This window comes from Lycium ferocissimum, unplaced genomic scaffold, assembly GCF_029784015.1.
Source record: "Lycium ferocissimum isolate CSIRO_LF1 unplaced genomic scaffold, AGI_CSIRO_Lferr_CH_V1 ctg17041, whole genome shotgun sequence".
NCBI lineage: Eukaryota > Viridiplantae > Streptophyta > Magnoliopsida > Solanales > Solanaceae > Lycium > Lycium ferocissimum.
In genome coordinates this window covers 1-50,620 of record NW_026716972.1, presented here as the reverse complement: position 1 = coordinate 50,620, position 50,620 = coordinate 1, and the positions used below count along the sequence as shown (strand labels likewise).

Below are 50,620 nucleotides of genomic sequence, written 5' to 3'. Positions count from 1 at the left end.
GGATGAGTTTGTATATTATATATTTTGGGCCGATGTGCCATCTGTTAGCCTTGTCGGCTTTCGATATGTATGTGTTTGAGTTTGAGATGTGTTTGAGACAGCGTTTGATACTTGTATGCGCGTAAGTCAGCCGTGTGTGATTTAGGTTTGATGAATGCGTTTGGGTGCCCAACTCGGGCACTAGTCACGGCCTACGGAGTTGGGTCGTGACATAATATGACTTCCTTTATCTTTTCATAACTCTCTTATATTCCATGAACTATAAGTCTATGATTATCAAGATCTTCTCATGAGACAAAGTTAAGAGATGTGTTATGAATATGGCAATGATGATGGCGAATCTAAGTCTAGAGACTCCAAAGCTTACGGCATGATAGTCTTATGAAGCTAATGATCCTTATACGGTTCCTTGAGGTCATTCATTGTTGTTAGGCTCATCTTATTATGCTACTTCCTTCAAGGTCAGGCAAGATTATCATGACTACTCCATAATATAATGGAATCGCGGATTCTCAACCTTACGTCACCCCGATAAAGCTGTAGCTTTTACTTGAGTTCTTATGCATGTCTTATGATAAGTGTATAATAATGAGATTACACCGTGCCTATATAGCCGGACATGACACCGCTAAGGCGGGCGGCTTATGATTACACCGTGTCTAGATGGCCGGACATGACACCGCTAAGGCGGGCGGCTTATGATTACACCATGCCTATGTGGCCGGACATGACACCCCTAGTGGGCGGCGTAACATGATTGCCCCAGACGCGGGAGGCCCGGATGCGGGCTAATAAGGTTATTGATTCTGACAGCTCACGTATGTATGTGTGATATGTTATAAAGGTAAAAAGTAAGCATGCATGATTCCGCCTCAAGAGGTAAGTAGTTACAGTATCTTATTCCTCTTATACTTTATACATTTCCTTATTATGTTATCATGTATGCCTGACATACTCAGTACATTGTTCGTACTGACGCCCTTTTCTTTTTGGATGCTGTGTTCATGCCCACAGGTAGACAGGGGGACGGTCCAGATCCATAGGAGCCATATCAGCTTGCACAGGAACACTTCCCTACTCCGGAGGTGCAGTTTTGATATATTATTTTATGTACATATTTGGGCATGACAGAGTCCTTTCCTGTCCTTACGTCTCAGTACTCTAGTAGAGGCTCGTAGATACGTATGCGTGGGTAGTAATTGTCTCATAGATACATCATTGTATATCATTTTTGCAGTCGTGAGGCCTTATGTATATATGTATGTGTTGCCTTGGAGATTGTGCCTGTTCAGGTTGGGTATGATAATTAGCTTAATAAGTGGTGCTCGGTAGTCAGCTCCGGGTACCCGTCATGGCCCCTAGTCGGGTCATGACAAAAACAACCCAATATACTCTTCGTATATGACACTTTATATGCTTCCTTCTTCCTCTAGAGCGGGCAGGGTATGAGAGGTCCGATATGGAACCTCATTATAGGACTCGCCCTCCTAAACTTCTATAGGCGGTACCCGGCCAGTCCTTCTACCCGCCACTACTTGCCTTTTTGGGCGATGATTTCCTCATCACAGGCATTGCTAAAATAATAGCATATTGTCAGAAAAGGGGAAATCCTTATAATATGGCTCCAACGCACGATCTAAGATGAGTAAGAAAGGTTAATCATTCCTAACTGCCCTGCAAAGATCCTGTTTATAAGTGTGGCATGCTTCACCCTCATAAACACGAATCTACTAGATACGGCTCATAGACAAACCCTAGGACGAACTGCTCTAACACCACTTTTATCACGACTCAATCGGAGGGCCGTGACGGGCACCCGGAGCTAGCCTACGGAGTACCTCAGGAAGTATGTCTCATAATCATATCTGAGTAGGCCATAAAGCTAACTCATAGATATCATATCTGAAAGATAAACATAGAAATGTACATCATCAATTGTGCCTATATATACGAACCGAAATGGCTGACAAAAGATATATCAACAGTATAGACCGAGAAGGTCATAAAACATCTAGCTGTACATGTCTATCTATGATCCTCTACATAGAATACATAACGTAATAAGGACAGGACAGGATGCCACTATGCCCATATATACACAAAAGAATCATACCACTTTGAGGTACAACTTCGGAACAATGGAGTGCTCCTGGACCAACGTTGAAGGGGCAGCCTAAGGATCTGTGCCGTCTCCCTATATACCTGCGGGCATGAACGCAACATCCACAAACAAAAAGGACGTCAGTACGGACAAAGTACTGAGTATGTAAAGCATAAGAGTAACACAAGAGGGACATAAGAAAACTATAATGTGAGTGAAAACAACCAGTATGTCTGAACTGTCCCTGAGGGCTGATAATATGCATAGATACTATGCATGTATGCATGAGGTCATACATACACATATATGCATATATAATTCCTGTTAAGCCTCGGGGGGCATCCCATCATATCGTATTGGCCGGCATCATCATCATCATCGTATCATGATCATCATCGTATCCTTATATGATCAGGTGGTAGTGCGTATATAATGCCATCACCTTTCCCCATACCCCATACATATATATACATAGTACATAATATATAAGCATATAGCGCCTGAGGGGTCTCGGGTCTATATATGCATGTGTATATGTATATATATAAATGCAATACATAAACATGAAAGGAGTATATGTGACTCCAGGGACCACACTAGATCTAAGAAGGACTTTTTGAAGATAACATTATGGAACATGAATAAAACGGGTCATCCCTAATTCTAAGAGTAGAGTTATTATGGATTTATGTTACGTGTGTGCTCAGTTCACAAGGATCATGCCAAAACAAAGAAAAGGATAGCCTTACATACCTCATCATCTCCTTACTTCCCAAAGCCTATCTTCCCGAGTTTGCAAATCTACATTCAAGAGGATTCATACTAAGGTCAAGCCATTGAGACTCTCATAAGGTCAATTAAACTAATACTTAAGCTTATGAAAATCGGAAAACATTTCCTTTATATCCTCTACTTCCAACAATTCTCTAAACAACACCCAAATATCAACAACAATTTCAATAGCTCCATAATGAAGAGATCATATACTATTTACACTTAAATCAACCCAAAACTTCGTTCCAAATTCCATTCATAATCAACAACTACAACACAATACCTTATAACCTTCCCAACTACAATCTCCTTCACCTTTATGACTTTCTAACCTCCAAATCAACTCAATATAAGAAATAAAAGGAAGAGAATACCTTATTCTGAAAGACTTCAACTCACAAAATCATGATTTTAAGCCAAAACCACCACAACTTTAACTAAAAGCAAGGGCCATCATCATCCATGAGCTAGCTTAGGGTTTCAAAACTTAATTCTATGAGTAGATAGAGATGGTAGAGAGAACTTGAAGAATATAGAGAATTCTATTCTTTGGGTGTAAATAATTACAGAAGGTCGTGGCCCCTTTCAATTTATAATAGAAAAAAAAATTCGACGGCGAGGTCGATGGTCCGTCGACTTACAACCATCGAATGGCGGAAACCTCTGATTCTCAGAGGGCTATTCAAATGTACGAATCGATGGTACATCGACCATTCGTCGTTCTATCGACTTGCAACCGTCGAGTTGCCCAGTTGCCACACCCCTTTTGATTTTGTTTCGTTCATCCTCCAATCTTCCCGATACTTGTTGAACATAACTCAAACTCCATAGAATAACCATGTAGTATCTCTTATAACCTTGACAAAAATTCACTTTCTAATTCCACATCGGCTATCTTACGGCGAAGCTCAACGTATAAAATATGAGGTGGAATAGTATAAACATCTAACAAATTCATAAACATGGAAGTAAGGTGGAATCTTACCTCAAGAACTCAATAACACTTCAATTCCAAGATTACTTCACTGTCACACCCCGATCTTACTAGGGTGTGATGGGCACCCGACCCCGTAACCCGAGTCGAGCGAACCCACTGACTCTTATTACATATATAGACTTTCTTAGACTTTTACATTAATAAGAATGAAATCGTAGTAAAACCGTCAGGAATTTCTTTTTGTACTCAACTCAAATCTATATTTATACGAAACACATAACATAACACTTATGACACATCGGCCGATGAGCCACCGGCCGACCGACTCTCTCTCGTGCCCACATCTCTCGTCGCAAAGCCTCTAACTTTCGAACAACGTGTCATAGTACATATACTCCGACTCGGGCAAAGACTGCAGGACAAGTGGCGCCTACCAACTCCGCTGGAACATCTTCTATAATATCTTCAGACCATCTGGGTGTACCTGCGCGGCATGAAACGCATCCCCCGAAGAAGAGGGGTCAGTACGAGCAATGTACTGAGTATGTAAGGCGTGGATGGTAACATAGAAAGAGACATAATCATGTGCAACAACAAGTATGGAGATGTAGAGCATATCATGTGAGAGAGTATCCCCATACGTATGAGACATATCACGTATAAGGGAGTAAGTCGTGCATATGGAACATGTCATGTGTAAAGTCATTTACCGTACGTATGGAACATATCATGTAAAGTCACGTAAATCGGTACATAGGGATCATATAATGTAAAGTCAAACTCGTACATATGAGTGCCCCTGGGGGCGGATGCCATGCATGCTTGTCTGGTCATATGGTATCATAGCGCCGAACAAGTCGGCTCGCCCACATAGCGCCGAAACACGTCGGCTCGCCCATAAATCCCACGTCCGGGCATCCCGCGTTCGGGATGATAAGCCAGCTGACCAGGTGGAAATGAAACATGTTTCCCTTCCCATTCCCCACATATACATATATCCCTTCCCCCCACCCCATGTACATATACAGGTATGGCATGCATGAGAGCCCAAAGGAAGTCATGTATTCATCGGAGTGACGTAAGGTCGGAAACCTCCGATCACATTATGGAATAATCATGGTCGTCATGTCTCACCTTGAAGGAACGATAATCATAAGGCGAGACTATCAACGGAGAATAACATTAAGAGAACGTAGAACATGTCATTTCGTGTCATATCATATCATGTCATATCATTTCATATCATATCATATCATGTCATATCGTGTCATAGACATTGTCTCATGTTTAGCATCATTCTTGTCATTGTAAAATCGTAGTCGTCGTTCTAGATATAGAAACTTTCAAAAAGAATTGTAAAACTTAGATTTGGAGAAGAATAAATACTTTGGAAAACATTTAGGAACTTTTATGAAGAAAATCATGCCTTGGAATCGAGGGATTAGTTAAAACAACTATTATTTAGTAGTCGGAATGATGTCCAAAAATTTCCTTTAACTGTAATACGGAAATAAGCCAAATGGAGCCATAGGAGGAAATTAGGGAATAGTGGGCCCACCTCGAGTCAAATGAGGTGGCGTACACAATTTACGTATAATACGTTTCATGACATGACTTATGAGAGTATTAGGGTAAACGGATCCTATTCATGCAAGTTCTAGGTGTTTAGACAATTCTTTCAACTATTCATAAGCATTTAATTCAATTCTACTGAATGAATAGTAGTCAAATTCAAGCTCGGATTTCTAGAATTAGAGTGGTCCCCGAGACACGTATTCACGCCTATTACATCTAAGACATGCCAAGGAAAGAAGAGGTCGCCTTACATACCTTTTTCCGCTTCTTACGCTCCTCCAAATTCAAGTTCCAACTTCTCCAAAGATCTACATTTGGTCACATTTACCAAACATTAATTGGTGCATTTAGAATTGAATTCTTAAAATGACACTTGGCTACCGAAATTTCGGCAAAGACTTCCCCCCGTAAATACACCATCCCGCCAAGTTCAACTTGGCCAATTTCAATCAACAACACTCCCGAATTCAACCCGGCCAAACCATCCACCATAATGCCAATAATCATACTAACAATTGCAATAATCAACCCAAAGTACATTCTAACAATTTAATCAACATACTACTTCCTTCAAGATCTTCCAACTCCAATAAGAACATTAGCAATCCAATACTTTATAGACTAACAACATCATTTTCCATACATGCAAGAACATTGTATTCAATTCTCATTACTTCATCCCTAACCATGAAGTCCTCATTATTCATCATATAGTCTATCACAACAACAATTAAAATACTAAATGAAATTAGTTCTTCACTTCACACACACACCTACACGGTTACAACTTCCACAACAATACCATAACAATTGCAACTTCCTTTCAAGCCACTAAACCTTCACTTTCATCATAGGTTCCATAACAACATCAACTAGGATATCCAATAAAGTCAATTCATCATAGCTTACCAAACAACATCATTCTCGGCCACAACAACTACACACATATTTTCATGAATTTCCATCCATTTCTATACATTATAACAACAATCAACATACTACATAAAATTAATTCATCATTTCTACACAAACAACTACTCCATTCGGCCAACACCATGCATATACATACTTCATCAATTTCATTCATTTCCACATACTCTAACATGCACAAATCATCCATAACATATACATAAAGGAAGATTGAACACATACCTTCTTCACTTAACTCCATTCGGCTAAGCCCACCACTTGCATAACCAATGTTTTTCTTACTTCAACAATTGCTCCATGTTAACAAGGACCTCCAAATTAGCTAGAATATTAGAAGGAATAATTTTTGTTCGTCAATTTTCCATGGCTTAATGTTTGAAGCCATGGCCGAATAGCCTACTATATTCCCTCTCTTCTTGTTTTCTTTCTTTCTCCTCAATTTCTTGAATTAAAGATGACCTCTCATAATATATATATATAGCTCTCCAAGCATGTGAGGGGCACATGCCCCCTCTCTAGATTTTTCTTCCTTTTTCTTTCTCTTTTTTTTTTTTTTGTCACATGATCCATATGCCCTTCTCTAGAATTTTCTTGAAAATTAATAAAGATGACCCCTTTGTCTTCTCATGCAAGCTTTGGCCCTTTTTAAAATTTTCTTGAACTTTTGTGTGAAATTACCATTTTACCCCTAGCCTTCCACATTATTCCCATGATGCCACTTTACAAATTTTCCTTTTTACCCTTAGCCTTTCTCAATATTTCCATACCTCCAATGTTCATAAATAATATTCCTAACAACTCATACATTAAAATTATTTTAGAACATAGTCTTGTCCTTAACATCGCAATATCTGAACGCACGAAATACGGGGTATAACATCCTCTCCCCCTTTAGAACATTCGTCCTCGAATGTTCGGCTGATCTTATGGGTTCTGTAACACTTCGGGGAGTTCTTTTTATAGTCGTCCTTTCTCTTCAAGCCCATTCTCTTTATCCCTCACTCCATTCTCCTTATGTCTGTGTCATAGGTTTCCTAATCCACTGTGCTAAATTGTTTCTACTTCTTTCATGTATTTCTTGATAGGCCGACATGCTTTAAATTCTGGCTCCAAACTAATGAGCTTCCTCTTGGAACTTGAAGCCTATAACATCTTCTCCCCCCCCCCCTTTAAGGGGTTCCTTATATGGCAACAGTCCTTTATAAAGTCTTTGTTGATACCTTATTCCTCAGCTTCCTTCCAACCCTATGCCTCACATATCGAAAACTGCTTACTTTTCGCCTTTTCCGACACTTTGATCCCTTTATTTTCCATCCACTCACTCACTTTCCTTTCCGAATATCGTACTGTCACGACCCGACTTGAGGGCCGCGACGAGCACCCGGTGCTAGCCCACCCGGGCACCCCTTTTTCAAACTTATACTTCACATTCTAGGTGAGCCACATCATTACATCATACTTTTCGTTCGTCATCATTCTAAGCTCATCGGGCAATAACATATTTATATCATCAACAACATCTATGCCCATATACGGGTACATGCGCCGACAAGGCGAACAAAATAACATCCCAAATATAGGCCGACAAGGCCGAACATATCTAACCATATACACAATGTCTACGAGCCTCTAAGAAGGGTACATCATATCATGTCATATGGGCGGGACAGGACCCCGCCGTGCCCATGAATATATACACAAAAGAATATATATACCAAAAGCTGCCGACTCGAATGAAATGGAGCTGCGCTATGTAGTCCCCGAGATAGTACGGCTATGGATCAAATCATCTCCCCGGCCACTGCGGGCATGACGCGGCGTCCACAAAACAAAAGGACGTCGGTACGAAGAATGTCGAGTATGTAAAGCATGATCAATATCAATATGGAAGCATAAAGGATAACATACGAAATAATACAGGGGAGATATAGCATCATCATCATGGCACTTACCTCGCTTTCCATAGGACGTTCCATTTCTATTTCACACTCGTGTGCATACATTTGTATTCTTGCTCATTTACCTTTCGTATCTACTTTCATGTTCGTATTCATTTCTCCTTTCATATTCATGCTCATATCATATACATTGCGTATTTATAGCCCTTACTTGGCACTTACATAATCTTAACATAGTCGTACTCATAAAGATGTAATATACATAGCATAATCGTACTCATATAGATGTCATACATATAGTATTTATATAGCCTACCCGACCACGAAGGTTCGAGGTTTTACGTACCCGGCCCTACCAAGGCTCGGTGCACGCCCTACCAAGGCTCAGGGTTATTATTGTTATTCGTACCCAACTGCAGTGGTGCGCGCGCGTCGTTATATAATGATATACATGTTTACTATATTCTACCCGGCCATATAAGCTCGGGGTTCACAATAGCCTCTCATGGGCATACATACATATACATATACATACTTATCATATTCTACCCGGCCATGTAAGCTCGGGGTTCACAATAGCCTCTCATAGGCACACATACATACTAGTTCATATCTATCTCTTACCCTCTTTACTATCGTCATTTATACATTCTATCCTTAGAGCATTACTCGTCGTATAAGAAACTTAGTACAATCGTATCACTTGGGCATCATTGGCTTAATAGCTTCTCGAGCTAAGATCATTAGAAAGTATCATGAACTCCTAAGAGATGAACAATTGGCCCAAGAACCATGCCTTATGAAAGAAGGGTTAGCCTTACATACCTTGTCGTGTAACTATTCTATCGCTTGAGCGATCTTCTTCAAAGCTCACGTTCTACCTTCATTGAAGCGCATACTCGTATTAGATGATAGATAGCATTAGCATTCATGACTAATTCTAGAGAAAATCGGACAGCATCTCCTTTATTTATACGACTTTCCTCGTATTACATATCAACTCCCAACATCCATAATAACATTCATTTTATCATCATAATAGCTTCTAGTCATCTACATTACTCTTACTTCACAATTCTTTTCACTTTATCCATATCCATAGCCATAACTCGTCAATACGTTCATTCATATACAATGTCGTTTTCCATACTCCCAATATCATTTATAACATGATTATATTCATGAAGCATCAAGAATCATAACTCGTTCCAAACGTTTACTCAAAAGTGCTACTATTCACACATTCATGACCCATTACTTATTTTCTTTCGTAATTCGAGTGTTTCATCTTCCCAACACTTTATATAACATGGAAACATCATAAAACTTACCTTAGATGGTGTAGGATTGAACCTTGGTTGCATGAACCTCACTTGAGCCAAACCTAGATTTTCCTTCACTTGGATTTCTTGCTTTTGATGAACTTTAATGGTTTTCCTTACTTTGATTCACTTGGTTTGATGATTAAGACCTTTGATCCCCTTTGTGTTCTTGTTCTTGGAACAAATATGGAACCCTAGAGCCTTTAGAGAGAAGTAGAGAGAGGTTGGAAATGAAATAATGAAGTTGGGAACTCATTTAAACACTTAAAACATTTCGGCTCGTCGGGTGTTCCACGGAATTTGTTCCACGGTCCGTGGAACCAAGTGCTTGTCCGTGGAGCTGGTCGTGGTTCACGACCAGCCAGCTGCTCTCTCTCTGGTCCGGGCAGTTCCACGGACCCATCCATGGTCCGTGGAATGCAATGCTGGCCGTGGATGCTGGCCGTGGAACTCACAGTTCCACCAAGTTTGATCCCGTCGTCTCGTTTGATCTCCAATCCTTATGGAACCTTCTTAGCACTTGTTTATCACTTCCTTAGCAACCTAAGGGGCATCATAACTCTTCCCCAACACATCATTAAGTTGTCATCGACTTACTACTCATAAAGCTTTTCCGAACTTATCGCTTACATAGCCTTTTCTTGGCAACTTTCTTATCTAACATCGAATGTCTTTCGAATCTCATTTAGAATCATCAATTGCTATGCCTTATTTATTGAAACATCGTATACTTCATATTTCTCTTTAGCCTACTCACTGTGCATCAACGGAAAATTTTTCCGAGGTGTAACACGTACGCATTCTCATCTATATATACTATCCACTAGTCTACAATGCACTTCCATACGCTATTCAAGCCTATCCTGATTCCTGAGCCGCAATACACTTTCTGTCTCTTCACCAAGCTAGCCTACCTCGTCCTACGCGTCTTCTGATAGTCTCCAACCATCCCATATGCTCGAGTTTCCCTTAGGCTAACCCAACTTCTCATTTTTCTCATATGTCTAAATATGTTGAATTTCTTGTAAACTTCCCAGGGGGTCACCCATCCTAGAATTTCTCCCACTCGAGCACGCTTAACCTCGAAACTTTGCTGAAATTCGATGCCTTAATGCTTTGATATTTTCGCGTCTCCTTCCTCGTATACCCTTTATTACCTCGATCTAGAGCCAACCGAAACTTTACAGCTTCTGAGACGTTTTCGTAATACGTCCTTTCTTTTACAATGATTGTTTTGCCCTTTTCTTTTCCCGATGTCCACCTTCCGCCTGTATGTATGACTATTTCTGTCCGGCGCCCGGCTCACGTAACGTAGACAAATACATCTATCCGGTCTCACCTCGTTTGACTTCCATATCATCCTTCGCCTTTTTTTTTTCAAGTCGATACACTGGCGCCTTTTAAAAGATCAACGATTAATATAATGAATCTTACTTTCTATGACTTGGCTCTATCGTACGATCTAATGACGGAAAGAAGGTCAACCATTCCTAAATGCCCCGAATTCCATTTATAAATGTGGCCGGCTTCACACCCATAAACGGGACTCTACCGGACACGACTTTGCAGACAACCCTTGGACCGACCTGCACTTCCGATACCACTTTGTCACACCCCGATCTTACTAGGGTGTGATGGGCACCGACCCCGTAACCGGAGCCGAAGCGAACCCACTGACTCTTATTACATATATAGACTTCCTTAGACTTTTACATTAATAAGAATGAAATCGTAGTAAAACCGTCAGGAATTTCTTTTTGTACTCAACTCAAATCTATATTTATACGAAACACATAACATAACACTTATGACACATCGGCCGATGGAGCCATGGCCGATCGTCTCTGTGCCCACATCTCTCGTCTCAAAAAAAGCCTCTAACTTCGAACAACGTGTCATAGTACATATACTCGACTCGGCAAACACTCCGGGACAAGTGGAGCCTACCAACTCCCGCCGGAACATCTTCTATAATATCTTCGGACCATCCGGGTGTACCGCGGCATGAAAAACGCGGCCCCCGAAGAAGAGGGGTCGATGAGCAATGTACCGAGTATGCAAGGCGTGGATGGTAACATAGAAAGAGACGTAATCATGTGCAACAACAAAGATGGAGATGTAGAGCATATCATGTGAGAGAGTATCCCATACGTATGAGACATATCACGTATAAGGGAGTAAGTCATATGGAACATGTCATATGTAAAGTTTCCTTTACGTATGGAACATATCATGTAAAGTTGTAACCGGTACATAGGGATCATATAATGTAAGGCAGAACTCGTACATATGAGTGCCCCGGGGGCGGATGCCATGCATTTGTCCGGTCATATGGTATCATAGCGCCGAACAAGTCGGCTGGCCCACATAAAATTCGAAACACGTCGGCTCCCCCATAAATCCCGCGTCCGGGCATCCCGCGTCCGGGATGATAAGCCAGCTGACCAGGTGGCAATGAAACATGTTTCCCTTCCCATTCCCCACATATACATGTATCCCTTCCCCCCACCCCATGTACATATACAGGTATGGCATGCATGAGAGCCCAAAGGAAGTCATGTATTCATCGGAGTGACGTAAGGTCGGAAACCTCCGATCACATTATGGAATAATCATGGTCGTCATGTCTCACCTTGAAGGAACGATAATCATAAGGCGAGACTATCAACGGAGAATAACATTAAGAGAACGTAGAACATGTCATTTCGTGTCATATCATATCATGTCATATCATTTCATATCATATCATATCATGTCATATCGTGTCATAGACATTGTCTCATGTTTAGCATCATTCTTGTCATTGTAAAATCGTAGTCGTCGTTCTAGATATAGAAACTTTCAAAAAGAATTGTAAAACTTAGATTTGGAGAAGAATAAATACTTTGGAAAACATTTAGGAACTTTTATGAAGAAAATCATGCCTTGGAATCGAGGGATTAGTTAAAACAACTATTATTTAGTAGTCGGAATGATGTCCAAAAATTTCCTTTAAGCTCTCCGACGGAAATAAGCTAAATGGAGCCATAGGAGGAAATTAGGGAATAGTGGGCCCACCTCGAGTCAAATGAGGCGGCGTACACAATTTACGTATAATACGTTTCATGACATGACTTATGAGAGTTTTAGGGTAAACGGATCCTATTCATGCAAGTTCTAGGTGTTTAGACAATTCTTTCAACTATTCATAAGCATTTAATTCAATTCCTCTTTTGAATGAATAGTAGTCAAATTCAAGCTCGGATTTCTAGAATTAGAGTGGTCCCCGAGACATGTATTCATGCTTATTACATCTAAGACATGCCAAAGAAAGAAGAGGTCGCCTTACATACCTTTTTCCGCTTCTCCAAATTCAAGTTCCAACTTCTTCAAAGATCTACATTTGGTCACATTTACCAAACATTAATTAGTGCATTTAGAATTGGATTCTTAAAATGACACTTGGCTACCGAAATTTCGGCAGCACTTCCCCTGTAAATACACCATCCCGCCAAGTTCAACTTGGCCAATTTCAATCAACAACACTCCCGGAAATTCAACCCGGCCAAACCATCCACCATAATGCCAATAATCATACTAACAATTGCAATAATCAACCCAAAGTACATTCTAACAATTTAATCAACATACTACTTCCTTCAAGATCTTCCAACTCCAATAAGAACATTAGCAATCCAATACTTTATAGACTAACAACATCATTTTCCATACATGCAAGAACATTGTATTCAATTCTCATTACTTCATCCCTAACCATGAAGTCCTCATTATTCATCATATAGTCTATCACAACAACAATTAAAATACTAAATGAAATTAGTTCTTCACTTCCACACAATACACACCTACACGGTTACAACTTCCACAACAATACCATAACAATTGCAACTTCCTTTCAAGCCACTAAACCTTCACTTTCATCATAGGTTCCATAACAACATCAACTAGGATATCCAATAAAGTCAATTCATCATAGCTTACCAAACAACATCATTCTCGCCACAACAACTACACACATATTTTCATGAATTTCCATCCATTTCTATACATTATAACAACAATCAACATACTACATAAAATTAATTCATCATTTCTACACAAACAACTACTCCATTCCCAACACCATGCATATATATACTTCATCAATTTCATTCATTTCCACATACTCTAACATGCACAAATCATCCATAACATATATATAAAGGAAGATTGAACACATACCTTCTTCACTTAACTCCATTCGGCTAACCCCACCACTTGCATAACCAATGTTTTTCTTACTTCAACAATTGCTCCATGTTAACAAGGACCTCCAAATTAGCTAGAATATTAGAAGGGAATAATTTTTGTTCGTCAATTTTCCATGGCTTAATTTTGAAGCCATGGCCGAATAGCCTACTATATTCCCTCTCTTCTTGTTTTCTTTCTTTCTCCTCAATTTCTTGAATTAAAGATGACCTCTCATAATATATATATATATATATATATATATATATATATATATATATATATATTGTTACACCTCGGAAAATTTCCCGTTGGTACGCAAGCGGACGAACTAGTGATGAGTGCGAGGAGTGCGAGTGTATAATGTTTCATGGGCAATGTAAGTAAATGAGCTAGTAATGCATGAAAATGGATGAGGACGATTAGAACGAAAAGTCTTGGAAAAATGAAAAGTTGCAGGTTTGAAATCTGCCCAAAGTGGTCGTAAAGTGCAAATACGGACCGTAAAGGGTATACGGTCCGTAAACGGGAGGTCGTAAACGCCATGAAAAACTTCAACTTTTTGCCCAGTAGAGAAATGGTTAAATACGACCTGGTGGACGGACCGTGAAGTGATTTACGGCCGTAAACCATGGTCGTAAATCACCATGCATGTTGCCAAGGTTTCTGTTTCAGCTTAAGCTTAAAGACGACCGCGAGGGACGGTCCGTAAAGTGGAATACGGACCGTAAACCTCCATGGACGACCACTGTTCCCCCCAGCACAGATTTTCAAGTCATTAAATATAAGGACCAAGACTTGTTTATTTCATTTTCATCATTTCACTACTTCTCTCTAGAATCTCTCTCTACATTTATTATACAAGTTTTCAAGGATATTTGAGGATCAACAACACTAAATAAGTGGAGCAAGAGTAAAGGAAATCATCAAAGATCACCCAAGCCAAGAAATCCAAATGGAGAAAAACTAGGGTTTTGCTCAAAGAGGAGTATTAGCAACCAAGGCTTATTCCTAAAGCATCTAAGGTAAGATTCATGATATTTATATGTTGTTTAAGGTATTTGGGAGTTGAGATACTTGGTCATTATAAGAGAATAGCAAATTGGGTTGTGAATGATGAATAGTGACGTTTTTGAGGCATAGTTGGAATTGAATCATGAATGTTGTTGGGTTGTGATATAAATGTGTTATAAATGGTGTTAAGAACATGAACTAGACACTTTAGATGAATGGATGAAGTTGGGCATTATGACCATGATTATGGGTAGATTAGAAGCAAATTGAGAAACCTAGATAGAGAGCATAATGTGTATGACTAATGGCCATTGTTATGATATTAATGAAGGTTTAAACGCTATCATCGGAAGGAGTCGTACGAGCATAGAATAGTGCGACAAAAAGGTATGTAAGGCTAACCCTTCTTTCATAAGGCATGGTTCTTGGCCAAATTCCTAATTCCTCTATATGAGTATGTTGTGCCTACTTGGTTGACATTCCGAGCTCATAAGCTCACGATCCCTGATATGTACTATTGCTTGACCAAAGTTCCTCATATGACTAGCAAGTCTATAATGTAGATGTAACGGTAGTGTTGATGTTAGTATAATGACAAAGGAAGAATGATGTCAAAGATGCCTACGAGCTATTATATGTATGGGTGCCTATGAAGGGCTATAATGAGTCCCCGAGCTCGCGATGCCGGGTAGAAATATGTGTATAAGAGCATATGTATAAGAATATATGTATATGAATATATGTCTAGGGTATGTATACGATTACGAAACGCACGCACGCCTCTGCCCAGATGGTATGGACAACCCTGAAGCCTTGGTAAGGCCAGGTAGATACAACCACACGAAGCCCCGGTAGGGCCAGGTAGATACTACCTTGAGCCTTGGTTGGCCAAGTAGATATGAAACACCGAGCCTTCGTGGTCGGGCACGCTATATGAAAGCTACGTATATATGCGATATCTATATGAGTAAGAATAAGCTATAAGTATATGACATCAATTAGAGTACGAATATGTTAAGGCTATGTAAGTGCTAAGTAAGGGCTATGTAAATGCGATGTATATGATATGATTATGTATGTGATATGAATGCGAATGTGCAAAACTTTGTAAAGGAATGTAGATGAGTGCATGTATGTGAGAACGAACACAAAAAGGGGTACGGTTACCATTATGGGATACGGAAGACGATGTGTGCAGGTAAGTGATATGACGATGATGTTATTGTCTCCCCTCATATGCTACTTCGTACGTTGCCTATTATGTTGCTATATTGATGTTGATCATGCTTTACATACTCAGTACATTCTTCGTACTGACGTCCTTTTGTTTGTGGACGCTGCGTCATGCCCGCAGGTGCACAGGGAGACAGATTGGACTCATAGCTGCTTGTTCGGAGATTTCATAGCGAGCTCCATCTCATTCGGAGCCGTAGCTTTTGGGTACTTATTCTTTTGTGTACATAATTATGGGCATAGCGGGGTCTGTCCCGCTCATATGATATGTCAAACTCTTAGAGGCTCGTAGTCACGTGTATGTGGATAGATATGTCCGGCCTTGTCGGCCTATATTTTTGTATATCATCTTCGGCCTCGTCGGCCCATGTACGTTGTTGTGGCACAGATGCCCGTGATATGATATATGATGGCTGTTGTCCAATGGGACTATTACGGTGTATAATTATAATATTTGAAACGATTATGGCTCACCTAAGTATTATGTGATTATATGATGATGGGTACCCGGGTGGGGTAGCACCGGGTGCTCGTCGCGGCCCCCTAGTCGGGTCGTGACATATATATATATATATATATATATATATATATATATATATAGCTCTCCAAGCATGTGAGGGGCACATGCCCCCTCTCTAGATTTTTCTTCCTTTTTCTTTCTCTTTTTTTTTTTTTTTTTGTCACATGATCCATATGCCCTTCTCTAGAATTTTCTTGAAAATTAATAAAGATGACCCCTTTGTCTTCTCATGCAAGCTTTGGCCCTTTTTAAAATTTTCTTGAACTTTTGTGTGAAATTACCATTTTACCCCTAGCCTTCCACATTATTCCCATGATGCCACTTTACAAATTTTCCTTTTTACCCTTAGCCTTTCTCAATATTTCCATACCTCCAATGTTCATAAATAATATTCCTAACAACTCATACATTAAAATTATTTCAGAACATAGTCTTGTCCTTAACTTCGCAATATCCGAACGCACGAAATACGGGCTATAACATTCACTATGAAGTATCCTCCAAAGCTACTACCAAAGGAAGATTTAGGCTTCAACAGTAGTCCGAAAACATTTGGCACTTAATCTTCTCTCTTAATCCTTGATTTTTCTTAGGGGTGGATTATTTATGTTGGAGAGGTTTTTTCAGAGCTTAAATGGTCTTTGGGAAATGTTGGAATGAAGATAAAATGAGCAGGGGGTCGAAACATATACAAAAAAGAGGTGCACCGCCCTGATATACGGCCAAATATACTGGCCATATATATATATATACGGTCCGTACTTAAAATCACACAATTTTGTACGAGTTGTACATGGCGTCGTACTCCTTTGATTTGTGATATGTCAGTTGCATTGGAAAAGAAACTCCCTGAACTTGAATTTACATAGTTTATGGATTCCATGACTCCCCATACGTTAGGAGATATAGCTCTCTAAAGTTGTACCAAAAATTCTGTCCAGAATTCTGCCAAATTTTCCCAAAGTTTCGACAAACTTAATTCCTTCGATTCGCTTGATCCCGGAACCTTTAGATACTTTCTTAACACTTGTTAAAATTATTCATTAACCTTATATGGGTTCCATGGCCTCTTTGGGCTTGCGTTAGTTTACTTATGACACAAACGACGTGAAAATCTACGCGGTGTAACATCCTTACCCCCTTAGGAACATTCATCGTTTAAATGTTGGGACATATCGGGGTAACTTATGATCCTTGAGATTCATGAGACCTTTAACTCATTGCGCTTGGCTAGATCATGCTATTATTCCGTTCCTTTCATACAAGAACGCTACAATTACTCTTGAAGGTTTTACCTTTCTTCCCTCCTTTGTCTTTTATATAGTCTCGTTCATATCCTCGCTAACATAGAACTTTTCTTATAGCATCATGGATTTGTGGATTTATGTACAACCACTGAAAGTTTCTCATGTGATCAATCTTCCTATTACTTGCATATTGTTCAACTCATTCCTTCAATATTGAAACATTATTATATAAACGTATCCTAATAACGAGGTGCTTTTCATTTAGTCTCTTATAGTTTGGCATGGCCTTGTACACCCTAATCTTCTTGTCATACTATACCATTGAGTCCTTTGTATGTAAGATCTCTAAGAATACATTGCTTTCAGATTCTAACTGCTTCATGAATTCTCTATTAGCTTTAGACTAGCAATTCGTTTGGTTGAACAATTTCATCCCTTTAAGCTATTAGATGGTAAATCTGCACTCCCCTTCATATCACATCTTATAATGCTACCCCATGATCCTCATAGTTTGCCACATGTGTAGATAACACGATGATTCTAAGATGATAGACGGGATCATTCTTATGTCTTCATGAGGTCTGGGATTCTTACTGATCATCTAGCATACACATTTCGCTTAACCATTTCTCTGAAAAGCTACGACATAAGTAACTTGTTGCATCCAAGTTTTATTGAGAGAAGGGTCTACAAAGTTTGCTGTAACTGAAGACTTTTAGTAGTTATAACTAAGGCAATATATTATATATTCGAACTGCTTTATGTATCTCGTTGTTTCGTATAACCTTTGATAGCTTATCCAAAGGAGGTAGGTGGTTTTTACCAAGCCATTTATGACCTTCTCTGTAGAATTAGACTTTTCGTATTCATAACAATCGATCCCTGCCTCTACATCGTAACCATTATGGTATATCTTTGGTATTCCGAAATGGAGTGGACAATGGACCTTAGTCCTATCCTAATCTTATCTCTTCTATCAACCTTGAAACATATCTTCGGTCCCGATGTCTTCAGCTAAATAACCTTCAATGCTATTACAACCCACTCCTATAGGTTAGATGAGATCTTCTTATCGATACCTTTGCCTTCTTGGATATAGAAGTAACTCTGTTATATTCTGTGTTACTATGTCCTTGTTCCCTGCGTTTCCTGGCATATGCTATGCTTTAGCTGTTATTGCTTCTATCCAATTACGTTCTGATCATTGCAGTTATATATCTGCTCAATTTTATCTTTATGTATTCATACAATTTTATAGGCCAAACCCATCGATAAACACCTGTGGTCGTCTACTTCTTTCACTTGAGCACCTAAAGTGACCCTTGTTCCATTTAGACACTTTAGGTGGGCCATTCCTATTCCACTTAGACACTTTTTGCACCGTTATCGGAGTAAAACCAACACCAGTCGTCTCCTACGTGAATTAAGTGGCCAATTAAATTGTGCCAGCTCATTTAAATTGTGCCAACTCAATTAAATTGTGCCAACTCATTTTAATTGTAAATTCACTAATTTGTAAATTCGTGGAGTTTTGATCATTAAAAATTGAGGCTTTTGGGCTGGTTGGATGTGCAATGAGGTGGCGCCCCCTTTGGTGTTGGTTTTGCTCCGATAACGGTGCAAAAAGTGTCTAAGTGGAATAGGAATGACCCACCTGAAGTGTTTAAATGGAACAAGGGTCACTTTAGGTGCTCAAGTGAAAGAAGTGGATGACCACAGGTGTCTGTCGATGGGTTTAGCCAATTTTATAATACAAAGTCCTAGCTCATCCAACAACCTTATCACAAATTTGGCTACCTTCTTGTTAATCGCTTGTGGCTTCGCGATTAAATGTGCATTAGCTCTATCTGAATTTACCTTACTTTAACCAAGCCGTCTTATGCGAAGTCACTTGTCCTTGCCCTTGATTTTACCGTAAATAGCCATCAATTTTTCATTCCGGCCTATCTTATTTCATTTCGCTCGCAATTCAACCCCAATTCCTTTACATTCTAGATTCCTTATACATGAATTTCTGGATACCATCTATTGGATTCATCTTCTATGTTATCACACATATTATCATATTTCGTCATAATTATTTCGGACACACAATCAGCCTTTATATCTCAAGACGCCTTGATCATTAAGTTAAAAGGTTGAAGTGCTCTTCTTCTGAATGCGTTCTCTGATTCTCCCTAAAGTTAGGTCCTTGGACTGATGCTATTTCACTTCCGCTATAAGAGATGATCCAGCGATATTCTGAACCACAATGTCTCCATCATACGAATCTATCAACTAGACTCTCAAGCTGGCTAGTTGATGAAGTTCCCTTATCAATTCTTTCCTCTCAGGCTGCACCACTACCTATATATAATACCGACTTACCTTTATTTCTTCTCTTTCTCGTTACGTCCTTCTCCATTTATCACATTCACATCTTACCCTCAAAGTCGACGCTAGTATTCATTGATTCGTATGGTTTAGAGTTGTACTACCCTCTGTCATTGCTCCCATTCCGACCATTCCTCGATATTGCGACCTCGTATTGGTACGGCTAATTCAGAGTAACTATACCATCTAGATATTATCATAGTCCTCCCTTGACTCTGAGTGCTATAGTGATTCATCCTTTTCTATTTCCTCGTTAGTTGACCTATTATTGTGCCTTCGCATTATATCTCAAGCGGATTTTCCAATGGAGCTATACCTCCCAAATTTTCCCCATCATTCCATTTAACATTCTTGGTGTATAAAGTGTTTGACTACGTCCGTCGTCAATTCATTCTTTTCCTTATCGTTATACTCATGCATCACATTTTAAGATGGTTTCAACTCCCTTTCTGTCACGATTCCTCTATCTTTTCATCGTTAAACAAGGTACATTTTTGACTTGGTATTTTATTGTTATATCCTGTATTTCGTACACTGGGACAATCCGGGTTAACTATGATAAGTTAGGGACAAAACCATTCCGGGATACAAAGTCGGGACTTTTGACCTTCGATTTTATTTTGAGACATAAGTTGTTCATGAATTTGTTGGCGTGGAACATTTAGGAAAATTTGGGACCAAAAGTGGAATAATTGGAAGTTGGGAATTATTGAAAAAAAAGGCCCTTTGGCCGTGTGGTGTTTGGTATGGTCCCACACAGTTTGTGGCCAATTTTAATTGGTCCAACCCATGTGTGGGCCATGGACACGTGTATAATATATGTGAGAGCTTAAAAGATGATTAAGTATTCATCTTTCAACATTCCAACACTTAGAAAAAAAAAGAGGAACTTGATGAACAACAAAGGGAACCATTCGGCCAACCCTCCATTTTTCAAGACCAAAAATTAGCCATCCCAAAAATATTTCCTTGGTGCAAATCCACTAATTGGAGGTCCCTAAGTAGCGTGGAAGTGTTGTTTGGGTCATCAAACCATCCGTTTTGTAGATCGCAAACCCTAGCCTAGTTGTGAAGTTGAAGAAGAAAGGTAAGATTTAATCTTGTTTTATGTGTTATGAATGATGTGTGCATGTTGTAGTAGATGAAAATGGATGAAATTCATGGAGATATTGCATGTAGAGTGGAGCCGTGTGCATGGTGTGTGTGGCCGTGTGTGTGTGTTGTTGTGTTGCATTGAAGTAATGAATTAAAGTCTAGTTAGCATGTTGTGATTGTTGTAGAGTGGAGAAAAGAATGAGAATCATCAACATATGTATGTGGGAGGTGTTGGCCGAATATAGGCCATTTGTGTGACAAGAAATGAATTAATGTTAATTAGTATTTTGATTGTTGTCGTTGTAGATTCTATGTTGACGATAAGAGTTTAATGACTCAAATTGATATTGTAAGTGTTGCGGGCTGATTTTGAGGTCATTGTGCATTTGATGTAAACCGTATATTTATGAGAATGACATTGTTAAAATGTGAATTGTTGGTGCAAATCATGATTCGGAAGTTAGGAATGTGTCATGGATGTTGTTTTCGGGTTGGGGCAGTTTTCGGGTGGATTGGAGTGTTGTTTGGGATGTTTGAAATGTTGTATGAATTGTTTAAAATGTCTTCGAATATTGTTGGTATGGGTTCGGGTTAGTATTGGGATGTATAAGCGTTGATGTTGGCTTGAATGTAAGCCGTTGAAGTGAACATAAGGAATGTTGTCGGATTATGTAGAAAGAGTATTTAATGCTAGAATGCGTTTTAAATTGATTATTGATGTTGATGGTTTGGTTGTTGGTGTTGTTGTTGATGAATTTGGCCGAGTTGAATTCTCGGGGTGGTGCATTTACAGGGGAAATGCTGCCTAAATTTCTGTGGAATTTAGTGTTCGTTTGGAAATGAACTCCAAAATGCCTATAGTAACGTTGGTATTTAATGATATTGTGTAGATTTTGGAGAGCCCGAGGTTTGAGTTTGGATTGACTTGGAGAGCGGACGAGGTATGTGGAGCTTATCCTTCTTTTCTTTTGGCATGTCCTAGACGCAAGTAAGTTGTGATATGTTATGAGCCTTGGGGGTAATTCTATTCGTAAAGTCCGAACATGTTTATGATTCATACTTGCTTTGTGATGTTGGCATCCTTAATATGGTTAAGCTATGATCCGTGTTTCTTTGATATGATTGGATTTGAAATGCTGTGTATACGGTTTGTTCCGAAAGGATCTTATGTCTACAAATGTCCGTAACTTTCCTAGACAGAACCGGATTGCTTTGATAAGCTCGTAAACGATTCTTACTTGTTTCTTGATATTTGTATTCTTAATGTAGTCGAATTATGGTCTTTATGTCTTTTGTATGACTAAATTTCAAAAGTTGCATAAAAAGTTTTGTTTTCAAAAGAGTTTCGCTCCTAAACGATTCTGTAACTACGAACGACCGTAACTTTCAAGAAAGGGCTCGGATCGCTTTGATATCTTCGCAAATGATTTCATGACGAGTAATGATTTTAAATTTCATAGGCGGGCCCGGGTTGGGTTGACGATCGTCCGTGGGTCCCACGACTTTTCTATTTTTGGTTCTAACGACCTATTTTTGAAAGAATTTAATATGACTATCTTTCCGACCCCCGAGTATGATTACTTATGTATCGGTTGAGTCTGAAATGAGGATTTTTATGCATGTGATTTTGATACGTGACTATTGTTTTGAAGTTCGGTCTGATATATTCCCGAGTGATATTCGGAAGAAAACCTGATTTGACTATTGTTTCGGTTTTGAACTAATAGTTCGTTCTGACTATCCTATTGGGTCTTTGTAAGTGTTTTGTATGCATATGACTACTTACGATTCTGCTCGTGCTTTCTGTTGTTATATCTTTCGTCGAGTCCCGGGCCGGTATGTTATCGTGCGCACTATGCTATATTCCGAAGTATGATGTGTTTTTCGAAGTATGATGTGATATGATATATGATGTGATACGGAGTATGATGTGTTCGGAGGTATACAATATTCCGAAGTATGATATGTTGTGGCGTCCAGATGGAGTGGCGACCACGTTCTGTCCGCCGGGTCCCATTACGGACCGTATGTGATATGATATGATATGTGATGATCTGATGATACGATATGATATGTGATATGATGTGCGATAATATGACGATACGATTTGATTTACCGAGTCCCTCACTAGAGGGCTGGGTACGATATGTTTATGATTATTATATTATATATGGATCGGGTCGTACGTTCCTCGGCATCATTATATTATATATGGATCGGGTCGTACGTTCCTCGACATTATTATATTATTTATGGATCGGTCCGTACGTTCCTCGGCATTCGGTTAATGTCAGTTCATATGATAAGTTGTGATGTTATGATGTGTTACGGTAAGCATTTTGGCATTCTGATTATTACATTTGTCTTCTGTACCTCTGTTGTATGATTTGCATGTCAGACGCATTTTGGTATCCTGGATCCTCTACTTTATCTCAACAAACTATTTAGCTTTGTTCAATTACTTTGTTAATCATCGCATGTATCAAGACCTAGTTTTCTTTACATTATAGATTAACTTTGTGTTCACTTTGTCAATCATCAAAACTTCCCACGTGGCATTATGCCAACGCATTGCCACTCCTGTTCTTCAGAACACTTTGGTGTGCATCTTGAGCTTCTTTGAGGGTATGGTCTAGGCAAGCATACTACTGGCTACTCCAGAGGGTTCTCAGACCAAAGGTAGAGCTCAGACTCCCGATCTGATGGTTTTTGCCAGGTATAGGACCCCAGGGGAACACCCAGTTGCTACTATGCTTGCCTAGGCCCAGTTGCCAAGCCTACCATGACCGTTGAGGAACAGAGGAGATGGGATAAGTTTGAGAAGATTAAGCCTCCATGGTATGATGGGCGTATTGATGATGACGCGTATGAGTTTTTGGTTAGTTTCCATGAGCAATTGCATAATTTGGCATTGGTTGAGTCCAACGGAATTGATTTCATAGCATTTTAGGTGGTTAGCCTTGCCAAGCAGTGGTAGAGGGTTTTTTAAGACAAAACCATCTAGGTCGCTTCCACTTACCTAGGTTGAATTTTCTCGTGTGTTTCTGGAGAAGTGGGTTCCCCATAGCTTGAGGAATAAGAGCCATGAGTAGTTTGATATGTTGGAGCAGCGCGGGATGTCTATGACCAAGTATGAGTGTTACACCCCTCGTGTTCGTAGTGGTAGAACCTATGGTTTCCTAGTCGGGTATGCCCTTGGAATAGAGACCCGAGCCTAAGTTTGGGAGTAGGAAGTGTCTTACCCCGTGTACGAGGGTACCAGCAGATATTCCAGGCAATTTATAGAGTTAGAAGTTGAACGAATCGAATCGACGCGATCTGAACTGAATCAGAAAAATCTGCAGAACACCAGTCATCATCGATGGGTCGTCGACATGGTCGACGGACCGTCGATGTGCGGCGTCGATAGGGTCCCGCAGCCTTGCATCTGCAGGCGCAGGTCGACGGAGCAAGTCGACGGGCCGTCAACCCGCTCGTCGAACCGGACCGTTGTAGCCTTTTTAATTCCAAGTATAAATAGATGGTTCACGACCCTATTTTATATTTTCCTCCTTTCCAAATTAGAAAAATCCTAATATATTCTCTCCCAATATTTTTCATCATATTAGAGAAGATTTGACAAGACCCGGACCCCATAAACCCGAGCTTGTGAAGGAGAAGGTTGCTTCTAGGGTTTCTGTTACACCTCGAAAAAATTTCATGTCGTCATATGGTAGATAGACTAATGCGGGGTAAGAAGTATATGATGTTCCTACCAGTAAGAAGTAGTACTTAACGGTTCTAATTAAGATTTCAAAGACGTTTGAGGCAAGAGAAGAAAGTTCGTTCAAGAATGTCAAGCTTAGGAGTATTGAAAGGTTAAAAGACTTAGATTATGGAAGGGAGGAGGAAGTGGAGTGTAAATATGAAAATAGTAATATTCTTGAATAGTGACTTGATTTGGACTATAGTTCTTGACATGTTATGAATATAAACTTGTTGTAAATGATGTTAAGAGTGTTGAAGATGCATTGTATGTTGACGAATACGATGTAGTGTGGTAATTTTAGTTATGGATGATTTGAAATGGAATTGGGAGAATCGAATAATGTATGGTTGATGAAGATTGTTGATTATGATATTATGAATGTTGTTATTGATGTTTGGGAGTTGTTATATCACATGGAGGAAGTTGTAGAAACAAAGGAAATGCTGCCCAATTTTCATTAGCTTTAGCTTAAGCTTAAGTATGTTTCCGATCATCTGATTCTGGTACGAATTCTCTTGAATGTAGAATCGTGAACATTGGAGGAAAGTGCTTAAATTGATGAAGTTAGAGCGATATCAAGGTATATAAGGCTAATCCCTTCCTTTCTAAGGCATGATTCCTATGACCACTACCAGAAATTGAGCCTATGGCAACGGAATGTTTAGCAACGGTTGTTAAACCGTTGCTGTAGAGCGTCTATTACAACGGTTCCAAACATTGCCAAAAGGTTTTGGGATACCGATACGGTTTAATAATTAAACCGTTGCCACTGTACAAAACCGTCGCCATAGGTTTACCTATTGCAACACATTTATTAACCGTTGCTGTTAATGTTATCTGTGGCAACTATTAAATGAAATATTTTATCTATTGGAACGGTTTTAATTCCCTCCACCCTTTCCCCGCTCTATTTTTTGCTTAACCCGCCAAAATCATTTCTTTTATTTTATTTTTACATTTATTTCTTAAATCAAAACTAATATGTCTTCTCTCTTCATCTTATGAACGTATATCAAAAAAAAAAACCTGATTTTGCCATTACCCTCTCTCCATCAGAACTCCTCTTCTTGGATGAACTAAACCCTTGGCTTTTCATCTTCTCTGTTTATATTGTTGTTTGGTCTTTTTCAACTGAATTGTCAAAATATTGGTGTAGTAATTTCTAGGGTTGAAGCTGCTAAATGGCTTGAAGAAGTGGTTGTTTGAGAAATCTAAGAAGACATATTTGAGACATCATTAGCTGAAGAAATTGTATGTTCTTTGCTAATTATTTTTGGATTTCTTCTTTAATATCTTATTTTTTTCTTTAATCTGTGAGGTGTGGGTAGTGTATTTGATATAAGCTAAGTTCAGGAAACTCCTATATAGGCTAAAAAATTGTTTCATGCAACTATTTTAGAACCCCTTTTGTGATATTCAGCAAACAATTAAATTGGGTCTTTTATCGAAGTGGGTTTGAAATAATTTTAAGCTTTTTGGTTGGGTCTTTGCTTTGCTTGGTTCTACAATATCACTTTTCTTCCCTATTTTGGTTGTCAAAAGAAAAAGCTGAGATATTCCTTTTTCCTTTTACTTTCTCTGCAATTTCACTCTTGTTGGGTGCATTTTATAGTGGTGATTTTATATAGTATGGTGAAATTGTTTTCTCTGGACCTGATGTTGGATCTAAACTTGTTTCTTCTTGTAATTTTGTGTATAACTTTAATCGACCATATCTTGAGTGACTAAAAATTACCATGGAAGTGGCTATAAAGTATAGAAAGTTTATCTTTTTCTCAACATGGTGTTTTTGAATGCACGAAAAGATATAGTTAAAAAGCCAGTTATTCTTTTTATCCTTTCGTAAATGTAGTTACGAGAGGAAAATTTTATTGGTTTTAGTTAGTAGAATAATGTATTTTTGGAACAATATTCATGTGATTAAATTCAAAGGAGAAGGCATTAAGTCAAATAGTAAATGAAGAAATCTCTTTAGGTACGGGAAGTGGAAGACAAAGGAGAAACGTTTATGCAATATTGTGTTCTCGTCCAAATAAAAAGGTTCATATAGTGTATTTTATTGCTATTCTAGATCCTAAAATTTGAAATAAGCCACCCGCGATGCAAATAAGCCTATATATTGTCATATAATTGCTTGACCTATTGGTTTCTTGTTGATGATGTGAAAAGAATTCAATGGTCTTGGCTAACAGGAAAAAGAAAGTTTTTTCTTTAAAGATTTTGATTGTTCTCCCAGAATCCCAAGTGTTCTTCTACGACACTTTGTCACTTCGTAGACGACTGGTTCGACATCGCAGAGCCCAGTTTTTTCTTTAAGGGTTTTGATTGTTCTCCCAGAATCCCAAGTGTTCTTCTACGACACTTTGGTCACTACGTAGATGACTGGTTCGACATCGCAGAGCCCGTGAATCGCTAGTGCGAGGTATGGGCTTTTGATTTCTTCATGTCCCTTCATCTTCTTCTTTTTTATTAAAATTGTGATTTTGGTTTGTTCAAATTATTGAGTTGTTGTCTCAATATTTTCACAATATCTGGCTGCTTATTTTCCTGTTATATCATTTAAAGAAGATAAGAAGTGGATGGAACTACTTCAATTTAGTAAATATCTAGTGAAATGTGTGAGCTTTACTGTTTTTGAATAGCTAAATCATGGTTATTAAGGTTATTACTGATTTCCTGAAGTTAATGCTATGTCTAAGGTTGGAGTGTTCCATTTTAGGAGATATTATGATTTTCTTGTTTGGCCATGGAAGTTTGGCTTTGAATTATTGTCAGTTCATAATTGTGCTAATTCCATTTCACAACAGTTACTTGTCTTTATGTTTCTTTCTCTCGATTATGTGAATGTATTGTGTTGACACTCTGAAGTTAGCAATTCTTTTATTTTAGTAATATTGTAGGAGTATAAATATATGTCTACTATTGGAAATGAGGTAAAATATTTGCTCTCTGAGCTCTCTTTTTTGGGGTTATTTTGACGGATTATAACTAGGATAATCAATTTTAGTACTAGGATAAATGAGGTAACTCATACTGCTATTGCACTGCTTTCCATCAGTACTTGTGTCAATCAAATTGTTTCCCAAGCTTGGCCCCTTGATGCACAACTTGACAAACAATCCTATCAAGAAATTACCCAAAGATCTTAGTGTAATTGTTTTTGCTTGACTGATGTGTCTGTAGAAAACCAAAGAACAATACGAGGAGACTGTTAGAAGCTGCAACTTGCTACACTCCCAGGATTGCCTCTCATTGTGTGACTCTACATAATTTCCTTGTTGTTTCCATGCAAAAGTCATGTATCCATATTCCACATGAAAAACAGCAACCATTTGAATCCTGCACAACTTAACTATAATGTAGCTCTTTTGCTTCAATGAAATTTCTGGAGGAAACTAGCACCAGTGCAAATTTCCAACTACTGCATACTCCCTAAAGCCAATACCATTTCCACATATTGTCAATTCTTCAGCAGGATGAGCATATAATGCTAATACCACACACTGAAGAAGAGTCAATACATAGATCCTGTATGACCATACTGTCTATCTAACTAGTAACAGCAACCCCACTTCAGACTGTGCAAACCAAAGTTGGTGTTTTGTGACTTGTATTACCAACAGCACCTGCAGCTTTTGTGAGCTCTGCATTTTGCTATCAATTCCAATACAAACCAACAATAGCTGCATTTTTTATGAACATGCATATCTGCAAATTAAAAAACCAAGAAAACCACACACCGTTAATCGCGTACTACGCGTTGTTTATTTTTGTGCCAACTCGTACTCTATATCATTTCCCTAATCTGTATCTTCTTGCAAAAGTTTTTTCCTTCAATCAGTACTTCACCTGCAAAGAAGAAAACCAACTTAATAATAACAGCTACCCTCCTCCCAAAGAATTTGAGTATGGAGATAGCAATGGATCACTGCATTCCACTGTATCTTTTCCTCATAAGCCTTTCAAATAGCAAAGAACTCATTTAGATTAAGTAGCCTAGTACAGCATCCAAGTGTTTCAATCCTCTAAATTTCCAAGCTGCATGATTTCCATTTAAGACCAATTTAAGGTTTAATTTTTTGCTTATCTGTTGTAGTTTTTTTTTATTGTAATTTTGTAAACTACTAAACTCAAGAATTTGTGTGGTCGATAGGAACTTGTAAATATCATTACTTTTAAATAAGAAGTTGCTTATTTGAGCCGACTTTGTGAAGTTAACTGAGTGGACCGGTAGGCTAAAATGCTGCTATATTAGAGTTGCAACAAGAATAATAAGTTCATTTAGCTATTTATTTTTTCTTTTTTTAATTTCTGAGTGTTGCTATAACAAAATGGTTAGCTATAATGGTTATGTCGGTAAGCTTGCTTATATTGTCTTCGGTAAATAACCCGGATAAAGGAGGAGGGTGGTGGTAGCCAACCCACGTAAAACTTGCCAGATTAAATGGTATCACTTTATCAAAAAGTGGCATTTACAGTGAGTAAAAAGAAATACTCTTCCACATAAAAAACTTAGATTTTGTACTTCGTGGAGAAAGATTGTGAACAAGGAACACCTAGTTAGGAAGTTTAATTTATACTACAGAACTGGACCTTTTTAGATCTGTACCACCCCAAGTTCCTTGACTTGATTCAAGTGCATCTATGTTCAAATCTTTGCTCTACCTAAATCCTAACTTCACTGAGCATGTCTAGAATTTTATCTTTATTTTTTTATTACTTGTTGCTAAAGGGATCTGGTGATCTTGACTTGATTAAGCTTAGCATGAATCTTAATTTTGGTGATTTGCTTGTGATATGTAGGATTAAATGGATAATGGAGATAAAATTTGGATGAATCACCTAAGATGGACAAAAGAGTATGCTGATGGAGTGAATTATTTTCTTGATAAGGCATTTGAATGAGCTTCTCAAGGAAATGAGATATTATGTCCTTGCAAGAAGTGCATGAATCGCTATTGACATTACAGAAATGTGGTGGAGGTTCACTTGGTTGTTCATGGGTTTGTTGATAATTACACTAAATGGGTTTTTCATGGAGAAGGGGTTTCATCGAGAAATACACCGCATCCAATAAATGACGATGAAGGTTCTAACTTGCGTGACGATATTGATGGACTAGAGTGCGACAGGGTTTATCTGAAGATGCAAAGAAATTTTTTAAATTATTGGAGGAAGAGAAACAAGAGTTATATCCGGGTTGTGAAAATTTCAATAAATTGAGTTTCACCATTCAGTTGTACTTATTTAAATCATTACATGGTTTGAGTAATGTAGCATTCTCAGGCTTGTTAGATTTGATAAGAGAGGCATTTCCCTTTGCTCAGATACAAGAGTCTTTCAATAAGGCTAGACAAGTGATTAAAGATTTGGGTCTTCATTACGAAAAAAATACATGCATGCCCTAATGACTGCATGTTATTTTGGAAGGACAATGAGAAAGTAGATAACTGCTCTGTCTGTGGAACTTCTAAATGGACGAGTGTTGGTGATGCCTCGACTAATTCACGCTCTAAAATTCCTGCGAAGGTTTTAAGGTACTTCCCCTTAAAGCCTAGGCTTCGAGGATATTCGTGTGTTCCGAAACAAATTTGTTGCAATGAGATGGCACGCTAATGAATGACCCAATGATGGAAATTTAAGGCATCCTGCTGATGGAGAAGCATGGAAGGATTTTGATCGTTTGTACCCAGACTTCTCTCGAGATCCTCGTAATGTTAGGTTGGGTCTCTCCAGTGATGGTTTCAACCCATTCCGAACCAAGAGTATTTCTCATAGCACGTGGCCTATTATGTTGATGAACTATAATTTATCACCATGGATTTGCATGAAGCCGGAGTATATTATGTTGTCAATGATCATTCCAGGTCCATCATCTCCAGGAAATGATATAGATGTGTATCTATAACCACTAATTACAGAATTGAAGGAACTATGGGAACACGGATAGAAACATATGATCACCGAAACCGACCAAACATTCCGAATGCGTACACCTTATTGTGGACGAGTGAGTTTCCAAAGATTAGCAATGCTTTCAGGATGGAGCACCAAGGGAAAATTGGCATGCCCCACTTGTAATTATGACACATGCTCTCAATATCTCAAACATAGTCGTAAGATGTGTTACTTGGGTCATCATAGATTTTTGCCTTCTGATCATCAATTGCGAAAAGATAAGAAGTCATTTGATGGTAAGGAGGAGCATAGACCTGCACCTACTCCTTTTTCGGGTATAGAAGTGCTTGAAGAGCTGCATGAATTCAATAATGTGTTTGGAAAGGGCAAAAAAAAAAAAGGCCTCGAGATAACACGGGTCCGTGGAAAAAAAGATCTTTTTTTTTTTTTTTGAATTGCCATATTGGACACATAACAAATTGAGGCACAATCTTTATGTGATGCACATAGAAAAGAATATATGTGACAGTTTGCTTGGGACTTTACTGGAGATAGATGGAAAGTCAAAGGATCATGTAAATTCTCGCTATGACTTACAAGAAATGGGGATACGAAAGGAGCTACAACCAATAGAAGATAATGATGGAAATGTAAGTTTGGCTCAAGCTTGTTTCTCCATGAAGCCCGTACAGAAAAGGTTGTTTTGCACCGTCTTGAAAATTCCAAATTACCAAAAGGATGTGCTGCTAATATATCACATCGTGTGCAAGTGAAGGAGATGAAAATATCGGGGTACAAGAGTCATGATGCTCATTTTATAATGCATTACCTGCTCCAGGTTGCTGTTAGAAAAGTGCCGCCCAAGAATGTTTCATTAACCTTGATTAGATTGGGAAATTTCTTTAGAGCCATATGTAGTAAGGTTATAAGGAGAAGAGATCTTGAGAAATTGGATTCTGAAATTATTGAAATAATATGTGACCTCGAAAGGATTTTTCATCCAACATTTTTTTATATAATGCCATATTTACCTATTCATTTAGTGAATGAAATTAAGCTTGGGGGTCCGACTCATCTTCGCTGGATGTATCCCAATGAGAGGCACCTTTGTAAGTTGAAGACATTCGTTCGTAATCGATCTTGTGCAGAAGCATCAATAGTATAGGGTTTTTTGGCTGAAGAGTGCTTGACCTTTTGTTCAGGATACCTACGCGATGGTGTGAAGACAAGATTCGAGGGTACCAGACCGAGGATGATGAATGTGTTCGTAATTTGTCACCTATATTCCCTAAGATAGGTCATCCAATCGGAATTGAGAAGAAAAAAGGATTCGACTTTTATGATGGATCCACGAGTTACGTTATGAGGCACATCGGTATGCCTTATTCAACACTGGAGATGAACAAGTTGAAAAGTTTATCGAGTAAGATCAAATACATAACAATTACTTATATTTTAAACTTCATTCATTTCGTTATGATAACGTCTGTTAAGCTCAATTTATAAAGTCCTAAATATTAAATTTCAAATATTCATGATTGCAAGGAACATACGAATTTGATGAGTAATCATACTAGATCAAACGTATGGGCAAGAGCAAGGAATCATAGTCGAGAATTTAGCAATTGGTTTGAAGAGAAAGTTAAAAATGTTGAAGTACCCGATTATCTAATATGGCTATCTAGAATGCCTAATGTGGTGGGCAAGAGATACACTGCATATTTCATTAATGGATACCGATTTCATACAAAAAGTCGGGACGCCCCACGAAAGACTCAAAATAGTGGAGTGACTCTAGCAGCAACAACAGATAGTTTTGCTAGTTCTAGGGACCAAAATCCCATAGATGGAGAGGTTATTTATTATGGAGTTATTCAAGATATCATTGAGATTGATTATTATGGCCATTTTAGTGTTGTACTGTTTAGATGTGATTGGTTTCATAATGAAGTAGATGAATATGGGTTAACTCGGGTATACTTCAATAAGTTATGCAGTAAAGATGATCCTTTTGTGTTGGCATCACAAGTTCATCAAGTTTTTTATGTGGCGGATCCAGTTGAGAAAGATGTTTATTATGCAAGGAATAAAGTCCCTGTTGATTTGTATGATCTAGAGAAAGAGGATTGTCCTAATATAGGAGACACATTTTGGAGGGAGCCTAATGATGACATTGGTCCATCAACTAGATTAGATGACGGTGACATTAGATGGTCAAGAGAAGATGTGCCTGTTGATGTCGTTGATATTCCATCTAATGCACAACATTCAAAAGATACAATTATGGAAACATCGGAAGAGGAGGATGAGTTCGATGATACTGATTGGGATTGGATGGAGGAAAATGATTAGACAATAAAGTTCTGAACTCCTTTTATATATGCTCATCATTGTTTTCATTTTTTATTTTGAGCGTCTGATAAATGCCTTTTTTCATACATATTTTATGATCTTTTCTTGAATTTCTACAAGAATATCCCTTCTTAATGCAATAAAATCATGTTTCAGTTTGACTCTTAATTTGCCTATTTAGTGTGAACTTTTATCTATTTCTACTTAGATTAATGCTCTGCCTTCTTATAGTAGAACTCGAGTTCATAGTCCTAGTTTGTGTCACAATAGTACTAGATAATATAATCCCAATCATTCGATGATTTTGTTTACAACGACCGACATTCTCAACCAATTTTATATTTCATATTCTAAAACTTGCAGAGACTTGAGTAATCATGAATCAAGATGGGAGTTCAAGAAAAATCAAGAGAGTTAAGAACTCAAACTTCATTCCACCTGGATCAGTTGCATCTTTGCTAAGCCAAAGGGTTTTGAATCACAAGCACAAGCAAAACTCAAAATACATTCCAGATGTTCATGTTATAAAGTCAAATGAAAAGCATTACAAGCACAAGCAGAACTCAAACTACATTCCAGCTGGATCTGAAGTGGAACAAGTGCAGCAAGTGTGTCCCGATTCTATCCGTCCCGCAAAGACAAACGATATGAGAAAGTCTTTGTTGGATTCCACCACTCCCGGATCAAGAGAAGCACAAGAACAAGTAACAAACCTCACAACTTTCCAAATTCCGGCATTACAAGTTAATGAACAAATCCAACAAGATCCATACGATTCTACTAATCTTGAAGCAAATGAACAATGTGCAAAGGAGGCAAGATTTGCGATTTAAACTACATGCACTTGAAATTAGAATTAGTCTTTAGCTTATAAAACCTGATAGTTGTATTGTCTGGATTTAGTTTTAGAATTAATTTTTATCTTACTAAAAATAGTTCATGAGCAAGCAGGCTCATGTTCTAAAATTACTAAATTTGAAATAGGTCTGGACCAATTGTCTGCATAACTATAAACTGTTTGGCTCATATTATTACAGGCCCTTCCACTCAAAAAAGAAAAAGAGGTGGAACACAAATGCAAAGTGTACATGGACGGAGTGAGCTTAAAACCGATCGTGCCAAAAGAGTTTCACCAACCCATTGGTCCTACTCTGGAGCAATTGTTAAAGAGTTGGGTAGCTTCCTCGCCACATTGGCAAGGAACGGGACCTTTTTTCCTCTTAATGTGTTTAAATGGAAGAAATTGAAGACACATGATGATATGTGGAACTATACCATGGTTTGAATTTCTCAATGTTCCAATTTTTACTTGAAAGTATTTCAGATTTTTTGCACTAACCCAATTACACCAAATTGTAGGAGAAATATGACATTCCTAAAGTTGCAAAATAATGGGCTTTGCAAACAATTCAACTTGCTTGGAGAAAGTATAAGAATGGGTTGAAGAAGAAACACTACTATCGCTATGCCAATGACGAACTTCGAATGGCAAAAAGGCCTAAAGAAGTTTCGTAACCTCAATTTAAGGCTCTCCTCGAATATTGGAACTCGATCGCTCAAGTACGAAATAAATCATAGACAACTTTCTTTTCTTTAAATTGCCTTATTCAAAAGCAAAAGATATCGATTTTTTTTTAAAAAATTCCACTAGGCATTGTGGGCCCTAGGGCTATTTTATATATTTTTTCAAAACAAATCCAGATCCTTTGTATGTGTTAATTGCTCATTCTCATCTGTAATTAACTAGATCAAAGCAATTTCTCTTAAGTCAGTAATTCCCTAAATGGATGAATACTATACAAGACTAATACCACCACCAAGGAAACCACAACAAAAAAGAAACCGCATGATCCATGGTCAATGTAGCAATATAAATCATGTGTTTGCATGCATTGATTGACCAAATGCAATAAGAAAACAAGCCGCTAGTAGCACTGCCTTCCTCCGCCGCATAATGTGAATTCCATATCGGGTACCACCAAATTAATGCATTTCCTTCCAACAAAGCTTGCATCCATCCTCGTGTTGGATCGTTACATACACTCTTTCCACTCAAAAGTAGTCGTGTATCAAATTCCCAAAGTTAGCACTAACTCATATCCTAGCTCAGTACCAACACTAATCAATATTGTATAAGTCCATTTCCAAAAAGAATAGGATATGGTGCACCATGTCTAATATGAAACAAACTTGTACCAAATCCTTTCTCAAATGATCAGTGGTACAAATATATTTCAAACTTCCTGATTTCCTAATGTTTTTATCCTTCCATGCTGTAACCAAACTCGCAAAAGAAAACTGCTGTTAGTGAAAAATCATCAACATACCCTCTTCCTATAGGATTTGAGTATGATGATAAAGTCTTCTTTTCTACCCATCACCAAAAACCAACTTCAAAACTAGCACCAGGCTTGATTATACTGCTGGTAAGTGTACGTACTCATCAAGTCTGGATTTATGTGCATATGGTTTCTCACGACTCGCTTCGGTGTACGGCTCAATATATCTTTCACCGAGTCCCGGCCGTGGCATGTTATGTTCTCACACAGATTTACCTGCATGATTCCGATTCACCGAGTCCCGGCCAGATACGTTCTCGTGCGCATTTCACCGCATTGTTCACCGAGTCCCTCTTACTTCGCGAGCCGGGACACGTTATCCGTATATGCTTATGATGATACGGAGACATGCCGTGGATGGTACGTAACGATTATTCACCGAGACCCGCAAGTAGTAGGTCGTGACACGTTATGTATACTTGATACATGATTCCGAGTATGCATGATTCCATATTACGAGTCCCTTAACAAAGGGCGGGACACGTTATTTGCATATATGACATATGATTAGAGTTATACATGATCCTATTCACGAGTCCCTTATTAGAGGGCGGAACACGTTATCATACGTGATGCTTACGATTTTAACATGCATTGATGAGTTTATCCACCGAGTCCCTCACTTCAGGAGGGCCGGACACGTTAGACGCATATGTGTTATATGTCATCCTCCGAGCCTTCATCGTTCGTTCGTAAATTCCGATATATTCTAGTATCCGAGCATTCCGTACGTTCAGATTAGTCCGTTATATGACATCATCCGGAAAGACTCGTACGTTTGCACTCACCGGGACGTGTAGACACCACCCTCTTAGGTGCACTGTATCTTGACCGGTTGACATGCAATCTGTGATTGAAAACAAACATTTGATTACTCTGAATCGACTCGTTTACTTTAAATCGTACCGCTCACAATATATGGGAGACAGTGCACGTCTGATTTGTCGAAATATAAGCGTCCGGTATTTTGTGTAATGTATTTATCTTTTAGCCCGTCTATTTTAGTTATAGTCTCGTACTTTGTCTTGTGTACCTTACATACTTCCGCATATTCCGTACCGACCCCTATCTTGTGGGTCGCGTTTTAAATGCCGTTGGTACTCCCAGCATGATTAGCGACCATTACGGAGATGTCCACTGGGTTAGCGGCCACTTGTCCGGAGTGTTCCGAGTCGAGTTTGTATGATATGCTTTCTCGGATGGATGTTAGAGACTTTGCGGACGAGCGTCGTGGGTGTTGGTGTCGGTCTGTAAGCGGATGTCGGCCCGATATGTCGATCCGTGTTATGTATTGAGTTTTGTATGGTTATAGATTTGCTCGATTTGGAAGCTACGGTAGCAGTATTTCAAGGAAAAAAAAATTTTTACTATGTATTTTATCTTATTTGATTTAAAAAGTTTGACGGGATTTTGTACGTAGTAAGAGTCTGAGGGTTCGCTCGGCTCTAGGTAAGGGTCGGGTGCCCATCACGTCCCATCAGAATTGGGGGCGTGACACTTTCATTGTAATATCTTGTTCCATGGTATCCTTTTGTGTGTTGAATTTTTCTGCGTATTCTTGTCGTATCCTCTTCTATCTCCTCCATTTTTTTCTCCATATCATCGGTAACATTTGAAGAGGGTCCGTCCGCCGCTTTTGTTTCAAGTCTTGGTAACCCAGTGTCCATACAATCTTACTCGACCTAGATGATCAGTCCCATTACTAATACATATGCGTCGAAATTGGTACCGCCATCTTCGCTTTCTTGAGTTTCTATTCTCTCCATTTCGACTACAAATCGATTGAAGAGAAGGGAGTTCAAGTAAATGAAACTAATCCAATATTTAAGAACAAGCAAATGATATCGATAAACCTTTAAATAGAAAATTTCTTACTATTTTGCTAGTCGTATCTTCATATGAGTCCTTGTATACTCGGCCTGGTTTCCTTCTTCTAGTAGCCACAAAACACTCCTTACTTGACAAAGCTTCAGGACTTTCCTTCTTCTTTTTTTTCTAGTTAGATAAAAGATAGCATAAAAATCTTCCCAAGTAAAGTCAACAAGTTCATAGTAAATGAACAATACAAGAAAACACCAAACCTCGCGGATTATAGCAAAACTTGCTTTGCCAACAGTGTGTGGATACCTCAACTTTTTTCGATTCTACGTATTTTCTGGACATGTCCTGCAAAAATATGAGTTAGTGAAATAATAGAAGACAAAAAATATATAGATGAAGGGCATAAATCAGATATCTGAAGGTTGCTGCTGGTTGCTAGTTATTGGGAAGACATGTTGTTTGTACCATTGAATGTATATAGAAGATGATAAGGGATTTTTAGCTACTGTGATATTCAAAACACTGCTGCAAATGCCAGTACTTATGCATATCACAGTAGCTAAAAATCCCTTATCATCTTCTATATACATTCAATGGTACAAACAACATGTCTTCCCAATAACTAGCAACCAAGAACAGAACCTTCGTATATCTGATTTATGCCCTTCATCTATATATTTTTTGTCTTCTATTATTTCACTAACTCATATTTTTGCAGGACATGTCCAGAAAAAATACAGAGAATCGAAAAAAGTTGAGGTATCCACACACTGTTGGCAAAGCAAGTTTTGCTATAATCCGCGAGGTTTGGTGTTTTCTTGTATTGTTCATTTACTATGAACTTGTTGACTTTACTTGGGAAGATTTTTATGCTATCTTTTATCTAACTAGAAAAAAAAAAGAAGGAAAGTCCTGAAGCTTTGTCAAGTAAGGAGTGTTTTGTGGCTACTAGAAGAAGGAAACTAGGCCGAGTATACAAGGACTCATATGAAGATACGACTAGCAAAATAGTAAGAAATTTTCTATTTAAAGGTTTATCGATATCATTTGCTTGTTCTTAAATATTGGATTAGTTTCATTTACTTGAACTCCCTTCTCTTCAATCTGATTTGTAGGCTGAAATGGAGAGAATAGAAACTCAAGAAAGTGAAGATGGCAGTCAATCAGCTGACGCATATGTATTAGTAATGGGACCTGATCATCTAGGTCGAGTAAGATTGTATGGACCTGGGGTTACCAAGACTCCTTGAAACAGAAAGAGGCGGATTCTGGACCCTCTTCAAATGTTACTGATGATATGGAGAAAAAAATGGAGGAGATAGAAGAGAGGATGCAACAAAGAATGCAGGAAAAATTCAACACACAAAAGGATACCATGGAACAAGATATTACAATGAAAGTGTCACGCCCCCAATTCTGATGGGACGTGATGGGCACCCGACCCTTACCTAGAGCCGAGCGAACCCTCGTACCTTTACTACGTACAAAATCCCGTCAAACTTTTTAAATCAAATAAGATAAAATACATAGTAAATTTTTTTTTCCTTCAGAAATACTCTTTCTCGTAGCTTCCAAACCGAGCAAATCTATAACCATACAAAACTCAATACATAACACAGATCGACATATCGGCTGACAGAGCCGCTTACAGACTGACAACCAACACCCACGACGCCGTCCGCAAAGTCTCTAACATCCATCCGTAAAGCATATCATACAAACTCGACTCAAGAACACTCAGAGCAAGCGGAGCCGCCAACCCACCGGAACATCTTCTCGTAATGGTCGCTAATCATCCGGGAGTACCGCGCGGCATGAAACGCAAATTCCCGAAGATAGGGGGTCACGAATATGTACCGAGTATGTAAGGTACACAAGACAAAGTATGTAATTATAACTTAAATAGACAAAGCAAAAGATAAATACATTACACAAAATACCGTACGCTTATATTTCCCGACACAAATCGTACGTACCCGTCTCATATATTAGGAGGAGTACGAAAGTAAACGCAGTCGTTCGAGTACCGAAATGCTTGTTTTACAATCACGTATTGCATGTCCGAAGCGGCAAAGATTACAAGAGTGCACCTGATGTCACACGTCGACGGAGCGCAAAACGTATTTAATGCTCGTACGATGTCATATAACGGACGAAATACGTAACGTACGTAATGCTCGTACATCGGAATATATCGGACGGCACGAACGCATGTAGGCTTAGAGATGACATATAACACATATGCGTTTAACGTGTCCCGCCCTCCCGTGAGGGGACCTCAGGATAAACTCATCAATGCATGTCAAAATCATAGATCACATACGCGTATAACGTGTTCCGGCCCTCTAATAAGGACCTCGGTGAATAGGATCATGTATACCGTAATCATATGTCATATATGCAACGTGTCCCGGCCCTTTGTTAAGGGACTCGTAATATGGAATCATGTATATCGAATCATGTATCAAGGATACATAACGTGTCCCGCCCCCTTCATCGGCGGTCTCGTGAATAATCATTACATGCCATCCCGGCCGCCATCTCCATATCATCATAAAGATATACGTATAACGTGTCCTGCCCGCAAGTAAGAGGGACTCGGTGAACAATGCAAGGAATGCGCACGAGAACATGTCCCGGCTCCGGGACTCCGTTGAATCGAATCATACCGTAGTACGTACGAGAACATAACATGCCTGCCCGGACTCGAAAGATACATTGAGCCATGCACGAGCGTAGTCGAGAAACCATATGCACATAAATCCGTACTTGACGAGTACGTACACTTACCAACTTTCGAAGGCTTCGGAAACGAGTTTCGGTTCTTCCGAGTTAGTATCGGAAAGTTACGAGCGTTGAATACGAAACCTCTTCAGATCGTTTAAGCAATCCGAGATCGTACACGAAGAACATTAAGGCTTATAGAGCATACTCATATTGAAATACTTGGATCGACGACTCGTATCCAAATACACATAATACGGAATATTTATATCGTACGCTCATACTGTATACTCATACGTAGTTATCTATCGTAATGCTTATACCGAATACTTAGATCGGATGCTTATGTCGTAACATATATATCGTAACATTTATTCTCAAATAATTATATCAGAACACTTGTATTAGAATATTTCCATCAAAATGCTTATATCAAAATATTCAAATCAGATCATTCGTACCGAAGCGTTTATGCCGAATAGCCGAACCCAACGAATACTCACATCCGAGTTACCAAGTACTCATAACAAACTCGAACATTAGCCAAAGGTTTTCATTATTTATCGTACGAGAAATAAGGCAAATAGAACAAACTTTACATAGGTCTCGGGGATTGTGGGCCCACCTCGGGTCAAATGAGGTGGCGTACCCAATTTACGTATTTTACACTTCATAATATCATTCGTGATAGTTTTAAGATAGTCGGGTCCCATTTGTTCAAGTTCTAGGTGTTTAGACAACTTTTCCAACCATTAGCAACATAATTGATTCAATTCTACTGAAAGAAAAAGGGCAATTTCGGACGTGGATTCCGAAGAGTAGAGTTGTCCCCAAGGTCCAAATTCAAGCCTAGTATATCTAGGACATGCCAGAGAAAGAAAGGGTAAGCCTTACATACCTTTTCCGCTTCTTAAGCTACTCCAAATTCCGGTTCCAAGTTCGCCAAAATCTCAATTTGGTCACATTTACCAAACATTAATTAGGGCATTAGAAGTTGATTCTCAAAATAGCACTCGCCTACCGAAATTTCAATGACAAAGATTTTCCCCGTAGATACTCCATCCCGCCAAGTTCAACTTGGCCAATTTCAATTAACAACAATCCCGGAATTCAACCCGGCCAAACTATCAACAACAATGCCAATAACCGACCCAAGATACATTCTAATAAAGACAACCTTTGTCATACAATTCAACAACATTTCACTAATACTTGATTCGATTCAATTCAATTCATACACTACTTCATCTTTAACCATTTTAAATCCTTATTTTTCATCATGAAATTCACAATACAACCACTAGAGTATCAATTAGAATCAATTCACTACAACTTGCCAAATTATTCTTCATTCGGCCACAACAACTACTAACATATTTTCATGAATTTTCATCCATTCCTACACACTAGAACAACAACCAAGGCACTAGATAAAATTTGCTCACCATCCCTTCACAATACAATCAACGTACACGGCCATATACTCACTACACACCCACGGCTACATTACTCATATAGACGGCCAACAACACAACATGCATAGTTTCATGTATTCCATCCATTCCTTCACTCTACAACACATACAAATCATCCATAACATCAACAACAATCAAAATACTAAATAAAACAATTGAATCATTGCCCTTGCAAACCATCCATGCATACGGCCACACATCCATATCCACAACACACAAGATTTCCATACTTTTCATTCATTTCTACATACTATAACATATATAATCTTCCATAACATAATAAGAACATGAAATTCTTACCTTTTTCCCAAAACTTCCACTTGCCTCTAAAGTTGTTTCCTTGCCAAAATAATTATACCATGTTGAAGAGAGTCTTGCACTTAGTAGAAATACATGAAGAAATAATTTTTTTAAACAAGATTTCAAGGGGGTGTTCTTGCACCCTCTTGGCCGAATAGGCCATCCCCTCTATCTTCTCTTTTGTTTTGTTTTCTTTCTCCAAATTTTTCTTGAACAAATATGAAGACTTCTCCCTTATATATAAATATATATCTTACAACTCATGTGAGGGGCACATGCCCTTTTTCCAAATTTCTCTAGAATTTTCTTAAACTTTATGGCAAAGATGACTTATTTTTGTCATCTTTTCTTTTCCTTTTTTTTGTTTTTTTGTTTTGGTCACATGGCCAATATGGCCCCCTTTTGGAATGTTCATGAACCCTTTTGTAAAATTCCCATTTTGCCCCTCGACTTTCCTCAATATTACCATTTCGCCCCTAGCCTTCCACATTATTTCCATTGGCCATTTTTGCAATTTCTCTTTTTACCCTTAACTTCTCACAATATCTCCATACTAATAATACTCATAAATAATTGTTACAACGACTTGCACCTTAAAATAATTGTTGAAAATAGTCTCGCCCTTAACTTTTCACGATTGACTCAGAATATTCCAATGTACGAAATGCGAGGTATAACAGAAAGTCTTTGCAAAAATTCAGCAGCTAAATCCAGAATTCCAACTTGATCCTAATATGTTAAGGTTCAGTGTTCGTTCGCCAGGAGATGCTTCTTCTGCACCTGGTAACAATCAAGGTCAAACTTATTCTGATCTCTTTCTTCTTCTCATCCTTCTTATTCTCTATGTTAAATATCTTCTCTTTCTTGCCTAAACTTAGTGAAATCTTATGCCTGCTTGTTTTTTTAATTTTCTTATGCTAGCTGATTTTTTCTTGCTGACATTACTGAAAAGTAGACTTTTTCCTGAAAAGAAAAAGGAATCAAAGTTTGCTTGCATGCTTATTTCTATTTCTCTATCTATCTTTTACTGTTCACTTTTTTCTTGTTCAATTCATGAGTTTGTATGTGTTTGGATTGTTGAAAGGCAAACTGGAAAAGGGTAGCAAGTGTTGTTTTTTTTTTGGGTAAGTAAAAGATTTTATTACCATGGATAATATTTACAAACAAACCAGACCCTCTAAAACTGGACAGCCCCAGTTTTAGCCTCAACTAAACACCAGCAAACAACTACTACCTTTCAAATCAAACACTACCAATATATAACACCTATACTGTCTAGGAAGCTAAGGATAAAAATGGAGAGTGACCATCATTCTAGCCAGCCTAGGAAAAGTATTTACTCGACATAAAACTTCCTGGATAATTAGCCTCACAACTTGGTCACCAAGAATTCTGAAAGACTTTGTTGTTTCTGGTTTGCCATATGTAGGGGACAGTGGCAGCCATTGCCATCCTATATATCTCTGCCTTAGAGCTTTTGTTTGTAGCAAAGTTCACAACACATTGTAGTTCATCATGCCATCTCATTGCATGTCTAGTATAACCTTGCCATCTAAGAATTTTGCACCAGATATAAGAAGAGATAGGACATTCAAAAAAAAAAAAAAAAAAAAAGATGCTGAATGGATTCCTCAATAGCTTCACACATTAGACATGTTTGGTCATTGATCATGCCTCACTTTAGCAATCTATCTCTAGTATTAAGCTTGCCTTGGATTATAAGATAGAGCACAAATACCCATCTAGGATAACTAACATTGTTGCAGGTCATTTTCCTCCACCAAACCCTTGGTAAGTCACCCCTTAGCATGTTATATCTGTGCCTTATAGAGTATAGGGTAGCAAATTCTTACAGCTAAAAGCTGGGGATAATCCTGCAAAGAATATTACTAATCTTTAACTTGCTGCAACTTGTTTGCCATATTTTAACTTGAATTAAACTAATGTATTCTAGCTTTTATAACATCAGATCTCAACCAACAGAGCCTCTTTTTTTAAGTGGACATGGTAAATCTAGCATGCGTGGTTTAATACAAACATCTTTTCTGGTGATAAATCGAGCTCATCTTATTTGCCGAACATTTCTAGAATAATATGACAGTCTTATGACTTGATTAAGGTTGGCTAATTTCTAGCATAGGCTTCGCTTTACCACCTTAGTTTATGATGCAAACTTAGCTCAAATAAGCCATTTGCTCCATTTTATCAAAGTCATTAAGGTCTTGGGTTCAAAATCCCACCTTCCCATACAAACATTTAAAACTTGGGGCTTAAGGGGAAAAAAAAGGAAAAAAATAACAGATCTTTTCTATCAAAAATGCTAAATTACTGGAGGAAACAGATCTAGCCTAATTAGAATGATAAAGTGAACTTGTCTAACTACAAAAATCCACACATTCCAGCAGGTGGTGGAAATAGAATTACATCAACTGTTATAACATCAACCCTAATAATCTTGCTCATAAGAAAATAAAAACAAACTATCAATAATCTCATATGCACCTAAAATAGGGAAAATGCATTTCAGAATCTTAAACTTGGACAGAAAACACAGTAGTTGAAGAATCAGCAAAAAGCAAGAAACTTGATCTTAACAAACATTCAGACAACATTCTTGAAAAATAGACAAATACTAAACAAACACGAAATGCTACAAATTTCAAATCTTAAACTTGGACAAAGAACACGTAGTCATATAATAAAAGCATCGGAAAAACAAGAAACTTACTTATAACCAACATTCGGACCCGTTGTTGTAAAATATTGGAATACTCAAAACATCACAAGCATGCAATAAAATTTCCAAATCAAGAAAGTGCATTTACCGTAAAATGCGAAAAGGAGAATAGACAAGAAGAATAAGAAGAAGATGAATTTTGAAAGCACAAGCAGGGATATGCTTTCTCTCACATATATGCATTGTTGTCATCTTCTTTATTGGAATGTCATCATATAAAGGAATGTAGTAATTAGACATGGAATTGAGGCACTCTAAAAAGATATGGCCATGTTCTGTATGAACCCTTGGTTCATTTTCTATTATTAAAGCAATCAAATCTGCCTTCCTCTAGAAAAAGGCAGAAATAGACCATTTGCTAGCTTCAGAAAGTGAAAATGAAAGCCCACACATGATTAATTTCAAGCAAATTCTACCCCTACTATTTCCCAGTTCCTCCCTTATTTTTGCTAGTTCCATTTTGTGAGATTTTGAATGCAAATCATTTGAGAAACTTAAATAAAAAAACATTTGTCCTTGCAAATTTTTTTTTTTTTAAATAAAGTCCACTAGGAAATTTTGGTGCCAAGGGCTGATTTTATAATTTTTTTCAAAGCAAAATCCAAGAGGTCCTTACAAATGTAGCCAAAAGGCTAATAAAAAATGCAATTGTAAACTATTGACCAGATTAAGACTTATAATTTGTCTTATCTTGATACTACAAATTGTTAAAACTTGTCCTACTATTCTGAATAATAAACCAATTTTTGACCAATCTAGCTAAGAAAATTGTTTCTTTGAAGTGCAATTCTATTGTTAATCTGCTGCACCTGCTGAAATTTTGTATGTGTCCCAAGTCTGGCCCCTTTGGTGCACAAATTGGCAGCAATGCAAAAAACCAAAGAATAGTCTTTGGCTTGCTACCGATTCTTTGCATTTTCTTTGAAAAAACCAGCAGGAGTCTTGCATGTGTGGCCTTGTCTTGTGTCCTTGTATGTTGTCTCTGCTATATCTTGCATTGTTGTCCAGACCTGTTGAGATGCAATAGCAATAATACCAAGTTATACATGCTTCTGATACCATCACAAAGACCATCCACCAACAACCTTATTTGCACAAGCTGTCCACCTTTGTGCAACTAAGCAAAGATACTATGATGTACCTCTTCATATCCCATTAGACTAGGATCATGAGTATACAAGTTAGTCACTATAGACCCAAACCATGTCCCTGCCAGTACCATACCTGAATCACCAAGATTTCTGATTTCCTTATTTTTCCATCTACTAGGAACTTCCTTTATACCAATAACCAGCATCAAAATTTGCTCCATCCCTTCATTATTTAGAAAACAACATCCACCAGAATTCCCTCACAAACATGATGCATGTGTCATCACATACTGTAGTCATCATCAACTCACTGCATTTCTGATGTGAAAAACTAGACCAGTTAGCCTGATTATTTGCAAAATTTATTAGTGAAGGTCTTCGTATAATTTTTTAATTCCTCTAGTTGTTTGTGTAATTTTAAGCATATTGTACGACATGTCTCTCTTTCTCCGTTTCGGTTGATATTCATTTTTTCTGTATTTAAATTGTAGTTTAAAATTGGTATCTGTTTATAATAAGTTGTATCTTTGCATTATGTGCGCGTGCATTTGAAGGGTAGTGACATTATTTATTCTCTTTTGTAGGTGTCGAAAATGAAGAAAGGGAAAGAGACAGTGAAGACATTGATCTTACTTGAGAAGATCTTTTATGAAGCTTTCTACATGTTCTAAGAATCTTTTTGCTATCGAACATTTTGAAACTTATCCTAAATCTTGAAATGTAAAACTTAATTATGCATTTTGGGTTGAACATTTTGCTTTTACGGGTATGTTGGATTAGGAATGTTGGATATTTTGGATTATGAAAAATTGTGTTTTCTGATTTATGTAATTTGTAATGTATTTTTTTTATATATATATATATATATATATAACCAGGGCTACTATTTCAGATAAACCATTGCAATAGGTCATGAGAACCGTTGCAATAGGCTGTTCCAAATAATTGCACTGGATTTTTGTACAACAAAAAAGACCGTTGCAATAGACAAAAATCGTTGCAATAAAGGAAAAGCCTGTTGCAATAACCTCTACGAAACCGTTGCAATAGCCTCAAAAGTCGTTGCCTAAAGGGCTATGGGGACTGTTGGAAACCGTTCCAAATAACACAAAAAAATCGTTGCATCAGAAAGAGGAACAACCGTTGCTGTAGATATGGCTATAGCAACGGGTTTTACCAACCGTTGCAGAAGCCGTTGCCATAGATATATGGGCACGCGAGCAAATGGAACGCACGTTAAACCGTTGCTATAGATCTATAGCAACGGTTCGCCTGTCTATAGCAACAGTTTTCTCGGCGTTGCCATAAGCCTATTTTCCAGTAGTGGACATGACTTCCCTTATCTTTCCATGACCTTCTTACATTTCGGAAACTATGAGTCAATGTTTATAAAGAGCTTCTCATGAAATAAAGATAAGAAATGTGATATGAATACAATAATGATGATGATGAGTCTAAGTCTGGAGATTCTAAAGCTCATGATATGACATTTATACGAAGCCAATGATTCATTGATGTTATTCATTGTTGCTAGACTCACCTTATAATGCTAGTTCCTTCAAGGTGAGATATGATGATCATGACTACTTCATAATGAAATCGAGGGTTCTCGACCTTATGTCACCCTGATAGAGTTGTAGTTTTTAATTGATTCCTAATGTATGCTATATGATGATGAGATTACACCGCGCCTAGATGACCGGGCATGACACCGCTAAGGCGGGCGGCTTATGATTACAGCGTACCTAGATGGTCGGGCATGACATCGCTAAGGCAAGCGGCTTGAGATAACACCGTGCCTAGATGGCCGGACATGACACCATTAGTGGGCGGCGTGTGAAAGTTACCCGGACGCGGGTTAACGATGATGGTATATGTGATATGCATAACATGTGTTTTCTTTTAAAAGTTAAGCAGGTTATATCTTCACCTCATGCTTCATTACTTCTTTATTATGCTAGTATTATTCATGCCTTACATACTCAGTATATTTTTCATACTGTTGTCCTTCTTTTCTTTGGACGCTGTGTTCATGCCCACAGGTAGACAGGGAGGTGGCCCAGATTCCTAGGAGCTACTCAGCAGATTTACAGGAGCACTCCATTATTCCGGAGGTGCCATTTTTTAGGCATTATTTTGTGTATATATTTGGGTACGACGGGGTCCTGTCTCGTCCTTATGTCTAGTACTCTAGTAGAGGCTCGTAGATACATACGTGTGGGTAGAAAATATTCCATGATGACTACATTGTATATTTGTACATCATTTTGATGGCCGGAGAGGCTTATGCATATGAATGTAGATATGTTTTTGGAAGTGATAATGGTTTCCTTATGGCTAGTTGTGTTGATAATAATAAACGTATTCAAGATGAGTCTAGTGGTAAGTATGATTGGGTGGTGCTCGGTAGGGTAGCTCCGAGTACCCGTCATGGCCCCTTAGTCGGGTCGTGACAGTTTCTTCAAAGTTGTGAAGCTTAGGGAGTTGAAGTTGAAGTGATTCTTGGAATTTTTGACCCCTCAAGGTATGTAAATGATTTCTACCCTTGTATTTGAGTTTATTATCAAGAGTTTTAGTGAACTAAGTAAAGAGAAGGTATTTGTGTCACGACCCAACCCGATGAGCCGTGACTAGTGCCCAAGCTGGACACTCGTATACGAACCTATTAGATATGGTCAAACTGAAACTAAGGACAATATGGAAATTTGTAAAAGCAAGCTATAGACTCATAACGTCATCTATCATAATGAACCTGTCTCCTGAGGATCCACAGCTAACCAAAACATAACAAAATATGCAAGCCGACAAGGCTGCCACTATATACAGGAATATCCAAAATGAACCATATCGATATAGTTGACCAAAACCTATATACAACCCACACATGTCTACGTACCCTCTAAGAGTATAATAGTGAAATATGACGGACGTGGCCCCGCCGTACCCCTGGATATGCATAAGTCTATATCAAAGGATTTGTACCAAAATGACTTAGGCCCGAAGCAATGGAGCTCTCCAAACAAAACCGAGTTAAGTCCTAGGTCGAGGATCACCAACCGAGTGTCCGTGGTCGCGGCATGAAACGCGGCCCCCGAAGAAAGGCGGCAAGACAAAAAAATGTACCGAGTATATAAAGCATGAAATACAATAAAGAAGATCATGACCAAAAAAGATGACAAGAGACAAGTATGATTATCAAAGATACCAATGCACTCGTGCTCTTATGAGATGAGAGTCATGCATATCTATATAATATACCGTACCCTCATTATGGGACTCGAAAACGAAGTCATATACATATATACCGTACCCGGCCCATTATGGGACTCGGTGAAATAATCATACATATATATATATATATATATATATATATATATATATACCGTACCCGGCCCTCTAGTGAGTGACTCAGTGAACAATGCAAGAAAACTGTGCATGAATACATACTAGGCCCGGACTCGCCGAATGATATATTAACGATGCACGAGTAGAATATCATGAGCAACCATATACAAATTAAATCATCATCTGAGACTCAATAGAATAATTAGAATGAACCAACACTGAAGAATCAAAGACAACTATCATGTCAAGTACTACTGAGAACTAGAATTCATTGGAGTCATGTATGTTCATCGTTCGCTTGTTTATGTAATTCATGCCAAAAAGAAGGAAGGGATAGCTTTACATACCTGACAATCTACCGAATCACCCAACTTTCACTCCTCGAGTCCGTATGTCTACAATCACGACGATAATATCACGATTAGACCATTTACACCACTTACTATCTAATTTGTATACGAACGGAACTTAATGAAATTCGGGCAGCATTTCCTCTATAAACTGGACAATCCCGAAAATCCAATTCAATTGAATCATCAACAACATCAACAACAGTACCAACCATTATTATACATCATAACTCAGCTAATTCCATCCATTTAATGCAACTAAAACAGCCCCCAATTCGTAAATTTCAACAAAGCAACAAACGAGTTTATAATGCTATTTTCTCCGTTCTAATCCGCTAAAACCCTAATTAAACTTATTAAGAATGAAAAAGGGACCTTAATATTACCTTAAGTATGCAGCAACCACGTCAACACTCCTCTTTTTGGCTGATTTTTAGCTCAAACTGAAGGCAACGCGACGCACAACGCTTTTCTCCTTATGAGCTTCAGGATTCGGGGCTCGGATTTTGATCAAAATGGCTTTCTTAGCCTAGAAGTTCTCTCCCTCTCTCTCTAATGTTTTGGAAGATCCTAGATGCAAATCACCAGCCCTCAAATGAATTGTCCATATATATTAACGTTAATGGGCCTCATGGGCCGCAATATACTCATGGAACGAAATGCAAATGCTTGGATCGGGTCTCAACTTGCTGCCCCGCCAGCCCAACTTGCATCGTCCATAACTCCTTCTCCCGATATTATTTTGACTAGCGATTTATTGCGTTGGAAACTATACTCGATGAACTTCATTTTAGAATTTTGAAACACCTTAAATGTCACGACCCAACCCCGTAGGCCTTGACTAGTGCCCGAGCTGGGCACCCATACGCGCTCACTAACCAAATTCGGCATACAAACAACTCGTACATAAATCAGACGTACGTGGCTCCAAACCGACGCATACAAACATATACCTTACGTAAGGGCAAGGCTATCATAATATACATAGCGTAGCAAAACATACATACACGCAGCCGACGAGGCTACCACGGCGGATGGGCCGCCCTAACATAACTTACTCAACGCATCCGAACAAAACTGTACATAACCCACATCTATGTCTACAGACCTCTAGTACAGATCAACCGAGTCATATGACGGGACGGGCCCCACCGTACCTCGAATGCACAAATACATACACAACGGGAGAATATA

The 50,620-nt window shown here is 38.4% G+C and overlaps 1 protein-coding gene and 2 long non-coding RNA genes across 5 annotated transcripts; all 3 read left to right on the top strand.

Annotated features, from left to right (window-relative positions):
• Nucleotides 1–26,008: 26,008 nt before the first annotated feature.
• Nucleotides 26,009–33,873, top strand: LOC132042680 (uncharacterized). Of its 3 annotated transcripts, XR_009411542.1 has the most exons (4): nucleotides 26,009–26,109; nucleotides 26,161–26,245; nucleotides 27,231–27,416; nucleotides 29,798–30,106. XR_009411542.1 is itself a non-coding variant. In XM_059433206.1 (2 exons), the coding sequence occupies exon 1, from the start codon at nucleotides 32,579–32,581 to the stop codon at nucleotides 33,242–33,244; it is 666 nt and encodes a 221-aa protein (XP_059289189.1). In that variant the 5' UTR covers nucleotides 32,514–32,578; the 3' UTR covers nucleotides 33,245–33,252; nucleotides 33,608–33,873. The 3 variants fall into 3 exon arrangements, 1 of the variants encoding a protein (XP_059289189.1); XR_009411541.1 differs by lacking the exons at nucleotides 27,231–27,416; nucleotides 29,798–30,106 and adding an exon at nucleotides 33,608–33,873; XM_059433206.1 differs by lacking the exons at nucleotides 26,009–26,109; nucleotides 26,161–26,245; nucleotides 27,231–27,416; nucleotides 29,798–30,106 and adding exons at nucleotides 32,514–33,252; nucleotides 33,608–33,873.
• Nucleotides 33,874–38,119: 4,246 nt separating this feature from the next.
• On the top strand, nucleotides 38,120–38,799 carry LOC132042681 (uncharacterized). The gene is made up of 3 exons (XR_009411543.1): nucleotides 38,120–38,209; nucleotides 38,296–38,414; nucleotides 38,520–38,799. It is a non-coding gene; the product is annotated as an uncharacterized LOC132042681 (long non-coding RNA).
• A 3,783-nt stretch (nucleotides 38,800–42,582) lies between these two features.
• LOC132042679 (uncharacterized) lies at nucleotides 42,583–46,501 on the top strand. The gene is made up of 2 exons (XR_009411540.1): nucleotides 42,583–42,698; nucleotides 46,316–46,501. It is a non-coding gene; the product is annotated as an uncharacterized LOC132042679 (long non-coding RNA).
• Nucleotides 46,502–50,620: the final 4,119 nt, after the last annotated feature.

Excerpts from the sequence above, each read along its gene's own strand:
- LOC132042680 (XM_059433206.1), top strand. The coding sequence starts at position 32,579 with ATGCCTAATGTGGTGGGCAAGAGATACACTGCATATTTCATTAATGGA.